This window comes from Musa acuminata, chromosome BXJ2-4, assembly GCF_036884655.1.
Source record: "Musa acuminata AAA Group cultivar baxijiao chromosome BXJ2-4, Cavendish_Baxijiao_AAA, whole genome shotgun sequence".
Lineage (NCBI taxonomy): Eukaryota > Viridiplantae > Streptophyta > Magnoliopsida > Zingiberales > Musaceae > Musa > Musa acuminata.
Genome location: NC_088341.1, coordinates 39,567,680 through 39,620,683, shown reverse-complemented (window position 1 = coordinate 39,620,683; position 53,004 = coordinate 39,567,680). Strand labels below are relative to the sequence as shown.

Sequence of the window (53,004 nt, the reverse complement as noted above, 5' to 3'; positions counted from 1 at the left end):
CAGACATAAAATATAAGTATATAAGTGGTGTTAGGTGTTTCAACATAGTGCCAAGTGAATACTAAGCATGGTTTCTTGTGACCTTCAACTGAAACATGAAATGTCCTTCATACAGTTATGGATGAGATGGACTGAATTTGATTCATAAGACACTTGGAACAAAATAGACCAACTCACATCAGCCTGCAAGTGCGAATGAATCACCATCATCCCACAAATAACTCTCATTTAGGAACTAGGATTTCAAGTTCTCATAACAAATGCAGAAACAAAGAAAATGTAACTTATTTCAACAGCCCAACTTATATAAACGAATGTACTAATCCGAAATACAAAATCTATCCAATTACATCACGGGTCCCAAAGTTAAGTAGTCCTATATAGACATCTTCAAGTTAACAGACAACAAAGATATGTACCTGACAGATGCCACAGAAATAATTTCATCACCTCGCTCCAAAATAAAAGAGTAGAAACCCCTATAGTTCAGCCGATTGAAATTTGATCTATAAAAGCAAAATAAAATAAAGATACCAGGTCAATTTTAGAGAATGGATGGCTTCAAGTCTACAATAAATAAACATGGTAGACACTTACCCACAGTTATATATGACATTATGAATCAGGTTAACGCCACTTCTCTGGTCAACAATTGGAAGAAAACACTCGTCCATAACTGCAAGGGCAACAGCAATCTTTGAGTTGCATTCAACCTTCAGCTGTGACATCAATGGGAATTCGAAGGCATCTTCATCAAAACGCCTTATGACACTCCATGAGAATCCTGCTTCCAGTTCATTCTTGGTCCCGAGAATCTTCTGTAACCATTTGAAAACCTGCAGCAACAATAAGTAGCATAGGTTCATTATAAAGGCTAATAGAGATACAAGCCTGGTATTTAATATTAGATTAGAGAGAATTAAGTGGAATATTCACCAAAGTAATGTATATTCAATGTGATGGGCAATTTGAGTAAAAGCCTTAGCAATGATGCTTCTTTATAGCAAAAAGTGGTCCCAATTCATAATCATGATGTACAAGATTCATTATCTGTTTGCTTCAAGAGAAGTGAGAGTAAATTGCTTGCAATAATCTTGTACAAATGACGAAATAGGGCATAGCATATTGTCATCTGTAGGTGAACGACAATTTAGAACTTTGACTTTTGACAAGTTCAGAACTCTTGATGAGGTTTTCCTTATCTTTCTCGGAGTTCTTAATATCAACATCAACAAAGATCTAGAAATTGAAACCTTATACAAAGCAACCAGTCCTAGAACAAAGATCTAGAGTAATCAAACCTTATATAACACAAATGTTTAAAATAAAACTTTTTAAAGCAACCGGTCATACCTTACTGCAACTTTGGGAACAAAAAGAAATGCGTCGACTCTTGGAAGTTGCAGAAATAGATTCTGTCTCAGGAACACAGTCTTGGTGATCTGCAAAACCAAGATGTGAAGACAAAAAGTTCATCACCCTTTGGACCTTATTAAGGTTGAAACATGAGGTATGTATTCAAGAATAACTGAAAAATACATACATTTTGCCTCACAATGGTGGCAAGAGAGTAATGAAGAAACAGTTTCATCAGTCTCTGGAATAGTGTCAACAGAAATTCTCCCACAGTACCTGCAGCAGCAGTTTGTACAGTGCCAATCTCCAGGAGGAAGCTTCTACAAATGAGCCATATGAAACTTGAGTCAGACAAACAAAAAAAAAAACCAAAACACCTAACTATTACGAAGAGGGCCGGGCTGACAATGAAACAAAAGAGCAAAAGAAGCATGAAGAAGAAATGTCCATGAACATGACGAACAGGAACACATTAGCATGACTTAACACTATTTTGCTGCAAAAAAATACTCTTTTCATGGTTTTACAAAAAGATGTAACAACCACCATATGTTCATCTATAGCCTCCACTAACCAAGTGGAATTGGAAAAATGATGCATAATTAAATGACTAACGAAAAGAAAAAGTCGGACATACATTCTCTAACAATGACCTTTTAGTTTTCCAAAACAAAGACAGATGACTAGAAGTTCCAGAAAACTAAGGCTATTGATTTTGCATACCTCAATGCCCAAGCAACTCAGATGGAATGTTGAAGGACAACCATCACAACAGATCAAGTCACCACCATCACCACAGATACCACAAGTATCATCATTAGGGTCATCACCACTTACATCAACAATGTAGAATCCTTGGCGTTCAGACTCATCCTGTTTTTTCCATGCATCTAGTTGACACTGCAATAGGGAAAGTCCTCCATCCTCCAGATATATGTTTTGCAATGGCTGGAGAAGTTTGCTTCCAGCATGAAGTTCGAACTTTGAAACAGTAAGAATTTTACTACAACAACTACAATAAATGCCATCTCTCGTTATCCAGCCTTCTAATTTTGTCTTTGTTCTTCTCTGGTTCATGTATTTAACTTTTCCATTAATATGCAGGACACCCATATCTATCATCCATGAGAGAACTGTTCTTGTCCAAACATATGGAACGTAATCATTTTCTTCATCTTCTGCCTCCTGGTTACTACCACGAACCAATAAAGCACATCCTCTCTGTTTGTTTCTTCCTTTTCGAAAATGCTTATGTGCTATGGAACCAACAGCAGTTTTAGTGTTTGATGCTAAGGCACAATTTGACTTCTTTCTGCCTCTAATTTCATCAAGCTTATCCTGAGTATCCTGATCTCTAGGATGCCTAAGGTCAGAAGTTTTCTTTTCCTTCTTTTTGCTCCTCTGAGTTTCTTCAAGCTCTTGGTTCCTTCTCTTGTTGACAACTCTCTTCAGTATATTTAGGGACTCCATTGGTACAACATAGTCATTCCCAGCAGATGTCCTGGAGGACCTTTCAGAAGAATTCTTACGGCGCTCATTACATGATCTGTTTAGTTGTTCCTGGTACACGGCATAAGCCTTTGTAATTGACCAATAACCACCTTGTCCTTCAGGAGGTATGTAAACAGAATCTTCATAGTTTCTGCCTTTCCTTGGCCTCAGATCTATTGTCCAACCAGCATTAAGAAGTATGGCTTTTATCTGATCTCTGAGTTTCTGTTTCTCAGTGTTGCGAGTTACACTTGCTTTACTTAATTCTTGTTTTGCCATAAAAGCAGTTTTCATACTGGTGCCACCCTTTATTTTGAAACCAGCCCTTCCCCTTGGCATATCTGATCTCTTTTTTTCTCTTTTTGGAGAATCAGTTTTTGGTTTTTTATATGTGCTTTCCTCAGCAATATCAACTTTTGCCTTTTTCGATTCATGTTTATTCAAAGTAGCTCCTGAACTTGATTTTTCATGAACTCTTCTATCCGGAGAAAGGGATGATTTCTTCAATGTACTACGAGTAGCAATCCTGGGAGAGATGAAAGTGTTTGATTTTCCCTCGACTTTGCTCTTAGAATGGAGATTGCCAAACCCATCTACCTTTTTATTACTTGGTAAGACCCTCAAGACACCACCTTTCCCCTGCACCCTCAGAACACCGTCTTTACACAGAGAAATGCTAGTATCTGCTCTTTTTTTGGAAGCAAAACTGCTGCTACCATCTTTCATCTGAAGTGCTTGATCACCTGAAGATTCTATGGACTTGACTTTTTCATCTTCCTTCTTGTGAATACTGTGTGAGTTTGACTGTATGTGATTCTCCACCCCATACCTCTCTCTACTTGCGGGGACTAGGGGTTTGATATCAACGTCCACCTTCATCTCCTTTTTGTCATCACCATGTGAAGAATAGGTTTTTGATTTATTTCCACCATTTGCAGTTTTTAGAATTCGTCCTAGCTCCGAAAAATCCCTTTTTGGTCTTTTTGCAGAGCCCTCCACATCAGCAGGCTCCCTACTTCTCTTTCTCTCCAAGACCGGCTCAATAACTTCGTTCTTGTCAGCAACTACGAACTCTTCACTTGGTTTCACGACATCTAACCTCAAAACCTTCTTTTTCTTCCTCTCCACCTCAACCTTCTCCTTCTCGTTCTCCTTCTCCTTCATCCCTTCCACGCCATTGTCCTCGCCGATGCTCAAGCTGTCTCCATTCTGGGCCGTCTCGCAATCTACCTCCTGAAGAGAAACCAAGCAATCGTCCGAATCCGTATCACTCAAAATCAGCCGCCTCCTCTTCTCCTTTTTTGATTCACGGACCTCCTTCGACGCAGACACCCCGTCTACTTCCCCCTTCATCGGAACGCCCCTCTTCTTCTCCACGGAAGACATCAGAACGAAACCCTAGTCGCTGCACCAATAGAAGTCACTCCCAATCCAGCGCAAGAACCCAAACCAATCGCGCCAGGAAATCCACGCGACGAACAAAAGATCCCCAGTGACCATCCATCACGCAGGATCTAGCAACAAAACCAACGCGGTTCGGATCAGAAACAAAGTACCAGAAACAGAACAAATGATCGCAAACAAAAGGGAAACAATGGATCAAGGAAGCGAATGCGGCACACCTCGTACCAGCGATGCAGACTTTGGAGAATTGGAGCTGGTGGCGGTGGGAATCGAGGGGGCGGCGAGCGGATCCGAGGGCGATCGATTAGGGTTGGGGATGCGTGATCGAACCCGAGACGAACAAGGAAGGGAGGGAGGCGATGGGGGTCGCGAGGGGAGTTTGGCTGTTTTGGGATCGTTTTAAACAAGCATTTTTCCCCTTTTTCTTTTATTTTTCCAGCTCACGTAAATGAAATATGACAAAATAATAAAAACAAATTATTATTATTCCTCTCCGTTTCTACTTTCCCTCCAACTCCTTGCGGCATTGCGACTCCGAATAGCGGATTTAGATTCGAATAATTTTATTATTTTGTTTATTTTACCCGTACGGACACCTACTTAGTATTGGGTCTAAGTGAGACCGCTTGCGGGACCCATCGACGGAGCGTTCGATGTGTGGACGCCAAGGCGGGCAGATCAGAAGGTAACAAAGGAGACGAGTGGCATCTCTCGATGAGATTATATTATGTTAGTTTAACTATTAGGATAATTATGCTGTCTCCCCCAAAGTTGCACCTGGTTTCTAGTTGGATGGAATAATGGCCCACATGGGACCCACAACAAAGCAATTATAGTGTCGATGACAAGTCGGGCAGATGAAAGGGTAACAAGAAAACGAGTCGCACATCTAAACGGAATGAGAATAAGTTGGTTTGATTAGGTGATATAAGGGCGACGGCAAGTTAATTCTCGTTTACCCGCGTAAATACCTGCCTTCTAATTGGATTTCTCTGAACCCCACCCGAAAATAAAAAAATCCAATCAGTGGAGAGAAGTTGGATTGTGGTCAACAACGCGGGTAGCCGAGCTGGGACTGGGATTGGGCTGGGCTAATCATCGGACGTCAACGGCTAGGTTTGATTAATGTAGGTTCATTTCTTCTGTAATTCAAGCCCAATATGGCTTGATGATCCAATCGCATAAACAAATCTTGCTTTAACAATGAATTAGGTTGATTGATGATCATATAGAAAATAATTTAAAATGATCACAATGGTAGTAACTTTAGCTAGGTAAGACATACCAAATGATCATATATATGTAAACACTTATTTTCAATTATGAGGAGTTTTTCTTCCAAAATTATAACTCATTTAAAACCAAATTTATGTGATTTTACTTATAAGGGATATATTTATATTGGCTCGAACGACGCTTGCTCCTTCTCGTGAGGCTAAATCTTGTAATAATTAATGTTAAGGCTCAAATGATATATTATTTATAAGATTAATAAGGATTTATAAGGATGAAATCTTTGGTTTATAAGGATTTGATCGACTTATTACTATTAATAAAAGCTAATTAAATTGATTAACCACTGATAATTTTTATCGAGGGCATGACAAAATTTGGACTCACCATTATGTCATAGAGTAATATAGTCAAAGTGTTAGATATATAATTATAACCCTTTGTTGGTCTTTTTTTTTTATTATTTATTGGTATTTGTAGTACTAAAGTCTCATTTTGTTGTTGGTAATATTTTTGTTTTGTAAGGGGCACGTAAGAGTGATGTCATGCATAAGAGAAAATTACTGAAATAGTCACTATTTGATTTTTCACTGATGATCAATCAGATAAGACTTCAATTAGATATCCAAGGATAGGTTATCGATCCATCTTGTTATTAGTATCACATGTATGGGATGACTTAATATATAATGAATTATATTCTATTTGTTATATGATCATTCATAATCATTTAGAACTTAGTGAAGATATCTATACATTTTGTAGTGTGTAAATGTTTCTTTGTAGGATCTTTGACTTTTGTTTTCACTACTCATCTTTTAGTTACAAGTCTTTATGGGACTATAGGACTATACGTAGGTTAACCCTTTTATAAATAGATATTTTACGAAAATCACATAACTTAGATAAAATTAATTGAGTTTATGATAATTAATAGTATAGTAGGACAAACACATTAATGAACCATAGGCATGCAACATAGTGAACACAGCAGAAGTTGTTTGGATAGCAGCTTAGAGGAAAATGGGTTGCCAAGGGAATCACCTAGAAGAGGGGACATAGGCATTCAAATGATCTTTTCGTACCTAATAAATGTAAGTGGTACTATTATAGTTCTATCGTATGACTAGGCTAATATAACCAAATAATCAATAATTTTCAACGAGTCATCCGTTTACTATATTATCTAGTTTTATGATATGTCATCCAATCTTTCAATACATTATCTTATATTTATCAAATCCTTCAATATGATATTTGATCATTCTTCATAATGTTTGATACTTTAGCACAACTTCGAATAGTATGGCACAATATTTGATCTTCCAACAATCTACATCCTTTAATTGAATTTTACTCGTATTACTTGAATTATCGTAGAATTAATTCTTTAAAATTATTAATTAATTTTATCATCCAAAGATTCAACGACTAGACAAAATCATATAAGTGTATGATAATTACATTAGGGTTCATATTTTATTTTAAGAGTATAGACACAGCAAATTAAGTTAGATCGATTATCGATTAAACTAGATTATGACATATTATGTTATAAGTAGACACCTTAACTAAGATTCTCGCATAAAAAAACCTAAATTATTTATTATGTAACATAATCCATATATCGGTGTCTATGATCCATCCAACATGTATCAATATATTCTCATGATGCTCTACTAAATTGTAAGTAATTATTTAATTAATTATAGATACGTGTTAAATATTATATTTTATAATAGGCAGGATTTAATTTTAGGAAAAAATATTTACAAAATAAGCTACCATAACGTTTATCATTTAATCACTTTCTACCTTTGTGTAAAAGATTAGCATTATTGTTCAAAATTTTGGTCAGCAAACCTATTATTTCATTAATTGAAGGAGTAGTGTATGCCAACATTTATTTAGCATCTATTTCCCATGTTATGATTTATAAGGGTAAGATTTATCACATCTCAAGGTTACTTTTGTAAGCAAATTAATGATTTGAATCATGAGTAAACAACATCATCAATTGATCTAACTGTTATATTTCCTTTTCTGTTGGTTCTTACCCCTCTTCCTAACTTGTACTTTATTGGGTAAGAGAGCGGTGCCCACCTGGGAGCCACAATTCCCTCCATTGGCAAGGAAGGTACTTTCGAGCTGGCAGCCGCTACGTCCTATCATTTAGCGCTTTGTATAGGAAAATAAAAGAAAAACCTTATCAGTTACCTGCCTACGGCGTTACCCGGTTCTCCACTGGAGCTCCCAGAGGTTTCTGTGGACCCCGCCGTGGGTATACGTTTGTGGGTGGAGGAAGCACGAGCTTTCCTCGTCTTTAATTTTTTGGGAAGAGGTATTTGGATCCTTCGAGGGAACGACTTCCATAGGAGGACGAAACGGCTTTCCGTGCAAATGCCGTCTTCTACAATCTCTTACCCCAAACGCACCTTCTTTCCATTTTCTGTGGGACCCACCACGAGCGGGACAAATGGAAATCAATTAATGCGGGTATAATACAGGGCTGTCGTTAGGCGGGTACGAATTGTCGTTTGGATGGGTTTCCCAGCACGATAAGATGATACCCCCCTGCCGTTTCTTGCGACTGCTTGCGATCGTCTACCCACCGCCCGGCCCGATCGTCTTGTCCCCCTTTCCCCCTGATCTCCCGCTCGGTACCTCCTTCCATCCACCGATCGACCGATCGATTGATCCGAAAGATCCTCCTCTTGTTCTTTGAGCGATCGTGTGTGATTCTTGTTCTTGATCTTGATCGATGAGCTTTCGATCGTTTCCTTTTTCGTATTCCTCTTCATTGTTTATGATCTGTGACACGGCAATGCCGGTTTGTGTCTTGAATCGCAGGACCAAGAGGGATCCATGGCGAAGAGTTCCTTCAAGTTGGAGCATCCCCTCGGTTCGTGTACCCCCTTCCTTCCTCTTCCTTTCCTGCTACAATAGAAGTAAATTTGGTGTTTAGATTAGGGTTCGTGCGGCCGAGTTGGACTCGTTGTTGTTGTAGCGTTTCTTCCACCCTTTCTTGTTTCATAAGAAAGGGTTTGGGATTTCTGGGTGGTTGTTCTTTTCTTTCGGTGTCCTTTGATCCTGTTCTTGACATATTCTAGGTTGTGGTAGTCCATGGTGAACAGAGATTGGTATTTACTTTTGTGGAGAATGAATTGCAATGCTAGATGATAATATCGGAGATATTTAGAGGATCCTGATCTGTTTATTTTTGTTTCCATGTAGCTAATCATCTTAGTTACTATATGACTTTGAAATTTGCTGTCACAAATTAAGTTTGTCCTTTTTCTTATATGTTTTATACAAATATTCATTATAAAACAAATGTATTACGAGAAATGAATTGCACAAGTTTATTATGTGGGTTTCATCGTGTTACTGGCTGCCTGCTTTAGGATGTAGGGGAAATGTAGTTGATTTGTGTTTTAATATTAATACTTAACAGCCTAATTAAATTCCACTCGTAGGTAACACATAGTGACATATATTTTCTCTCTTTTGAGGTTGAGGTTATTGAGCAATGAATTTGTTGCTATGCTTTCTTATGTTAATGATATAAGAATTATTGCCTTTTATTCAATTAGTCCAGCATTCTTTTTCTTTCAGAAGCTTCCAATTTAGTGTTGCCATTCATGATCACAAATAACATTGTTCATCAATCATGTTGATTGGTTAATGTGTTAACATTTATTGTGCAAGATATAATCATTTATAGGGATACTTGTTCGATTGTGATATTGTTTGAAATGGAAACTCGTGATCCTGTCTGAGAGAAAATTGACCTCTTGAATGTAATGTTTAGTTTATTCATTGAATATTTTAACAAGCTTCTGATTTTGGAAAAATGTTTGAATATTATTGAGTCTGTTTTCCTCTTTTTTTTTGCTTCTACAGGGTTTTAGTGGTTTCAGTCAGTACCCCACCTATAATATTTACCTCTGTATTTTCCTTTTTTTGTTGGAATGTACTAGTTAGTTTCTCATGATGATCTTCTGACTCTTTTATTCAATTTTTTCAATGGCAAATATTATTTAGATTCTTACTTTTGGTAACTTGGAAGGCATGAGAAGACATTAACGTTACATGCTTCACATGATTAGTCTTGTTTGATGTCTTAACTGTTGTACAAGCATAATTTTAAAATGGTGTGGCATGCATTTGCATTTAAAAGAGTTGAGGAAATGCATTTTGATATGAGTTTAACTAACTATTTCTTTCTATTAAACCACACGTATATTTTAACAGCAAATATGCTTTTGGTGTAATGCTTTAAATTTGATTGTGATAGCTTTCAATTTTTCTTCAATTCATTATCCGCTGAAGCGTTTGTTCTGCATTACAGAAAGGAGGCAAGCAGAGGCTGCTCGTATCAGGGAGAAGTATCCTGATAGGATTCCTGTAAGTAACTGGTTGATTATACATGAAGTAGTAGGTCGCTGTTATATTTTGTCTAAACTTTCATCTGACGTAGGTAATTGTGGAGAAGGCTGAAAGAAGTGACATTCCAGATATTGACAAGAAGAAGTTAGTTTTTTTTCTTAAAATGTTATTTTTATTTGTTGAGCTATGTGTTATCTATGACTAAGATATGTTTTATCAATATGAATAATGCATAATGTTGCATTAAATGATTGTTATTTGGACTATACTTTTATTATTTTTCATTAATCATTAACACGTGGATTATTATCTTCCCCTTGCATTGTGCTTGTGGAACACGAGCAGGTCTTTCTATTATTTCCTATTCATGTAATTTCTTTTGCCACATCTGCAACATATAGACATTGCATTAGTGCGTTGTAGGAGCCTACATCTAATTTGTTTCTTTTAGTTGTTCAGAATTTTCTCTTTACTTTTTATCTTGTTGTCCTCTCCATGTGGTTTGAAATCTGTGTCAAGTGTATTTCATTATGAATTTATTTTTTAGTATTACATGGATAATGCACCTATATGTAACATGATGACATGAACTTAAGGTGGACTAATTGTTATGATTAGCACCACCATTAGAAAGTGAAGAGACTAAACCACAGGTGGGTCTTTTATTCAGCTGTCTTCAAATATGATTTAGGCTATTAAAGGTCTGAAACCTCTCATCAGTTCATTCATTGTTGAGGGATTAAATCCAAAGCCCTTGTCCGCTGGCTTGTCATCTTTGTATAATATTTGCTTAAACATAAAACAGTGGTTGAATGGTTAAATTTCTCTGGTCACTTTTCATTGACAAAAATGTATTTTACCTTCTTAAATAATTATGTTTACGAGTTTTTAATAAATTTTCCTCAATTATTTAGTCTATACTTGTGAAATCTAGAAGTAATTCATAGATAAAGTAGGGTTATAGTGATAGTGACAGAAACTAGGATTTAGCTTTACATCTATAAAATGGAGTAATTCTTTCATCGTATATTTTAAAGCAGAAAACTTCAGTTGGGCTTTTGCTTGATGATCACTCCAGTAGTTTTAGAGGTCTTCATAGGTGCACCTCTTGTTCCAAGTGGATGTGTTTCTCGACAACAATTATGGACAAAGACCATGTGCACTGTTTGCTTGGTAGCTTTAAATAATAACGTAATAATGCTTGAATCTTGGTCATATTTGGTCTATCACCATCAAACAATAGCATACATTGAAGTGCCTTGTCCACCTAGTAGTATGATGCTGTTCAGGTTGTGCTATGATATTGTCATTTCAACTCTGGTAAAAAAAAAAAAAAAGCTGGATTGCAGGTACCTGGTTCCTGCTGATCTGACAGTAGGACAATTTGTTTATGTGGTCCGCAAGAGGATTAAGCTCAGTGCCGAGAAGGCCATCTTCATCTTTGTGAAGAATTCTCTGCCACCCACAGGTCAGCTACATTGTTGAATTAGTTGCTGTTCCATTATATGTAGTCTGACGATATTTGTCTTGCAGCTGCTATGATGTCTGCAATCTACGAGGAGAACAAGGATGAGGATGGTTTTCTCTACATGACTTACAGCGGGGAGAACACATTTGGATCTGTTTAAGCAAAACATCCGAACCATAATTCTGTAAATAAGACCTGATAACCTGCACATTCTCCTCGCTCTCTCATGAAGCTTCACGGTACTGTTCATGCACCATTTCCATCATCATGAGTCTGGTCCAGTGTGTTCGAACTTGTGACGCTTACAGCACTGTCTAATGCCCCTAAACATTGGAAATAATAAATCTTAGAAGTCCTATATATTAATTATATGTTTTGCATGTTTCCCACCTGTGCTTTGGGTATATATATTCACATGGATTGAGCAGCTTCTATTTTTTGAACCTTAGGGCCTCCTTAAATAGCTCCTGCGAGATACGCACGCAGATGGCTGGTTAGTTTTAGCAAGGAGAGCAGATGTTGCCTTTGTTCTTCAGATCGAGTATGAAACTTTTTTTCTTGGTTGCTGACTCATTTAGATGGGAATGTATGATTATTGGGCCAAACTGCATAGACGGCAACAGACCTTAGGATTAAAATTTTTCTTGAAGACAACATTGCTCTGCACGTAGATTGTATATTATTATTATTATTGTCATTAATCTGTCATAATTACCAATAAGATATGCGTGTGCACATTTTGATTTTACAAAAATTAGGATGGAACACAACAATCTAGCTTTATTTTTTTTTTTAAACTATGATACCTGACTCTTAACACTTTTCTGTATTTTAATCCCCGCCAAGTCACATTTGCTAGATCGGAATTGTTTTCGTTTCGGTGATAGCTTTACGTAATCGATCACAACATGTGATAAGACATTTCGACTTTTAGCAGAGTTTTACGTTACTCTGACAAAATGCAAAGCTATCGTATCCCGTTGCAATATTTTAAGCGTTTCAGACGTGTTGACTATCCCTACCAATTCCTTGTATGCTGATTTTTCTTGAACCTTAAAGGGTAAATAGTTTAGTGTCATATGCTAACGGGTTCCAACGAAAATATTTATTATAGAAAAATAAAAAAGACAATGCACAGCCAGAGAGAACTACATGGATTTCTGTTAAAAACAACAATCAAAAGAGTTACAAGATTAATATGCACAAAAAAACGCCAATCCTTGATAGCAGGTAAAAGCAGCAGTGCATTGCTGAAAAGCATTGATCCTTGCAATAAAAGGTCAGACCAACCTCATTAGGTAGGTAGGTTTCATGCATCGGAGATCATGGTAAAGGGGAAATTGCACATTCTTGGAATACATGACCGCAACAAAGAGCGGGGAACTAAAAGTCGATTACCATAGCATGGGATTGAAAAATGGGATTCTTGGCCTATAAAGGGATGTTACAACTGACTGCATCGCACAAGACACCTCACAAAGTTCATGGTATATTTGGACGATACCAAATATCTCCTCGCCATCCATGTCTACCATTACCAAGTGAACAAAGTTGCCGTCTTAAAAATACTCCCAAGGCAGGAAAGCCTATCCAGGCACTAGGAACAATAACGATCAAAAGGACGTATCACCATGAAGCTTTTAATTAAGCTTCGGCTGTGCAATTAATTGAACTAAGTTCTGTTAATCATCGACGACAATCACCCTTTCAGGTGATTTATCTTTGCTTGTTCCGGACGTTCCAATGCCGTTTTCTCGTTTGATGAAGCAATCTTGCACTCTGGCTCCTGTTGTGATGTGAGAACCGCTTCTGACGACTCCCTATTTATGTAACATTTGGTATCCGCTGCATTTACATTTGATCCTTCAGTAGCTGAAGGTTGACCTCGCTCTGCAAGAATTTGATGTACATCCTCGTGGATGATTTCTAGCTGATGGAGTCTCTTCTTTAACCTAGAGATAGCTGATGCATCATCCAAATGCGCCTGCATTGTGTCAACAGCATTTTCTTCTACTACCAAGCACATCTGTCAGAAAAAAAGGAACAATATAAGTTGGAAGAAGAAATATACATTGGCAAAATCTTAATAATTTCACATTATTTTACTTCATTATAGAGGCGCCCCAATTCGGTACGCCCATCTTTGTTGTCACAGGCAAGTTCTTCTGGACCTGCAATACACAATATAGTCCATCATTCATGTATTGCAAAGCAAAAACAACAAGTAAACATATAGAGTAGCTAAGTTGTGAGAAAAGGCCCCCCGAGACTTCCAAATATCCATTTGATCTTTTGTCAAGACTCGTGACAGGTAACCAGGTAAAAAGCAAGGTTGAATGCACCTTAAAATCATGGCGGCATGCCCTCATGCTGCTAACCATTTCATTGTGAGAAAGCACAAGTAACATGTTGTCATGTACTTAGCTGGGATTGCTAAGGCTTGCGACACCCAAGCCTCCACAAGGGTCAGCCTATACCTTAACCTCGTGCGGTCCACAAGGGACCTGCACAGAGAAGAAAAGGTTAAAAGAACGAATGTGTGGGTAATATGGCGCCATTGCACGAAAAGGGCAAGATAACCACAATCACAACTTTTATTAGGCACAAAAGGCTCTTGAAAATGAGCTGAACAGCCATAAACAAAGGGAATTTCGAAGGCAGGTGGACCAATGTTCATCTAGCACTTACGTCGAACGAAAAGCAGACACACTAAAGGCGTTGCACCACACCTCGGACATATAGCCAAGGCCTCATCCAACTCAGTGCCACCCAGGGTTCCAGGGTGTTGAGACACCTTACATTTCACACCGCAAGGCCGTCAGCCAGAAATCAGTCCATGGCACATGAGAATGGGGCTGTTTTAGCTATTTTCCCTTCCGCATGATGCCACACAACCAAAAACATTTCCGAGTTTTACAAGACAAAAATAGAAGAAAAAAAAAACTTCTGACAAAGCAAAATAGGATTGACAAAAGTAATTTCTGCCCCATACAATCTGCCTACAAAAAAACACTCGAAAAACAATAGGAAACAAGAACTGAAAAACGTTATGAACATGCGTTGAACACCTTGACTGCATTGTTCCATTCTCCCCCACTTATTTCTTCGACGCCCTCGTTGAAGCCTTATTGTACGCTGCAAATTTGATCATCCTTATCTGCAATGTGCTTCTTAGCTTCTATAGTTGAGTCATCAACTTCAATCTGCCCACTTTGCTGCAACTCGCTACTAAGCTAGTTCAGTCGGGGAAGTTGGCTGAGTTGGAAGACTTCTCGCTGAATCCTTCAGATATGTTAGCTGGTAAGAGGAACTGTCATACTTGGGTTCAAGCCCCTTTGAGGTGTCACCCTGCAAGAGCTTGATTGTTGCTGGTTGGAACTTCACCAATGCCATATCACAAATCTTGAAGTCTATGGCCTTCTCCAGAGAAGTTTACTCGCATTACCAGATCCTTCACCGTCTCCTCCGAGTAGGTCCGTGATATCTGCCATTTTTAAGGCAACTCGATGAGGGGATAGTATGCGGACATACTACCTTCGACATAGCCGATCACCTAAAGGTGGGGAGTCCATGGTTGCTAAGTTATGAGCACTTTAAAGGAACTTCCAATTGATGCAGAGCCCCACTGCATAGGTGAAAATTGGGTCACTCTGATTGGATTCACCCAAATTCCTGAGTTGTACTCCTTGCTCCGAGTTGGTAACTTGATTTTGCCCACTCTTTGTCATAGCACTTCTAGAGTACTAAAAGTGTTGCTCGAACCTGAGCTGTGTTTCGTCCTTGTAGAGAGCTTATCTAATAGCTTTGGCTATGCCTTTCGGATCATCCATGCCTCATTTACGATTGGAATTGTGCCTCCCCTCTAGAGAACAAGTTTGGCTAAGAAGACACACCACTATGGTACCATGCCCCATCCTTTGATATTCATGGCCTTTAGTCTGACGCTTTCTCGACCAAGTTCTTCTTGGTAACTAAGTCGCTCCTAGACTCGAGGACATCCTAATACCTTGCCTCTATTGATCAATTGGTTCCACACATCTTGTGACTTAAGAAGCCCCTTCTGATCTTTGACTAATCAAACTTGAGTTGTACTCCTTGCTCCGAGTTGGTAACTTGATTTTGCCCACTCTTTGTCATAGCACTTCTAGAGTACTGGAAGTGTTGCTCGAACCTGAGCTGTGTTTCGTCCTTGTAGAGCGCTTATCTAATAGCTTTGGAACGCCTTTCGGATCATTCATGCCCCATTTACGATTGGAATTGTGACTCACCTCTAGAGAACAAGTTTGGCTCAGAAGACACACCACTATGGTACCATGCCCCATCCTCTGATATTCATGGCCTTTAGTCTGACGCTTTCTCGACCAAGTTCTTCTTGGTAACTAAGTCACTCCTAGACTCGAGGACATCCTAATACCTTGCCTCTATTGATCAATTGGTTCCGTACATCTTGTGACTTAAGAAGCCCCTTCTGATCTTTGACTAATCAATTATCAAACTGCAACTTTTCAGTGTGGTCACCACCAGCCACTTGTTGTAGGGTCCCTACCAAAGCTGATTCTTTAGCTATTTGCTTGGTATTGACAATCGCTCGCTCGATGTCACCCCTCGAATGCACTGGAGCATTCCATTGTCCAAAAGCTTGTTTGAGAGGCCCAGAAGATTCTACAACTCAAGAAATGATGCCTAATGTGGATGGTCGATTGGAACTTCAACTTCTTCACTGAGTTCGAATAGTCATACCACCTTGCATCCTCATAGAAAGGGCTTTGGTTGTTCGCTTGTTCAACGCATTTTCTAGACCCTTTTCGTGTGCGACAAAGTCAAATTACCCACACATTCATCTTTCTGACCTTTTCTTTGTTGTGTAGGTCCTTTGTGGACTGCACGAGATTAGGGTCATCCTTTGTGGATGAGTATCGTTTGGGTGTCGCATGCCTTAGGCAAATCCTAGCTAAGGATGTGACAGTATACAACTATGTAAAGATGTAATGACTTCTTCAAATCACTTAGTTGAAGGAAAATGCATCCCGAACAGAAAATTGCATCTTATGAAATATGAATCACACATATTAACGTACATGTATATTTAGGGACTAATTTGTTTTTATAAAATACCATATTGTGATGAATATGTAGTAGTGTTAGTGGGCCTAAGTAACTTTATTAGAAAAGGTAGTGACTGTGTACATCTTGTTTTCACATTCTTTTTCCTATAACATGTTAGGTCTCTTAGAACATTGATTTTTATGTTCCAAATCACAAATGATCGGCCATGAGATCTTGCTTGCAGGTCTACTCTCCTCTAAGTATTTTTTTTGTTTAGATGTAAACAAGCAAATGAAAACAAACAATTAATTAATTAAATAAAACAAAAAAAAGAATAACAATACAAGCAACAAAACTCCCAACTATATGAGGAAAGCTTAAGTAAAAGCAGTTTCAGAAAACAGAGAGAATCAATAATATACTTACATATATGCTCCAACTGAGGCATTTGTCGCAACAATTCATCAACATCCAATAGCTCTGAATTATTCACTTCTGAAACCTTTGGATCAACTTGTGGATCTTGAGTTGCCTGCTCACTTGCATATTTTTTCTAATTGCAAAAGGATACAACACAAATGACTATCAGAAGTAAATATAGTAGCACCTAGAAACTATGCAGACTTACTCAGCATCAAGCAAAAAAAAATTATACATGATGTATGCATATGCTCCTTTAGGATTATAACTCAGAAGAGTTTGTCCTGGTTGTGCATATTAGTCAACTGCTAGAGTAAGATGTCAAGGAGAAAAAAGGTGCAATTGAACTTTTTCCACTTTTCTAGAGATTAATGATGTGATGGTACAATCTCCAACTGTAATATAGAGAAATTGGTGTAACATCCAAGTAAAGAACTACAGAAAGAACTCAAACTAAACAACTAACATTGAGTAAGCCAGACTTGTATGAACTCAGAAAGGCATAAATTACACAGTTCTGGTCCAGATCATTTGCAAATGAACTCGAGATCCAAACCAAAGATAGTAACTTACTTGAGAACCAGCCAAGCATATATGATATCAAATAAAACATATTAGCTTAAGATTTAAGTTGCATAATGCGGTCAAGAAACTAATACAGTACAATAACTGCTTGGATGCCCAATAAACTTCTATAGGATGCACTATGTAACCATTTCCAAAAATTTAAGTCTTCTCCAATTCATTTGGACATTCTAGCAGTATCTTATGTCAGCCATTACTATCAAAGCTACATGAATCTGACTGCAGATTTGCAAATCCTTGCTCAAAACATTGATCTAATTGGTCATCTGCACATTCTTGTGGAATGCAAAATTCTATTTTGAACCATTAAAGCATTGATAGCGTGTAACTGTTACTAGTAAAAGGTTTGATTTACAGTCTATTAAAGAAGTCTAGCCGAAAAATGAAATTTAACAAGCCGCAAATAGAATAGAGAGGGACATCTGTGATTCTACAAGTGATAGAATTTGCAAGAATATACATCCATGGCATACACAGAATAATCAGAGAGGAGACATGAATTAGGGGGGAGGGTCTTAGGGAGTAGAATGACTATAGGTTTGTGCACTTTTCAATCTGATGCACCAATATCTAAGTACAAGTAAGGTGGCATTAACTTCATCATACACTAAGAAATCACAAACAAAATTTTCAATAAATTGAGAAAGAAAGGAAAACAATCTGGCAGAAAAAAGTGGAGCATCAGCAAACTACAAAAGTATATCCACAGGAACAAGAACATTGCAAATTAATATGTTAAAGCAAACACAAATTAGCTTAATCTCATAGTTGAATAAATTGAAATGATACCTTATAGCATTCCAATTCCAGGGCTTTCTCCAAAAGAAAATATCTTTTCCTTATAGACTCAACCAGCCTTCTCTGTAATTCTCTTGACTGATATGAGTTGTATCCTGCTTTTGCAGCTTCTGTGCTTCCCTATAGAAGAGTAGTGAACAAAATATAAAAATTTCCAGTACAACTTTTTTCTTCAACTTTTAAATGTATAAATTTACGAACATTGGCATTGTGAGCAGTATTTGCAGGTTGTGCTGAATTGGCACTCTCATTTGTTTGCACACTTCCTGAAAATGATCTGGTAGGAAGGTTTAACTCCCTACGAACAATATCAATGATCCCTGCTTCTTCATCTTCTATAATATACTGCCATCTTGCATACCCATGCCTAGCACACAGAATGTAGTTCTATGTCATAAGATATAGAATAGTATAAGAGAAGCACAATTTACCTGATTTACAGAAGAGATGGTCTAAACAGGGGCAGACAGCCTATTAGTGCAATCAGGCAGGCATAAACCATGAAGATCAATGAAATCAATTGAAACCAGCTAATTTTAGGTATTGGATTAGTGAAATTGGTTGTACATGAATGAACACCAAAAAACATTTTCAAAGGATAAAAATGTACCAGGTTGAAGCTATCAATGTAAATACAGGTAGCCTAGAGACACAAAAAACCAAGATTGATAAACTAATCATGGTATCCTTATATTTTTGGCATCTAGGATTGAGCCAAATATGCTCACGTCAAGCCATGGCGAGGCCGTGAGCATACTTTAATTAGTTTCAGTAATGTCTATGGCCAAAGTTTTGAGTTATACAAAAATGCAAGTTAGGTGAAAACAACAGGTAGATAAACAAAATACATGCCATAGCTGAGTCGAAGTAATTTGCTTAGAGAAGCCGATTGTGGTTGTATCTGGAAGTTCCAAGTACATGTCTATGCACAAATATATTGGCTTGAGAAAACAAAAACATAGTCAACAAAATATTCGACACTGGACATATTATGAGGGATGTATAAAGAAATAAAGGAACAATAAACACCATCAGTCAAGTTACCATATTTTTAATGTTTTTCATATGTGTTCCCATGCATGGTACAAAAGAAGGCCTGTGCTACATAGCTGATGGCCAGAGTAAAATTGTTAGGTCTTATATGAACATGGATTTCTACCGTTTATATTATGACTAGTGACACGTGACCCACAATGGTGACATGCAATATAAAGTTAAACCCAACAAGTGTAAAGCTCGGCTGAAATACAAAAACTAGGGCAATATGAAGAATAACCAGGTGGATTAGTCTAAAAAGATAATGGCTAATAAAGGTGATAGGTATAAAGTCACAAATATTCATAGCAGTAATCAATTATCTGAACAAATGAAAGCTTCCACGATGCTTGCTGCTTGTTTCACTGGATAATGTTGGTTAACGTATCTAGATTAGGAGAACTGGACAGGTTACCACACCAAAGAAAAGAGAACACGGAGAACAATCAATTACAAGGATAAATTATATTTATTTAATATAGCAAGAGAAAAATATTTAAAAGGATATTAAAAACATTCAAACAAAACCAAAACCGAACCAACCCGACGGTTTGCTGGTTCCAAACCAAACCGAAACTGGCCCTGGGTAATTCGATTCCGGTTCCTAGATTTGGGAAACCAGAACCGTGAGCTCCGATTGGTTCAAACCATCGGTTCTATGATTTCAAATTATTTTTAATTATTCAGAAATAAATTTATGAATTTTTTTCATATTTTAAATTATTTCTAATTAAAAATAATAAAAAATGACGGTTTGAACCCGGTTCTAGAACCAACCTGCTGGTTTGGTTCCAGTTCCTGGTTTTGGAAAACAGGAAGGTTCAGAACCATCAATTCTGGAACCGAAACTGCCGATTACGTAATCGTGGTTTTGGCTACACAGATGCCACAAATGTTTATTTCCAATTCAGTTGCTTTAATCCGTGTTTTCAATTGTTTTCCCTATAAGTTGTGAGAAAACATTTTAGAATACTTCAACAAGTTACTTAGCTGTATTATGTAACATACACAAGCATTTGCAGTTTCACTCTTTAGGTACCCAAATTATACACACATTTTCAACTTTTGCTTTCGCTAACCCTTTTTCACCACACATGCCACATTTTCTAAAGTTATTATTACCTACAAATAAAGAAGACTAATTTAACACTAAAAATCTTGATTTTGAAGCATCATACTCTGTGTAATGGAAACAAAGATCTTTATTTATTAATCAAAGTCTCCAGAAACAATTAAAATACAGCAAAAAGGATTACTAGATATATAAACACAAGTAGATCAAAGTTCAATGGTTGTTCCATACTTCAACTTAGCTTTTAGCAATAACAAATCATGTTCTTCCTTCCAGAATCTCCCAGCCAGGCCAGGAAAATGTAGCAATACATCTTCTGGAAAAAGGTTAGCTCCAGGATTCTCCCGCATAAATTTCATCTGTGGAAATCAAAACAAAAATCGTACAATTCCACATCATTACTAAATGACTATATACTACTAGATTTACTATAAATGAAATTAATGACCTCATAACAGAAGTGTCAAATACAAACACTAATTCACCATATTAAAGTGAAAAGTGACAGTATTGATGTAAACGTTTGTAAACCATAAGAATACATTAGATATTCAATAAGAATGTCAGAGGAAAAATATAAATGGCACCACTTGGCAGACTCATTGGCACTTGTATTCAAAACAACCAGACAAAATACATACAAAGATGAATATATATATATATATATATATATATATATATATATTCTTTTCTTAATAGGTTGAATTAGACCACCCAAAATGGGGATGGTCTGCATCTCGGTTCAGGCTCGGACAGGTAAATACCCGAGCAAAACAACATACATTGCTGATAAACCCATGCATAGTCTAGGCATCATGCTAGTAGCCCTGATTAAACTCAAGGGAGAAGTTACATTATCACTTTATAAGTTAATATAACCCAGGAATAGTCCATGCATCTAGCCAGTAGCACAGGTTACTTGAGAAAATTTTTTACATTATCATCTACTTAGCTGATGCATATATGTCATGAGACATTGATGTAGGATGATCTCACAATGAGAGGAAGTTTTTTTGGTGAATACACAACAAGAAAGAGAGAAGCTAATAATAGAAAGATAATAGGAAAAAGATGATACCACCACACTTGCTCTAGCTCAAGGAAAATTCCTAGAGATGAACACTTCGCACCTCTGCACACATGAACGATGGATTGATACTATTGAAAAAAATATAAATATATATATGAATTCACACCACTCACACATAATACAGAAAAACATATTTTCATTCTTTCATTGTTTTTATTTATCTCAATTACAATCCAATTTTCCCTTTTGTAGACCCCCAAAGTACAAGAAAAAAGGATAATACATTTATATGTAGTCAGATCAATCACTTGTTTTTTCTATGAAAAGTATAACATTTCAAATATGATTTGGAAAAAGTCTTCGTTTTTTAAGACATGATTGATAAGCCTTCCATCTTTAATATAATCTTCAATCAAGAAGAAGTTTTCTTGTAGGGTGAAATCTTCAATCTATTTCCTTTAAAATATTCAATCAAACATATAATAGTCTCCTTCCTTTTATTTGACTTCCTTTTCTTTCTTCTTGTACAATATTATAAACTAAAATAGGATTGTGGCTAATGTAGTCATGTCATAACTTATGAAATTTGCAAAAGACATTAAACTAGCATGTCAGAACTGTCAGTTTCCTACTACTTTCTAAAATTAGCATTCAAATGTGCCTTTAACTTTTTGGACGTTGGCAACGGCAAGGAAAAGGCAGAGAGAGAGAGAAGTAGAAAGAGAAGAACCAAAAAAAAGGAAAAATAAGTGTGTGATGGCCATCCTAAACAATAATACTGGATGGTAGACTATACCATTCGGTGTCATATAGTACTGATCTGCTTACCACCAAGTAAGCTTGGTACAATGAACTTACCAGGTAGCATAGCCTATAATGGATTGACCAGCTGAAATAATTTGGTCTGTGTCCTGATTGGCTGCTGGGCTGAAGTACACTGAGACAACAGTCGTTACAGGCAGTATTTTAAGTCTTACATTAAATATTCTTCATTGTGATACTAATACAATGGATATTTACAACACCAATTAGGTTCAAGGAATTAGCGTAAATTGATTACTACATATTTTTCACAAGATACTTGACAAAAGTTTCACCTTCCAATCAATCCCTTCTATACCACTTAAAAATGTATTTCTACTACCCCAAGATACTCAAGAAAAATAAGAGCATTTATCTAAAGCAAAATCTTGTTATGAACGAAATGGGTTCCTTAAGATGACAAAACATGATGTTTAAATGGCAGATTAACAGAATCAAGTAGATTTACCAAATAAGACAGTAATAGATAGTCTTGTAATTAGTTCAAACTTCAAAATCAACATTATAGCATGAACACTAAAGAAGGAAATTCTTAGTAGGTGGCCTCATAAGAGAACAATACATACCTTCTCCTCTATCAACTGAATATGTGCAATTCTAACCAGTATATCATCAACACGTGCTCCTTCTTTTGGCACACCATCTGTCATAAAAAAGAGAAAAAAGTGAAATTATCATGATGAAACATATCTAGGAGAACCAATAGATGATGTTTAAACAATATGCACCTGAAAAGTTCGGCAAGTCTGTTATATCCTCTTGAAGATGTCTCATGAAGAGTTCGGCGTAGCTATTAGAAGTACAGATGAACCAGTAACATCATGAATATAGAAACTTTTAAAAGCAGATACATACAATTAAAATTCAGAAAGTCCATGCATCAGGACTAAAGATCAACAATAGGTAATGAAGAAAAACTAGTATCTTCCTAACAGAATTCATTGATGCAGGACATGAGATGATCTAAAAAATCACAATTTAATGTGATAGGTAAGAGATATACTTAGTTTTCCTCGACTTCTAAACAACTCTTAGCTGATATCCAATCAGCTTATTGTTTTCATCACGTCTATGTTCCTACTCATTCCGCTAACTTATGTTTTTTTTAACTTTTTTTTAGCTACCTTGACCTACAATGGCTGCCTGGCACCTAGAAATGCATTTTGTTGATCCTTTCACCTAGGATTAATCTCTCTCTTAAAGTTACTATATCAGATAAGAACTTTAGCATCTTGCTTCAAACTAGAGATCCATGCAGTGGCACTTCCAGTGAGTCAACAGAGCTTCATGGACAAAAAAGATTTTAAAGTCACTAGACTTTCCCAAGTAAACACTGGCAATTCCACCGAGAGGGTAAATACCTTCGATTTCATTTAACAAAAAGATATACTTATTGAAAAAGATTACTCTTATTGACATCTTTGCCCCTAAATATGTAAAATTTGTTGCTTGTATATGCATATTCTTTCTCCAAAAAAATAAATTGGAAATTGGCATTGATAAGAGGCATGCTCAACACCTGGTAGGCTCTATACATGAGATTTTCATTTCCACAAAAGAGAAGAACTATACCTCGGCAAAAAAGAAAACATTATATATATATATTCTTGGTACCTATCTGTCATGTATATATAAGAATATTTGCTATACTTGTAATGATCAAAACCAAATTGATGTAGAAAAGTTCTAAAATTACACCAATCATATATGAATAGTGTTACACATAAAAAAAAAGACCACAAAGCTCGTACTGCCAGAGTCTGCACTCTGCAGTAGGGTAATTATTAAGCAAAAAGGCCAAGCACTGACTACGGACCCAGGGATGCTGATCTAAATTGCTTATTGAATTCTCAAGAAATGATTATTGACTTTAAAATCCTATGTAAACCACTTCACACATAAAGGAACAAAGACTGGTTTAACTTCAACCAAAACATGTGCAAATGGATTTTCATCATTAATTGGAGCTAATTTCTGGAACCTGGCTTATGGTATGTGCAAAATGATAAGTAATTTTAAATCCAACAAAAAAAAAAAGCTTCACAAAAGCTGCATATCGTTTTGAAGTAACTACATAAATTGACACTATCATGAAACGTAATTTCAAGTTAAGATAGCAAGCCAAAGATATGTAGCATACTCTTGAACTTCCTGCCAACTTTTCCCTTTTAGTCGAGGAAGATATTCCTTCCATGAATAATCATGAAAGCCAAACCTGTGAAGTTGCAGAAGAGAAAAATATTTAAATATGAAAGAAGGTTAGTTTTCAAAGGAATAACAAGTCCTGGATTTAGGAACACTAAAGTTGATAAAGAAGAACTAACTATTTAGCGAGCTATAGAAGAAGTCAATGACTCATAGTATCAAATGTAAAATAGTGAAGAAAGTCAAGAAAATAATGACTCATTGATCACCAAAGATACTGTATATATGCCCAATAAATTGCATAACTTGGCTTAGTTATAACCACGATAAACAAAACCAGGACATAAAGTTGAACCATAGCTAAGTTTCATGGTGGAATTGCTTACAACTGACCAGAAGCAAAGAGACGCAGAAAGATGATAGTGCACAAAATGCAATTAATAAATTTCATGATAGAGTATTAAAACTATTAAAGACATCATTACCTCATGACTAATTGCTGGAATAAAGACCTCTGGTTTTGATTGAATCCAAGAACCCTAAAAGACTTCCCCTCCCCCTCCATTAGAGGAATTGGCTCTAAATAACCTGCAGCAATTTTGTTACAGAAATTAGACTGGGTTCCACTATAAGAACCTAGTGGTCCCCATATAATGATAAGGAGGTACTCCAGATAAAATACCACGTGTTTTCCTCTTTGAGAACTGACCCCTTCTGCCAGACACACTTCCAGGTATGCTAGCTTCAGTGTCTGTCAAGTCATCTTCATAACTGTAATCCTCATCTTCAGAGGTTACATCCCGCAAACCAGCAATATCTTCCTCAGCAGATGCCATCTAGATGGAATCCATGAATATTGCAAGATAAAAATAGACAGACAAATCTTAGCAACAAAAGATGATCTATTAATGAAGGTAAAAATTTTAAAACTAATATGGTAATGATGACATATACTTTAAACCCTATAGAAGTACAAAAAAGGTTCCTCATTAGTTTCTGAATTTCCCATCTACCATAAACGAAATTACAGCAATTATTGCAAATTTAAAATGCTCAAGAAGTGGTACGAAAATTGTTGATAAGATCACAAAAAGGCAGGTATGATGAATGGATCGAACTGCACTAAGAAGAACAATGTCAAAATCCAAAATCAGATATTATTTTTCATGGCACAGATTTCATTATCATTATTTTAGCCCATGTCGAGCAGAAAGACTTGTTTTGGACCATTTCTGAGATGTTAAACAAGTTGCAGGGCTGTATCATGCATGATGTTGATGATGATATAATGAATCTGATTTTCTATTGGTTTGTTATTTAAATATTAACTAATTTAATTATATTTTGTTGATTGAACATTTTATAGATAACTAGGCTTATGTAATATGGTGTTAAATTCTCATATAATGATAAAAGGTCATAGTTGAATTTAAGTTATTGTTTTAGGATTTTTCTTTTCATTAAATATATTTACAATTTGTTAAGTTAAGTGTCTTGTTTTACAGGGCAAGAGCCAAGATGAGCTCCTAAAGTCTTAGGCAATAATAGCACCTAGAAGTTTTGACAACAGTGATCTCCTACACTAAATGGAATTCAACAGCCAACAGCCAACTTTCCTTAATAAATAACTCATTGCAGATGAAAGCCTCGGCATACACTTATGTTGAGACTCTAGAAGTCTTTGATTTATTTATCTACAAGACACTGCCAATTCCAATAATCATGACAGCTACAAAATCAATGATCTTATGGCAATGACAAGACACAAAACTTTCTCTTAATCATGTACCTTCTGAATTATGTTGTGTGAAAAGCAAAATGGTATACGACCATGACAACTACAAGTGGGTAAAGACCAAAATAATCATTACAAAGCAAGTAGAATAATATAGGAAACATAGAAAAAGCATGAGAGCCAGAAGTTGGGTGCAATTCTACAGAATGATAATTGTAGAAGAAATAAACATATGAATAAGATAAAAAAGGAAATAACCATAAAGAAAACAAATGTGGAATTTTAGACAAGGAAAAGAGCAGACAAAACATGGTGTTAGATGTATTTCCAGGAAAAGATGACTAGAAAATGTAAAATATATAATTATTACAGATCACAACTTGAACATGTGACTAAGCTTGATAAGGATTGTCATACCTGTTTGCGACTGCGTTTTCCCTTGCCCATGGAGGTAAACTCTTCAATTTGCTGAACTTCATATCTGTCTTTCAGTAATTCATCCCAGTAGTTTGCCCTATCGGTGTTAGAATTAGAAGCTTTTTCATTGGGTAATTGTTTCTTCGATTCTTCTTCTTCAGCAGCTGCAGCTTCAACTTCATCTATGTACTCAAAATTTGCAACCTAAAATGTAAAAACAAGGAACATATAAGGCATAAACTAGGAGCAAATAAGATCAGAAATGATATAATCACAGCAATATAAGTTGTCCTGCACAAGAGTGCATCACTCATACTGCTGACTAATCGTTGTGACAAAAATGACCCAAGCCATATCCTGCTGACTGATATGCACAACAGTGTTGCGATGAAAATTAAAGCCTTGCCCATGATGCCTTGATTGCAACAGACCAACTAAGAGGATAGACCAACACTCACCCTCTTATTACATTATATTACTTTCAGAAGTTAGAACAGCTATGCGATTGCTTTATTGGTAATATAATTTCACCCTCCAACTTGTTAACAGTATTAAACATGCAAGGAACAGACAACTCAAAAACTGTCACGTGCAAGAATCTAAAGAAGACGACAATACGGCCAATATGAAGTTCATGATGTCACACAAGAGAAGTACCTTAAATGCTTTCAGGAAGTCATCCTCCTCTTCGTCAACTGAAGATTCTTCGCCACTAATATGATCACGATTGAGCAATCTACCAAAAATATATATATATATATATTTATATATTATGTCACAATTAACTTTCTACCATTTTTCTTAATAAGCTCATACTTTATTAAAATCTTGCCTGTCAATTGCAGAGTCATCATAATGTATTTGACGAGATTTAGCTTCATCACTTTCATCAACAAATAACTCCTTTGAACCATATCTTATTATGTCATCCAACTCTTCCTACATTCAAATAGAAGATATCATTCTCAATCACAAAACAATAACAAAAGTTTGTTGACTTGTGGCTGAAAAATGCTTCTAGCCTTCAATACTCGAGCTCCAAAAATAAATAAATCTTGTACATTGTGTAGAACTTAAATCCAAGCATAAATGGCAAAATAAATATTTCTTGACAAAGAATTGATGCTTCAATGAGAATACATATCTCAAAAACTAGAGAAGGGAATGACAAAAGGTCGTTGGGCAAGCCTTGTGATAGATTCTCACGGAGACTTGAGAAACAAATAGAACAGATGAAATGCTAAACAAACAATTATTAGCTCGATGATATCAGCATAACTTGCATATATAGGTGTGTCCTGACTTTTGAAGACTGTGATACATGTACCGGTTAGTTGGCATACTGACTTACCAACAGTTACAACATATCAAACAATTTTCTAGTCTGTTTTTAATAGTGTACGGTGGCACACCATGCAATAAAAAACCAATAAGCCCAGTATTGGTACTGATACCAGCATTTAAAACGTTGAAAGCAAGTATTATAGACATGCTTGACATCAAAGTTAAAATCAGAATTTTAAATAGAAAATAAAAACATCATATTATATCTGGTTAATAAACTTAAGCAGCTTAAGAGATAAACCTTCAAAATTAGAATCAAACTAAAGAAGTGAAGGAACTTCATTAACAAAAATGTGAATGATATAATAAATTTATATCATTCTGAAGCATACAGTTTTGTTTAACTTTAACCTAACGACTATGTCTTTAGATTCACCTCAAATATAATAAATTTATAACCATCATTACACCTGTAATGCTAGGACTGCTGACACCTAATCAGATTGACAAGGTGAAAGCATTTCTATGCAATTAACCCACATAACAGTTTTACAAGGACACTATGAACTATTATATCATGTGCATTTGTCAAACCCTGAGCTGCTGTCGTTTGTGTGAAGTTTTGTTCTTATTGTTAAGACTTGTGGGACCTCAGAACTATTTTCTTCAAAAGTTGACTCATAAAAAGCTTAAGATTTCATCCATATTCAAGTGAAACTCATTATGAAGCTTGGCATATATAGAAAAGGAAAACAAACCTTCTTGTAGTGGCAAACACTAAAAAATTTATACTATTTTTGTCTCAAAGTTACTTTCATTTTATTTACCAATAATTGAGGACAGTACTGATCCTACTGATTGTTACTTGTTGAAAATCAACTTAAATTAATTTAAAGAACTGACTGGTTGAAATTGTCAAGAGTAATGTATGAAAGATTTGAGAAGTTATGTTCTATTTCTGTATTGGTATTGCATGAGATCACAAAACGGTTCACTTATATGCTAAAAGCTGAATGCTCCCACAAGAGCCCTATAACCACCAAGTAGCATGTTGTTCACAATATTGTGCTTATCAAACATTGTTTGCATACACATTAAATTATATGAAAATAAATAAAATAAGCTAAGAAAGACAACCTTATTCAGTAACGTGTCTAAAAGATTTTTTTTCCAATCATCACAATACTTGCAAGACAAATCTTTAAAAGTTGAAATGAAAAGATCTTAAGAGAAAATGAGGACTAGGTTTCATAAGTTCAATTTCAGTGTTGGCTTGAACTCATCAAAATTAACCTAAACAAGTCAGCTGCGATCGGAACTTGCCAACTGGGGGTAAGATCACCAAGGCAGGCATAGTCAACAAGAATTTTTACTGAAAACAGATAATTCTGCCAAAACCATTCAGAATCATATGAAATGAACATTAGTGATAATGACTTTATAAATCTATATGGGTTCAAGACAATAGCTGACGTTTCGTAGCACAAGGTTCTGCCAATACTCTTCTAAATTGACAGTATAGCGGCATACAGATTGGCACACCCTTGTGTCAGGAAAGACAATTTGAACATTGGCTTTTCCAAGTGCCAGCATCTCTGTCACATTGATATGTTGTGCCAATATCTTCCTAGCATCCTATTTTGACATGTGCCATTCATATCACTAGACGCATCTCTGAAAAACACAAGGATCAAAGTGCAATGTACCATTAGAGAATGACCTGATGCATCAATAACTTCAGTGATGAACAACAAGGTCCATCTACCACACCCATATGTATAGTTCTTAAGATCTTTATTATTTTTTTAAAGTTAAAGAAGTGTTAAAACATAATACAAAACAGCTAGCTACATCTACAGGAGTATTGTAAAGCATTCTTTTATATGAAAGTGCAATATACTTTAGTTCCAACTGGCATGGTACAATAGTATTCATATACTGTACCAGAGACCACTTGCCACGAGAAGAATATGCAAACTTTAATCCTTAGGTAAACACGGTTTTCAATCTTAACATCGTCACTAATAAGGACAATCATTTTAACAAGAATACAAGGATATTACTTTTAAGCAATGATTGTAATTTCGTACCGTACCAACGTTTCGATCTCAGCTCGGTATGGTACGAGCGTACCGAGTGGTATGCTTCGACGTACGAGCGTACCGAGCGGTATATATATATAGACATACATATATACATATACATATACATATACATATATATATATATATTTATATAATAAAAGGTTAAAAAAATAATAAAAGAGGCGACGTCTCCTCGTTTCTTCTCCCCACACGGGGAGAAGAAACCGAAGAGAAAAATCGGTATATATATAATAATCATAATAATAATAAAAGTTTAAAAATAATTAAAAAAAGGGCAACGTCGTCGAGGCGACGTCGCCTCATTTCTTCTCCCCACGCAGGGAGAAGAAACCGAGGAGAAGAGGTTTCTTCTCCGGTTTCTTCTCCCCACACGAGGAGAAGAAACCGAGCGTTCTCCCCACGAAGCTCCTCGCGCGGATGAGGAGAAGTCGCCGACGACGTCGAGGCCTCGTCGCCTCAGACGAGTAGGAGGTGACATCTCATCTGCGGCGTCTGGCGAGGGAGGACGGCGACGGATCGGGATCGTCGAGGGAGAGCGACGTCGAATCTTCAGGTTCTCTCTTCTTCCTTCTCCTTCGGCTAATACCGCCCGGTAGCGGGCAGCGATGGTCGAAATCAACCGTTACCAACCAATTTCGAATGGTAACGGGTCGAAAACAACCCCAATCGGCGATATTGCCCGATAGCAGACCTTCCACGTATCGATCTACTAACGGACCGGTATGGGCGATATCATTCGAAATTAAAATCCTTGCTTTTAAGTACATAACTGTACATGCTTCCAAAGGTAGTGCTGGCCACATGTATAAAGCTCTAATAGAATGATAAACTTTATTGCATGAAAATGTAAGGTAAAATAATCATTAATTTTGTCAAATATAATGACACTCCAAAGGGGCTTTTATTATTCATGTATATATCTGAGCATATGTCTTCAAGATATCACCATCATGAGTGCACTAAAAGCAAAAATTGTATATGCTTTAACATTAAAAAGGAATGAACATCCATTTTAAAAATTATAAAGGTGTTCATAATAGTGATAACAACCCCAAAAGAACGAGATCTTAGGGCTTGTCAATTTTGTTGTACTCATGGTAGTAGTAAAGAAATGTACTACTAATCATATGTACATGGCATAATTTCATACAAAAATATTTGTATAAATATCAGTTGCAGTAGCAGTCAAAAAAGGTTCATAGGAAGAGAAGCATGCCTGATTAACATTTTGTGCCTTGAGTCGGCCAACAACAAGATGCTCTAGTATCATCTTCTTTTTTGTCATCTGCATCATCCGTTCTTCAATTGTTCCCCGAGTAATTAGCCTATATATCATAACCTACAACTCGAGAAACAGAAATGGGCATAACATTTACATGATAGATGCAGAGAGAGAGAGAGAGAGAGAGAGAGAGAGAGAGAGAAATTTTCAGATCGTATCAAGAACACCAATCTATACAGGCCACATATGCGACCCAGAACCAGGATATTTAAGATTAAACCTAACCTTATTAGTCTGGCCTAATCTATGAGCCCTTGCCATTGCTTGTAGATCTGCATGCGGATTCCAATCACTGTAAATTGCAAAGCGTGGACACCGTAAATAAGTATCAAGTAGACATACCAAATGGAAAGACCTGAAACAGAAAACTGAGCATGGACAGGAAGTGCACAATATTACAATTACCTATCATATATGAAAACAGTATCAGCAGTTGCAAGGTTTATGCCCAATCCACCAGCTCTAGTGGAAAGAAGGAAACAAAATTTGGTGGAGTTCTTAGCGTTGAAACGATCTATACGGATCTGTCTTTCAGCTCCGCTGACTTTGCCATCAATACGTTCATATGTCCATTTCTGAAAAAATAACAGTGCAATACCATATCAAGCACACAGTCTGCCATTTATCAATAAGAAGGAACATGCAATACGCCCTGTATAAGTATTTGCTCAAATACAAAAACATTAAAGACATTAGCATCATTTACCTTGTAGCTCAAGTAATCTTCCAACAAGTCTAGCATGTGTTGAAACTGTGAATATATAAGAACCCTGTGGCCTTGTTCCTTAAGCTTCACCATCATTTTATCCAACAACTGCATTTTCCCAGAAGCATCTAACAGTTGTCTGGAAATGCAAAGAAAGTGCACATTGTTTTATTTTCATGATCTTCATAAGAAATATTGTCATTAATGCTTCAATATTTAAAAAAATGTTGTCCCAACCCAATAGGTCAAAAGAATTTGAGGCAAAGGCAGACCTAACCAAACTCATTTCATTAAGAAAATGAAAGAGTTCCAGACCAATGAGGACTTGAATCTTTAACCTAATGGTAAGTGGGTCTGATATATTACCAAACCGATGTTTTATGTGTAAACATTTGACAGATGAGGAGTTGAACACTCAATTTAAGGGTAAACAGGTCCGACACACCACCATCAGATTAATACTTTGGGTATAAAAACTTGTTAAATAAGATTTCGCAACCTAAAGCAAATGACTTAGGTACAACACCATACTACTATTCTATGTATAACATATTTGTTGGATGAGGATTTGAACATCAACAAAGGATAAATGGGTCTAATACACCACCACCGAACTAATGCTTTAGGTATAAAATCTGTCAGGTGAAAATTTATACACCAGAACCACCTAATTTGTTGTGTACACTCCGATGTAATGATATGGCAGATATTAAAGAACAAGGTCTTCAAGTTGAAAGCAATTGATGGGAGGATCAAAAAGTAGTATCGAGAAGGAAAACTTATTAGAAAAGCATGCAAGAGTTCAAACTTGGAAGGTAAAGACTAAAGAGGATCTTTCAGAGACAGATGATAAATTAGACATGTAAGATTCAACGAAATGCATAAACAATAGTACATGCACTCCAAAATAGCATCTAGGATATAAGATAATTCATTTTCGAAATGCTTCTCTCCAACAAAATAGCATCTAGAACATAAAATAACAGCTCATTTTCGAAATGGATTAAATTTTGTAAAGTTTGCATTAGTACAACAGCAAGGTTGTCCTTCTGTAACCTAGGAAACTAGGGTTTGAATCTCAGAAATAGTCTCTCCATAATTATAGAGGTACTCCAAAATATAATTGACCCTCACCAGATCCTGCATCAGCAAGAGCTTCATGCACTGGGCTCACCACTTTATTAAATTTTGTAAAGCTATAAATATAAACCAAATAAACCACATAGAGGGACTTGATAATTTTCATCGAAGTAAGTTATTTCTTGAAGGATTGAGAAAACACACAGTATTCTTTAAAACGGTGTAAATGTCTGAACCCAATTTGGTAACAACAAGTACATGGATGTTGACTTTAGAAAATAACTTGCACAGGATCAAACGCTTATCTTAGACCCTGTTCAAATGTATTATAGATCTCGCAGGTTTGAAAAGTAAGAACAAACTAAGCAGAGAGATTGAATCATGAAACAAGAGGATGTAAACAATCAGGTAAACCCTGATCTTTAAAAAATTAAAATAGACCAGCAGGTGATTTATCAAATACCAAAAGAGTACCAATTCCTAACTCTTAGACTCCAACTCTTCACATTCTACCTTTTCTCCATACCGTTGGAGTCATGAATGAGATAGCACTAAGCAAGAAACTCAACATCCAAATAGGGCTTTAGCTTCATAAAATCAATTCCTCCTTTTTCCAACATTGATATCAAGAATATATGAAACATAATTTAAATTTCTTAAGCAATAGGTTCAGTGATATAAATATACCTCAAACCTTCAACAGAATCTGTTGGCTCAGTAGCAGGTTCTACACCTTCTAGCATATATGCATGACAACAGAGCTTACGAAGCTCCATAACAACATTGATAAGTGATATCTACAAGAGAAAAAGGGATCAGCAATCAATATAAAAAAGCAAGGCACTTAAATAATGTCAACTGGAAAATAATACCTGTGCACCACCACGACGAGCAAGTATTTGGTAGTTACGAGTAAGGATGGCTTTATAATATTCTTTTTGTTTACTGCTTAATTCAACCCTTAAAATTAATTCCTTTTTAGGCGGAAGATCCTTCATGACATCTTTCTTGACTCCTAGAACCATACACAAAAAGAATTATTTGTCTCAAAATATCAAGAGTTATCAATCTCTTTCAATTTGCTATTGTAAATTCAGCTGGACCATTAATTACGATTTCTGCATTGCTATATACTGTAAATGAAACAATAGTCAATGGATACAGGACTTTGTGCATTTTCTAAATCCAGAAAAAGAAATGAAGATACTCGACTGATTGTTGTATTTTTCCACATCATCACAATTATAGTTGATGCTGCATTTAAACAGATTAACATGCTTCTCTTTATACATGATACTGTTTCAAACCTTGTGTGCTGGTTTATATTACAAAAAACTATCAAGTGTTAGATAAGTTAGAATTACCAAGGATCCAGCGCTACATGCCAAGCATGTGCTAGACTCAGGTCCGCACAATTCAAAGAAATATCAAGCCCTGTTATAAAAACAGACCTATGCTTCTACCCAGTTTCACATCTGGCATGCTACATGGCACGCACGGAGGAATGTGCCAATGGATAATCTGTCTATCAGCAAGGGCAGCATGGTCAATTCTTGAAAGTTATATGACCTTTATCAAACAGCAGAGTCAAAAGGAAGGAACTACAAAACCAAAATTCTGCTTATTGCCTAATCATGTTCTTGAAAGAATTCATGGGGTGTTTCTTTTAGTAAAAACAAATTCAGATATTCTTTTATACATTAACTTTCATTTTCAAGACAAAAGATAGATCCTTTCATCAGCTTACAATGCAACAATAGGTTTCTGAAGAAAGAAATAATAATAATAATTAAAGAAAAAGAGTGAAAAGCTATATGAATTTTATAGAAAAATATATCAACCAAGTAAAAAAATTTAAGATTCCATATCTTACATACCGAGTGAAACTAATTCCAGCTTAATTAATGTACTCTTTGTGTAATGCTTGAAATCAATGTCAACCGTAGAATAAAAAACCAAGTTTAAAACCTGGCTAATAATCTATCAGTGGAAGATCCAACCACTTTATTCATCCATATAGTACTTTAGAAATAGTAAAGAATACAAAATAGTAATAAAAATCAACAGTCACAATCAAGAAAGCTCAATGAATACAAACCAAGTAATTCCAGGTTAAAAATAATAATTAAAGAAAAAGAGTGAAAAGCTATATGAATTTATAGAAAAATATATCAACCAAGTAAAAGAATTTTAAGATTCCATATGTTACATACTGAGTGAAACTAACTCCAGCTTAATTAATGTACTCTTTGTGTAATGCTTGAAATCAATGTCAACCGTAGAATAAAAAACCAAGTTTAAAACCTGGTTAATAATCTAGCGGTGGAAGATCCAACCACTTTATTCACCCATAGAGTACTTTAGAAATAGTAAACAATAAAAAATAGTAAAACAATATGTCTACTTCACTGTGTTATCCCATCCCTTTGTTTCTCTCATCGTTCCGTTATCTCACCGTCACCACTCTGCCTCGCCGTCACCATCCCAGTGTCATGCCATTTCGTTATCACTGTCTACTTCACTGCCGCCTAGTATGTCACCACCCTACTGCATCGTGGTTCTGCAGCCTCGCCATAAGCAGGTTTATGCATTGTGGCTCTGGAGAAATTACTCCACTTCAAACAATTTGTCTACGTTAGCAGATACAGCATATCAAGAAACTCATTATCGCACATCAACGAGCATAGTTGTAAAACTCTCATATGCAGCCACCATAACATGAAAAATAATCAGATTATTTCCTCCAAAATACTGACAACCATTATATGTAAAGAGAAAAAGAAGTGTCTTACAACATAATAACATTCATTTAATTGGAAAAAAAGAACCTTATGTAATGCAAGAAAAAACAGAAGCATACTTCGCAACAAGTGTGGAGCCAGCATTTTGTGAAGCCTATCAATTTGCTCTTCCTGGTTGATATCCTTGAACTCCTTCTGGAAATCCTCTATACTTGCAAACTAGAAACAGCAAAAAAAATAAACGTGTTTGCAATAGTACACATATTTGTACTCAATGTATCTAGCTTTTTCTAATAAAATTTAAATCCAGAATAACATAAAGCTAGAGACTTCAAAGCTTTTTAAATATCTGTATATTGTTTATTCCTTAAGATGAGCTCACAAGGTCAACTTAACCAAAAAACATCCATTATATCCAATAACATGATCATAAATCACTTTGACCACATTGTGAAGCTTTCATAAATCTGAGTTTGGATATTGGTGAGAGATATGAAAATAAAAAGTGTGAACAATTTAAAATTAAAAAAATAATGGATGATGATGCAAATTATCAAGCTGGAAAAAGAACACTATGAGAGCAATCCAGGGAAAGAAAAGATGGGTACAACCAAAGTGAATTTGATAATAAAAGAAATAAGGAAAATATTCAAACTGTTCCACCATCCAAGAAAATATTTTGACAAACCAAATTAAAGTTTCACTCACCTTTCCAGCATCAAGGAAGTGCATAAGCATGAAGAGCTCATCCAGGTTGTTCTGAGAAGAATACACAAGGCATCTATAAATGATTTGAAAAGTTTGAAATGACAAGCCAACAAAAAACATGAACAAAGTGACATTCTTCAATAACACCAAAATGCTATGGCATTATGTGTTGCATTAACAGTTATCATGCAGCACTAACAAATCCAGATAGAATTTAAAAAAAAATCATCTTAAGGCAGAAGGTTGTAAAATCTACTTATAAAAAGGAGTATTTTAACTTTAAGCAATGAAATTCCACACGTAAAAGTTGCATTGGCCTAATGTCTTAAATACTTGGTAGCAAGAAAAAGGCATGATATCAAAGTCTTGATAAAAATACTACCATATTGCCTGACAGTCTAACATGACCAATAAATTTGATCTTTGATGTTAATCTTTAAAATAATAAATTATCACTATACAAAAAGATAGCAGGCAAATGCACTTCCCATCATACAAACACACAGAAAACTACTACCATGTCGCTAGTGCTCGCTAGGCTGTAGTATAGCAGTCAGAAAATTAAAGTTGTCATTGTCAAGTCAATCTAGTTATATTCTAATCTAACAGGTTTAAGACTCAGTCTAAAAATCTTATCAACTAGAAGCCAGGAAGATACTCCTCAGAAAGATGAAAAATAACTTTAAAAAGAATTGTAGAAAAAGATTAGTTCATAGTTTATCCACAGAAAGAAAAGCACAAGAAAAGCTTCATTAAAATGAATGACAAGCAGAGTGACCTGAAGAGGGGTTCCAGTTAAAAGCACACGGTGCTTTGTTGAGTAGAGCTTGAGTTGATGAAATAATTTGGAGTCCTTGTTCTTCAATCTATGGCCCTCATCTACAATCTATGAGAAGATAGAATTGTCAGAGAGGTGTTAGAATTGTCAGAGGTGCTAAACTATTTTTAATGGACTATTACAGCAGAATGAAAAAATACCATGCTCTCCCATTCTATTGACTTCAGAACTGCAGAATCCATGTTTATCATTTCATATGACGTTAAAAGTACATTGAACTTTATTATTGATTGTTTCTTTTGGTTGCTAGTCTGAATTGGTTTCCTCTTTTTTTGTTTCTTAACCTTTTCTTTGGGGTAGTAAAATTCATACTGCTTTATAACATCACGAGCCTGGGAAGATCCACCATACATTACCTACAACAGATAATCAGCCAGGGTCATGAAAAAAAGATATCACAGAAAAATGATTTCTTTATATACTTAAGTTGTGGTTCCTCACTCACAACATTCATTTGTGGAGCCCAAGTTGCAAACTCACGTTCCCAGTTGCGCAAAGTTGATAATGGTGCCACGACTAAATGAGGAGAAATGTTCTCTTCAAACAAAGAAGCCAGAAAAGCAATACTCTGTATTGTTTTTCCTGAACACAGTCAAGGTGCCTCAGCCTTTTACATAGCAAAGAAACTTATCATAATTGACACTGTGATATGATGTTGAGATGAGGCATCTTACCAAGACCCATCTCATCAGCAAGAATTACATGTGTATTTTTGGACCATGAAAAGCGCAGGAAATTTAATCCTTCAAGCTGATATGCATGCAATGTACCTTCAGTGATGTAAAAAAAAAGAAAAATATTAAAATTAACAAAACCTAAACGAGAGAATTGAACACCTAAATGAGGAACATGATATCAACATTATATAGATACATAGCATCACCTGAAATAAATTCTGGACTGCAGTCACAATGTTGAAACTCTTTGTGTTTTTGCTTCAACTCCTTTGAATCACGAATGGCATTCCTACTTTTATTGCTGAATTTTTTAGAACGTCTGGATAGAATCATTTCATAACGTTCGATCTCAGGCCTGAAGGTAGAAATGTCTGTCTCTACCTCCCATGTACATTCATCATAAGAAAGGTCTTTCCATTTTACTAAAAACTCACGCTCATCATCTGTTTTTCTGTGAGAAGATCATGAAGAGCATGTTATACTCATATCTGATGACAGTAGCAAGTGTCTGTATTTTAAGCAAAACATCTGATAATTATAAGTTGCATAAATTCAGTTGTTCAATATTAGAACACAAAATACTGAAGAATAAAGGAAAAATGAAGTTATTAAATACAGAGACAAGTAAAATCTTTGATGCATACAACAATTAGCCTTTAGTGCCAAGCAGGGGCTGAGTAGACTGATCATCTCCTAACATTTAACTCCATAATTGGGACTATCCTACAAACACATCTCTTTCTTCTACTCCTACAAAATGGCATCTTCTTTAAACTTCATATTGCTTGTAGCATCTCTTGTTTGTATTAGCCATCCCTTCATAATCCTTGTAATTGTCATCTTTACACAGTTTGAGACAATATAAGGTAAAAAAAGCTTATAATGATTTTTACTAATTACATAAGGACATTTTGAAAAGCCAATCAGGCCTGACTTAAAGAGCCCTAGTCCAAACTAAACACAAAATGGGATGCAGTCCATTTTAAATCCTAAATAATGTTTTTTCCTACAGAATAACACCCAATATAACCAAGGCCCCAATTTTCATATCCCCTTGGAAAAAAGTTTCAGCCGAAATGGTTTCTAACTGTAGCATTAATCTTTAGTGCAAACATCAATTAAGTGCCTAGTTATAAGCTAAGTCAACTCTGAAACGCAGATATCTTAACAAATCTCTCAACTATCTTAGTACTAAAAATTGGACTACTACAGTTAATTTTCAAAGGAAAAAAATAGGATATAATTTTGAACTATGCTAAATAGTGAAAACACCATTTACTTCAAAAAGCAAAAGGCGGCGTACCAACATACAATACGCTGGTACTGACCAGTTTGATCCAGGACCGATACCACCGGCCGATACAAGATGGCAGTCTTTGGTTTGACTTACCAGTAAATTCCTATTATGCACTGTTTTGTTTTATCACTGCAAATAATTGGAATCAGCCAGTCTCTTAAACTATATAAAGCTAAAAAGGGCTTATAGGTAAAAACGAAGAAGTCAAGTGCAACTACTTATGCACATAAATTAACCTAACATGAGAGAATCAAAATATCCTAACATATTTCAAGAAAAAAACTAGGATAACCAATTTCTTCATCAGGGAGCTGATTTTATAGAAACTTAACCATTTTACTATCCATGTGAACATAAGAAATTAATCAAAAACAAGGGGAAGAAACCAATTTTGTCATCAAATTCCTTTAGTGGGGCTTAAGCTCAGACATGCAGAACACAATGATCATAACCGACACTTGGTGCAACAACTGGTTTACTATGTTGGGAATAGTATATATGTCGAGAAAAAAACTAGGATAACCAATTTCTTCATCAGGGAGCTGATTTTATAGAAACTTAACCATTTTACTATTCCATGTGAACATAAGAAATTAATCAAAAACAAGGGGAAGAAACCAATTTTGTCATCAAATTCCTTTAGTGGGGCTTAAGCTCAGACATGCAGAACACTTGGTGCAACAACTGGTTTACTATGTTGGGAATAGCATATATGTCGAGAAAAAAACTAGGATAACCAATTTCTTCATCAGGGAGCTGATTTTATAGAAACTTAACCATTTTACTATTCCATGTGAACATAAGAAATTAATCAAAAACAAGGGGAAGAAACCAATTTTGTCATCAAATTCCTTTAGTGGGGCTTAAGCTCAGACATGCAGAACACAATGATCATAACCGACACTTGGTGCAACAACTGGTTTACTATGTTGGGAATAGCATATAAGTTCAATTGAAACAAAAACTAATCAAGAACTAAATCCATTAACCTCCATAATTGCATAAATGAAACAAATCAATTTCATGGAAGTATCTACAAAAGATTGATTAAACAATAAAATGCAGAATTTTATGATATTTGCCTATAAACCTGCTAGAGATAATTCTGTCAACAGTGGTCCATTCAGGTCGAATAGCAACCCAATCATCATCTGAGTTTTTCATTGATTCCAGTTGTTTGTGGAAATTATTCAATCTACTCTTCAATCGAGGATGAGTCTTTGAAGCTCTTAGAAATTCTTTCTCAGGAACCCTGATTGAAAGGCATAACTAAATTATTAAATATGTTCGGTTCCAGAATGAATGTAGCAAATAAATAGAGAGAAATAAATTTAGTTTGGAAATAAAATAATTAATTAATATTAAACCAATAATATTAATGAAGCAGGATTAATCTAATTAAGTAAAAGACAACGGAAAAAGTTAATAGCTGATGTTGAGATACCAAATACAATGAAGGTAGGAAAATCCCTTCCATTTAACAAGATATTGTTTGGCATATGACTGATTTGAGCTAGACTTTGACGAATCATTCTCATCTACTACCGTAGGGCGCATTTCACAATCTAAGATCTTCTCAATTTCTGTCAGAGGGCTCACCTGCAAATACAACAGCCTCGATGAGAGTAAAAAAATGAACCTCTGTTCAATAATAGATGATAGAGAGTAAGTGAATTTTCTAAAACATACACACTCAGGGCAGCTCCATTTATCACCTAAAACTGCTTTGGAAGTAGGGTACAAGCATCTCTTATGAAAAGCATAAGTACACGTAGCACAGGGAATGAGGCTCCCACTAGTTCCACACATTTGACATGAGTCTTCTTTCTGCCAACACAAAATGAGTGCATTAATGTAAAGAATATCCAAATCAAGAAGGTATCAGTTCAGTATTGATTTACGATTTTAAAGCAACCCAAACCAAACTGATGCAAGTATTCTGCAACACTACTATATACAGAAATACAAATATTATATATTCATTTTTATAAATTTAACATGCCAATATGACACACAACTCTTCTATATTTGTGCATGTGTAATATCTCTACCAGCAACTTCAATTGGTGAATATAAAGCAAAACAACAGTTTTGAGAGATCAGGCATCATTAAAAATAGGTGTCTGTGATTGATACTTTTAACCCTTAGAGAGTCTTGGAAGAAGAAGTTTCTTCAGTTCCCTTGACCATGCATGCCTCAGTTTTTGGCTGTTTATGAACATTTTCTTCTAAAATTCAATTGCCAATATATTGTGAATATGCAAATCAGAAGTATATCTTTTAGACAGAAGAATATTGGTATTAGATCCTCGTTCTTTTACCAGAAACATGAAGACAGCAGAAATAGGTTTAAAGTGCACGGGAATGGCCTTGACCATTGAGAATGAGATAATGGATGGTGCATGCCTATCTTCAGCATAAGCATACATACTTGTATATTAAATATCAAGAGTAGCATAATCAAGATTGGAAAAAAATAATTTTAAAAAAATTAAAAGCAGACAAATAAAATAAGATAATCTTATATAATTAAAAAACTTAACAAATACTTACCAAAATTTTAGTTCTTCATATGTATGTAATAGTTAAATTATTTTTAGCGCTGTTTATATGTTTATTTTAATGAATTTATATATTCCCCCCCAGCATCAGCAACAACAAAGGCATGTCCAGCAAACAGCATAAGGTGGTTGTCAATACCAGTAAAGATCACCTAATGCTGGTGAATTTGCAGTTGTTCATGTACAAAACCTCGCATATTTATGCCAAATTTAACCCACCCACGAAACTCTAGCGAAGGATTTCTAAAGGATCGAGTGAACACAGATCCTTGACATTCATTTGTGCACGGTTACTCATCCCAAGTTTCAAAGGAACAGAAACCTACGTAACCTCATTACAAAGGAAATGAGCAACCACAAACTTTCTAACCTAAGTCAAAAATTCAACAATGCACCAAAATTAATAGAGAACAAAGTGCATAAACCATTCCAGATTCAATCTCCCAAAGAGTAAGCCGCAAACTTATAATTAAGAACGCATGTCCTATTCCCCCGGAGAACATCAGCTCAATAACCATAATCGCCAAGAAACCAAACAAGAGAAAGGATCACAAGCCATACCGCGTCGTCCCTCTCTATCTTCTCCGCCGGCTTCTCCTCCTGCTTGCTCTTCGAGCCCTTACCGACAACGAAGTCGTCGTCGTCAGAATCATCGAGATTGTATAGAGGCCGCTTCTCGGACCTCACCCGCAGCCTCTCAACCAAGCTACTCATCCCCACTGACCCGCTGCAGAACCCACCTCAGTAAACGGGGGAGAAACCCTAGGCCACCACCGGGCAACGAGCGACAAGCTAGGGTTTCCGCCCTCCTCGCTCAGAAACCCTAGAACTCCATCGCACGGAAGAAGGAGCGGTTCGATGGAGAATGGGGACAACGAAGATTCGGAGTCGAGGAAGTTTATATGGGTGGAGGGAGGAGGGAGAGAGGAGAGGGAGGATCGCTGTGTCGAGGATCGCCTCCGTTCGCTCGGGGAGGAATCGCCGAAATTTGCAGGCGGTGCTGCTACTGCAAGCACCTCAAAACCGTCGAGCCGTTGTCTGGTTCTAACCCTGACGGCGGGACCCCCATGTGAGGCTTTCGAATAGCGCCACGTGGGATGAGGTAGCCTTGGGGAGGCAATGTTGGGGACAACCAAAGGTCATCCGGATGTCTTTTTTTTATCCCATATTATTAAGCAAAAACAAAAAGGAAAGCATTCTATAAATCATATATATATATATATATGAGTATAATTATATATGAACATATATTGCATAACTATTTACATTTTACACAATCTCATTTATATGATGGAATATATATATATATATATAGATATATTCCCAGAATAATGTATATATGCACATATATTGCATATATATGATAGAACCTCACTAATTACACAATCTCGTTTCTCTATGTACGGAAGTTATTTACTTGAACATTTTGAATTACAATTATATTGTAAATGTTTTTAATCCTTGCTTTAAACTTTTGAAAGTGTCTTACTTTTATATATCTTCAATATTTAAGATGTTCATTGATGTTGTAATATATTCCTTCATTTTTAGTGTTTTAGATCCTAAATGTTTTTTTGTTACCAATATCAAATTGGTATTGAAAATGGAACGCTACTCACTCTTGCACTTAGAAACAAGAAGATCACAGAATAATGTGAATTATAGAGAAATAGTTATAATCCACTATAGTAAGAGGATTAAATGTATAGGTATTTCTTAAGTGAACAAAAGTAGAAGAGTAAGCAATAAAAAAAATTTTGATGAATCATACAATTTTTTTGTTTTATGTATTTATTGTTATAAATAATATTATAACCATTAAAAAATTATTGGTTATTGTTGGACAAAAAATCGAATTAGAAACTATATAAGATTATTGATCGCAAAAATTATTTGTGACAAAGTAAATGCTATAACATTGTTTAAAAACCTCATATAAAATGTAATAGAAACAATCTATTACATGCATTTCTCTTTTTCATGTAAAATATAAAGCAGAAATTGTTTTTTTTTGTATTAATTAATTATGCAATTATTTTAATTTTTTTACTTTTTCTTAATATTTGAATGAGGAAAGACAAAGTGGCCTATACAAACCCATGGCAATTGATACAGTAAGATCATATGCATCAAAACCATCAAGGAAGGATATCAGTCCAAAGACTCCTATATCTTGCTTCATATTGTATTTCTACAAATATTTATAAGAAAATTTTGATATTATTTTTCTTATAGGATAAAATGCTATACCATGAAAATAGAGACAAAAGAAATTGAAGGTACCAATTTTTTTTACAGTGTCATGCTTCTGTTGAGATGACACTGTAAAAAAAAGGGTAAATGGGACAAGATTAAACTGATATTGCGTCTACTTGTTCCACATTTATTGGTTTAATCATACTCATATGCTTTCTGTATCTTTCTCAAAAGTTTCTGGAGTAATATGGGTTACTTGGATGCTGGTGTCTATGGTTTTGTCACATTGAGGATGTCCTTTCTCTTCTATGTTTCGATGGCTTGAGAGCACTGAAATGCAGCAAAATGTTTTCAGATCAGTGTTTCACATCATGATGTGTGTACTTTGGAATCAGTGCTACTTCCAATTACACTTTTGAAATTATTATTATTTTCATTCAGATGCTTCACTTGAAAATTTTTTTGCATTTGCAAGATACTATTGAGGAAGTTATTACAAGGGACAAAAACTAGATGCAAGAAACTTTGTCTATGAGGTTGGTCTTCGTGAAGAGTTCCCTCATGTTCCACTGATAAAATCCTTCCTCGTAGATTCAGAGAAAGCAATTTCAACTTCTGAGGGTTGTTGCGGCGATTGTTTCTGGATTTATTCTTTTAATCTCAATCCATTAAGCCTTGAATGGAAATATATATTTATCTTCTATAGCTGTAGCAATCATTCTAATTGATGTAGTATTTCTCTCATTATATAAACCATCTTATGATCCCATCGTGTAACTTGTGTGGACATTTTGGGATACAAATACCTAAGCTTAGAAATGGTCTCAGATACCTTATGTGATGATTCTGTTGCCTGTGATTGATGTTCAAACTGGACGTGCTCATTGTGATCTATTGTAGATTAACATGTGTAGCAAGAGACCATTGTTCAGGCTGCTACTAATGTGTTTAAGAACGCAAGCTTGAAGCTGAGTCTCCAACTGAGAATCTGCAGAAGCAATTCAAATATTTAGAGAATCTGCTGGTTATGGTCCTGCCAACAAGCAGATCCAGGCCGATAGTGTGGAACCAATGCCTCCCAACTGTGGGGATTCTATCATGCAATTCTGGATATCTTTGGAACACATTTTACAGTATGCTTCTGAACTGTTCAACATTGTTTTGGTCTGATTTATTAGCATACAGCCATAACCATGGATTATTTTGTATTTTGTATAGCAGAGCTGGTGGATACTCTGTTTAAGAATTGATAGTCAACTTAAACCTTCCAGTGAATACCTACTTGATCACTTTACAGCATTATGTTGTTCAGCGTTTGCTGCATGATTTGTGCTTGTCACAGCTCAAGTAACACTCAGTCTTATCTCTATCTGTTGCAGCACTACAGTCTCAATCTACTCTCTGCTCCTACAAAATATAGATAAAAATGTTTCCTAACTCCTCTTTTATCTTTCTTTGGCTTCTTCCTTCATGATACTTGTAAGTTAAAGCAGCCCAAGCTATCAAAAAATCTTAGCCTAATACACTGCACACCACATACCCAATGCTCAATAGGACACACAACACAACATTCCAATATGCCACAAATGTGTTGTTTATAACAAGCAGCATGTTATTTCAGAGATCATTTCTTATGCAACGTTGATCCAAATAACTAAAAGAATATAGGAGAGACCAAAAGTGAAGGGGAAACAAAAAGAGAGCATCGAGAGTACCAAAAAGGAGACAAACTGCAGCTGTTTGTTACTGAGAAGTAAACATAAGGCAGGCAAGGAGGTGTGGAGTGGTGGGTCAGTCGTTGGCGGTGGCGAGCTGGAGGGCGAGGAGCTCCTCCTCGGGGATGGTGCGGATGTGGCAGTCGGAGCGGGGGTAAGAAGCGCAGAGGAGGGCGTAGCCGCGCTCGACGACGTCGTCGCTGAGCATGCCTTCGCTCTGGTCCACGGCGCCGCTCACTAGCCGGGCGGGACACGTCATGCACACCCCTAGCTTGCAGTCGTGCGACACCTCCAGCCCCTCCTCCAGCGCCCGTTCCAGTATCGTCTCGTCCTCCGCCACCTCCAGCGTCCGCCGCTCCCCCTCGTGTTCTATCGTCACCTTGTACGCCGCCACCCGGAGGCGGAGGGAGGGGAAGCGGGCGAGCTTGACCTGGCGGTGGCGGATGTCGGGCTTGAGGACGAGACGAGAAGTGGTGGTGGTGGGGAAGTGGAGGAGCGACGTCGCCATGTGCTGTGTGGAAGAGAACGCTTCGCACTGCGGACTGCGGACTGCGGGGATCGAGGATAAGGTGGTCGCAAGCCTCTCCTTTCATTTTCAATGAAAGGAGGAGGCACAAGTTACTTCCCATCCACCTTTACCTGTCGCTGACGACAGGGCAATAGAGAGCCAAAGTCGCAGGTGAAACCCCTTTGACCCATCCAGTATGGCCTACTCGAACAATAGGATCCCAAGCACAAGCACAGTGGTCCGGGTAGGTTTTACAGCTGAAGAGAAGCTGTTAAGGTGGTGGTGCCAACGAAATTAGTGCCTCAAGAAGATGGATATTCCCACCATGAAATAAGTAAGCAAAACATTCATGTCACCTTATGCAGTTACGCTACAAGGGTTTGATTCATTGAGGGTGCATTTGGAGAACACCACAAGATTGTATCTTGAGTTAAAGAAAGTTGGATTTATGGTTTAGACAAACCCAAAAAAGCTCAACAAGTTAGATCTTACATGTAGCATTATTCCTTATATAACCTCTTTCATATCATACAAAAAATTAAAAAAATAAGCTTAATGATATGTACAGCATTTCAGACTAATTAATCAGTCTGACTTGCCATGCCAATATGAACGAGAGAGGAGATTATTGACATGTCCAGAAATATTCTCTTCTTCAATATTAGGAACAAGGGTTTTTCAAGTATGGTAGATGATAAGATGTTTCTCTCCTTGAACTTACATGTTGAAAATTTTGCTGAGTTGAGCATCTCAGACATATTCCAAACCTAATTTTATATGTCAAATGAGGGACTAAGGATTCAGCTTTAAGTCAACCACCTAACATCTATGGATGGACAATTCTGACACTAACATTGAAGATAAAACAAAGTTGCATTTTTTACTCAGATATCATTGAAGTTGAGAACCCTAACAGCATTATCACTTTGAGCAATCAAACAACGGAAGTCCAGCTCAGTTGCAGTACCTAAGAGAGCCCCATGCATGGATTCGGTGAAGAAATTTGAGGTGAGAGGTTGGCCAACTCAAAATGTTCAAGCTTGTTTTGTATCACCTACTTCCATTTCATGTCATCAGAAACTGTGATCTTACTTACATACCTAAGCAGCAGCATTATTCATGTCTACTGTTGAAGCCTTACAAATCTCCATCTGGACTAGTAATGTAGGAGAAGTTGGCCACCATCACGGCCCAACTGCACCTCTATTTGAACCCATCCCACACTGCCCATGATTTCCATCACACTAACCATTACCTCTTCGTCCTCCGAGAGATCGCTGGAAATGGCGAAGAGTTTGATGATGATGGGGTTCGTCATGGCGTTGGTGACCGTGCTCCCGGGCCTCGCGTCGGCACAGTCGGGCTGCACGGCCGTGATCCTCGGCCTTGCTCCGTGCCTGAGCTACATCACCGGCAACTCCTCCACCCCTTCCTCCTCGTGCTGCACGCAGCTCGCCCGCGTCGTGAAGTCGCGGCCGGCGTGCCTCTGCTCGGTGCTCAACGGCGGGGCGTCGTCGTTGGGGATCACCATCAACCAGACCCGGGCGTTGGCCATGCCCGGAGCCTGCAAGGTCCAGACTCCGCCGGTTAGCGCGTGCAGTGGTAGTGGCCGCTCTCAAGCCTGTTCATGCACTGCAGAACTTGTGGAAACGAAGGTGTGTTTATGGCATTGACTTGATTACTGCTTGATGGGTGGTGGCTGCAGCTGTGAGCAGTGGGCCAGCAGCTGCGCCAGAGGCTTCTCGCGCGACGACTCCGGAGACCCCACCGACGCCGTCTGTCCCTGCCAGCCCCAAAACGGAGACACCATCGCCGCCGTCGGTTCCCAGCAGCGCCACTGCCGCAAGACCTTCTACACCATCAACTCCAACCGCAGGTACAGTAACCTCTTGTTGTTGCTGCTACGTACATTTGTGCTGTGACAAAGAACTCATCTTTTACTCTCTCTCTCTCTCTCGCACGCCTGAGCAAGATATATATGGTGCAGGAAGCGGATCGAAGGCTACGCCCTCAACTACTGGAGCAACTTCGGATGGGAGTTCTTACAAGCCAAGCAGTTCTCTGATGACTTCAGTCCTCTATGTAGCTGGATGCATCTTGTTGATGGCCAATCTGTGAGTCTACTGCATGATCTGGACTGTGGCTACTACTGCATCATTGGCCTCTAAAAACTCGTCTATGTCGACTTGTGTCACTTCTAATGCTGGCTCTGTTTTAATCGAATCATGGTTTTATTTGTTTATCTGTGTGATATAGAATGCAATTTTATTTGTTTCCTCAATGAAGAGATGGGTGTTTGTATCGTCTGAGGTGTAATATACAGTATGTATTACTTGTACTGCTGAAGTGGTGCCTCTCGTAGTCCTCAGCAGAATTGCTACTACTTAATGGTTGGTCAATATAAAAACTCTTTTTCTTATGATCCTTTTTCAACCCACAAATGAACATGAATGTCTTAAGAAATGATATTTGATGTCTTAAGAAATAATAAAATCCATTATAGAAGATGACAGCTTATCGCAATGTTTTGGATTTCAATTTTATATTTGTCATTTAGCCTTTGTAAAAAGCAAAAAAAAGTTATACCAAATAACTATCTTAACTAAAATCAGCAAATATCTTAACTAAAAGTACACTCTTCAGACTATTTTTCCCTTATTCAAATAATATTTTTCTAACTGCTGTGATTAGAGAGCTTCAGCTCTAAATTCTGAATATATATATATATATATATATATATATATATATATATATATATATATGAAGAACAGTTCTTAATTATTAGAGTAATACTTTATACACCCATTTGGTCAAATATGTTGTCAAGCAAGCATAAGTTTAACAACATAATCAAATAATAATTATGCCATATTTGTGAAGTTGAAAATAATTTCTTTTGGATAGATCTTAAGACTTTTATATTGTAAGATTATTTTAAAACAAGTTTTAAATTAGATCTTAAGAGTTTAAAATAAATATAATCTGTGGGAAGTCCCAATGGATTGTTTAAGGGTTGCAGTCCAGCACGCATCTGCAACAAGTCAATTAGTCCACCTTGGCGGCCAAAAGCCACTTGACAAGTGTTTGATAAAACAACACTTTAGCTACCGATCGCTTCTGCTCTCTCTCCTTCGATCCTCCTCGCATTTCAACAACATCTCTCTACGAAGCTTCTCTCGTCCCCAAAGAATGCAAACAGACTCCTCCGCCGTCCCACCCAACCACGATCACAGGAAGCAGGAACCAGAGATCACCTTGAGGCCCTTCGACCTCTCCGACGTCGGCGCCTTCATGACATGGGCGTCGGACCCCCGCGTCACCCGCTTCCAGCGCCGCGGCCCGTGCACAAGCGAGGAGGACGCGCGGCGGTACCTGGCGGACCACGTCCTGCCGCACCCATGGTACCGAGCCATCTGCGTCGACGGCCGCCCCGTGGGCTCCATCAACGCCAAGCCCGGCCAGGGCGAGGAGCGCTTCAAGGCCTCCGTCGCCTACCGCCTGGCCTACCAACATTGGGGCCGCGGCATAGCCACGACTGCGCTCAGGGCGGCCGTTTCCTCTCTCCTCGAGGAGTGGCCGCACTTGGAGAGGCTGGAGGCGATCGCCGAGGTGGAAAATCCGGCGTCGCAGCGGGTGCTGGAGAAGGCCGGGTTTCTGAGAGAAGGGCTGCTGAGAAAGTACGTCATGTTGCATGGGAAGAGCAGAGATGTGGTGATGTATAGTTTACTGGCTACCGGCCCAAACTCCGATGACATCTGACTGTGGAAATGCTGTGTGTGGCATTTGGTTTTTGTGCTTGCAGACGTATCCTAAATTTCTGGACTTTGGATTTGATCCCACAAACTTTCTTAGAGAAGAAATCATCGTAAGAACATGTTTTAACACCAACAAATGTCTGTCTTGGATTTGATCCTACCAGCTTTCTTAGAGAAATCACTGTAAGAACATGTTTTAACATCAACAAATAACAAATATACGTCGAAATTATATCAGTTCTTCAAATAGATTTAATGGTCATTCATGATATCGGGACTTTGATAAGAAATTTCATATTGTTTTGGATCTGGCATAAAAATACTTTCTAAAAACTGGTTATATTTAGGAGCTAAAGCATCAGAATTTGCATGAATTTATTAGCTTTTCTAATGACAATATATGGCATTGACCTTAACATGTCAATAGATCTCTACCTTCTCTGAAAGCAAAACTCATGGAGAACACCAACGAAGTGAATGAATGATTTGGTTCTTCAAGATCACTTCCATCCCCATTTGATTAGGATCCACAAACCACTAAAAAAAAAGGCTTAATTGGAGATCAAATTTGCTGTGGTAATTAGAAGCATGGATCACATCGTGAGTGATGACTCCTCTGAGCACTTGTCTCTATCCCATACTCATCAAGCATCCCTTTGATGCAGCATTCACTACTGCAAAATGCTTTCTCACCTCTGAAAGAAACATACAAGAAGCTCAGACTCAGTCCCACATATGTCAAGACATAAGTGAAATTAACATACTAAATCAGAGAAATCATAAGCATAATTCTACATCGTAAAGTCTTGACATGAAGATGAAGATGTCTACTTTGTCATTCTAAGTGCAGTTCATAGCTAACATTTTCATTAAGCTGAATAGCACATTATTATTGACTAATCGAAGACAGATTAAGCTGAATTAAGTTTGATGCAAAGGGAATTATCATCAAACTTACTTATACATGAAGGTTTCCTTTCCTTGCTCAACATTCTTCTTGCATGCGTAGCAGAAGCTCAAGGAATCATTCAAAGGATACCCTCTGCTATCAGCTGCAAAGCTGCGGCTTTTGGTTGATCGAGTGAAGCCATCTCCGCACTGCTCCACTGCGCAGCTGTCGAAGATGTGTGTAGTCCTCGGATTCGGGCCATGAAAGATCACGCAGGTGTAGTCCTCCGAGAGCTCCATCTCGCTCATGGAGAAGTTGCTTCCGGCGAAGACCTGAGGGGAGGAAGCTAGCATCTCCGAGCCGGGAGAGCTCCGGGCAGGAGAAAGGAGAGCCAACTGGGAGTCTCTGTTCTTGATGCCGAACTCGATCGGGGACCCAACCGGCGAGTTGGAGGTCGGACAAAGGGAAGGAATTTGGATCTTCAGCTTTGTTCCGAGCAGAACCATACTGCGCTGTGGCTTGGTGTCGAACTGTTCGTCACTGAGAGCGTCGATGATGCCGAGCCCAGTGGGTCTCGAGCCTCGATTTCTCCATGGATGCTGCTTGGTGTCTGAAACAGAGGCGCTGCTAGTGGTAATCGCATCAAAAGGGGGGATATGATTGCCAATGGAAGACAAGTTTCTGGTTTCTGGTGTGGAGGTTGGGCTCATGGCAGCCTCAGAGAGCCTTGCAGAGGGCAAGAGTGAGGAAGCTGCGGGCTTGCCACAGCTGCCGCCGCCATGGAAAGATGACATCAGGCCTTGTTTGCCACCGACTGCTCTGGATCTCTTCCAAAGAAAGATGTTTGGTTGGTACATTGAGATCTCTGCGGAGGTGAAGAGCTTGAGAGTTCCAAGTAGTGAGTGAAAGCTCACAAAAGGAAAAGGAAAAAGGAAGAGGTTCTTCCATCTTTCCTTTCAAAAGAAGAGAGAACAAGTGCATGAACTGACCTGAGTTTGGCACTGGAATCTCTTCTTGTCCTCCTCCTCCTCCTCCTCAGTTGCAGAACTTTGAATGATGTAAAGATTGGATCTTTACAGAACCGAGAGGGAATACAAATTTGAGGTAAATTAGAACACAAAACCAATGCAAACAAAAAGAGACAGTGACTGATATCAGTTAATCGCAGGCATCAATTCCAACTAAAGGTCTCATCTTTTTTCGGTGTGTTTGTTTGAAGGCTTCTTCTTTACCCAGCCAAAATGCCCTCAGCACTCCCCATCGCTAAAGACCGGAAACCATCTACGGAACCTCCCATCTCATAAAAATCCGATTTTGGCAGTGAAGAACTCATCAAGGTGGCGCCTTTCCCTTCCCTTCCTCACTCTCTCCGCAACAACACACCAGAGAAGATGAATTAGACATGCACAGGCCACCCAGTGGACGAGACACTGGCTCTCTGCCCAGGAAAACGGCTCCGGAAATGAGAGCTGCGAGGCAGCCGTTGTGGCATCGTGCGTGGGAATCGTATTAGAGAGAGAGAGAGAGAGAGATGTTTTGGATGTGAGCGTTTTCTTCCGTCAATATCTTCTTTATAGACAAAAAGAGACGGCAGAAATGACAACGTAGTAACTTCCTTTTTCCCTTCTCTCCTCTCATTGCTCGCCTCTCTGAGCTAAAAAGGAACCCCTGCGACCATTGATCTCACTGTCGGTGACTGCGATCAGGGTGTTCATGAGAAAGAGATAGAGCGAGGGAGAGAGAGAGAGAGGCGATGACATGCAGTGCGACTGTCAAGTGACGGCATGGGCTTCAATTTCCACTGAGAACTCTGCACTGTCTCTGCAGTTGGGTTTCAGGAAATGAGTCGTCTTAGAGTTGCGGGCAATTTGTGCTTTAGATTGCGAGTCTAACTGGCTTTGGCAATCTTATATTACATAAAACAGTAATGGCAGCATAGAATGCGTCAATATTTAGATGATATGTAGATGGAATTTAATGTCACCTATCACATATTTTATTTCTTTTCATAAAATAATTCATGTAGAGGAATCAAAGATAACAATTTAAATTCTAAGTGTAATACTTGTTGGCTCATAATATCTTTTATTTATAGTCTCTCATCCTTTCGACCTTTTGCATTTTAATAATACAACATGAAATATATTTTTGAATAGTTATTTGATCCAAAATTTCACTAAGTTAAGTTTTATCATCAATATGAAAAAGGTAGAAGA

The 53,004-nt window shown here is 37.1% G+C and overlaps 7 protein-coding genes across 14 annotated transcripts in view; 3 read left to right on the top strand and 4 right to left on the bottom strand.

Moving 5' to 3' along the window:
* The window catches only part of LOC103983097 (uncharacterized), a 12,553-nt gene extending 7,938 nt beyond the window's left edge, over window positions 1-4,615 (bottom strand). For 3 of the 4 annotated variants that reach the window (XR_010486330.1, XR_010486331.1, XM_065105787.1), the window contains exons 1-6: window positions 4,470-4,609; window positions 2,080-4,361; window positions 1,544-1,676; window positions 1,354-1,442; window positions 598-836; window positions 420-506 (exon numbers count right to left, since the gene is read on the bottom strand). Coding sequence is in view for 1 of the 4 variants with exons in the window: in XM_065105787.1 (XP_064961859.1) it covers window positions 420-506; window positions 598-836; window positions 1,354-1,442; window positions 1,544-1,676; window positions 2,080-4,233 (2,702 nt within the window). In the remaining 3 variants the exon portion in view is untranslated. Of the gene's footprint in view, window positions 1-419; window positions 507-597; window positions 837-1,353; window positions 1,443-1,543; window positions 1,677-2,079; window positions 4,362-4,469 lie in introns of all 4 variants that reach the window. The other variant, XR_010486332.1, reaches the window with a different exon arrangement.
* A 3,423-nt stretch (window positions 4,616-8,038) lies between these two features.
* LOC135584825 (autophagy-related protein 8C-like) lies at window positions 8,039-11,712 on the top strand. Of its 3 annotated transcripts, none has more exons than XM_065105791.1 (6): window positions 8,039-8,215; window positions 8,335-8,386; window positions 9,836-9,891; window positions 9,965-10,017; window positions 11,223-11,341; window positions 11,407-11,712. In XM_065105791.1, exons 2-6 carry the CDS (start codon window positions 8,350-8,352, stop codon window positions 11,499-11,501), a joined length of 360 nt encoding a protein of 119 aa, XP_064961863.1. In that variant the 5' UTR covers window positions 8,039-8,215; window positions 8,335-8,349; the 3' UTR covers window positions 11,502-11,712. The 3 variants fall into 3 exon arrangements, with proteins under 3 accessions (XP_064961863.1, XP_009398540.1, XP_064961864.1); XM_009400265.3 differs by having other exon boundaries at window positions 8,043-8,144; XM_065105792.1 differs by having other exon boundaries at window positions 8,088-8,219.
* Window positions 11,713-12,721: 1,009 nt separating this feature from the next.
* LOC135610824 (CHD3-type chromatin-remodeling factor PICKLE-like) lies at window positions 12,722-42,732 on the bottom strand. The gene is made up of 31 exons (XM_065105788.1): window positions 42,287-42,732; window positions 40,854-40,991; window positions 40,609-40,763; window positions 40,255-40,416; window positions 38,074-38,318; window positions 37,865-37,960; window positions 37,636-37,772; window positions 37,331-37,546; window positions 37,131-37,238; window positions 36,353-36,403; window positions 35,764-35,863; window positions 33,776-33,918; window positions 33,591-33,700; window positions 31,824-31,962; window positions 31,523-31,692; window positions 31,343-31,409; window positions 31,052-31,174; window positions 27,279-27,385; window positions 27,104-27,182; window positions 26,447-26,650; window positions 24,977-25,130; window positions 24,780-24,882; window positions 24,290-24,364; window positions 22,878-22,939; window positions 22,716-22,792; window positions 20,529-20,656; window positions 18,392-18,557; window positions 18,182-18,310; window positions 16,814-16,940; window positions 13,448-13,512; window positions 12,722-13,367 (listed from the first exon to the last, which is right to left on the bottom strand). The coding sequence occupies exons 1-31, from the start codon at window positions 42,437-42,439 to the stop codon at window positions 13,041-13,043; spliced, it is 4,116 nt and encodes a 1,371-aa protein (XP_064961860.1). The 5' UTR covers window positions 42,440-42,732; the 3' UTR covers window positions 12,722-13,040.
* A 2,767-nt stretch (window positions 42,733-45,499) lies between these two features.
* LOC135609195 (ferredoxin C 1, chloroplastic-like) lies at window positions 45,500-46,212 on the bottom strand. The gene has a single exon (XM_065102291.1). The coding sequence runs from the start codon at window positions 46,142-46,144 to the stop codon at window positions 45,713-45,715; it is 432 nt and encodes a 143-aa protein (XP_064958363.1). The 5' UTR covers window positions 46,145-46,212; the 3' UTR covers window positions 45,500-45,712.
* Window positions 46,213-47,375: 1,163 nt separating this feature from the next.
* Window positions 47,376-48,563, top strand: LOC103983101 (non-specific lipid transfer protein GPI-anchored 5). Its single transcript, XM_009400269.3, has 3 exons — window positions 47,376-47,746; window positions 47,850-48,020; window positions 48,132-48,563. Exons 1-3 carry the CDS (start codon window positions 47,428-47,430, stop codon window positions 48,260-48,262), a joined length of 621 nt encoding a protein of 206 aa, XP_009398544.2. The 5' UTR covers window positions 47,376-47,427; the 3' UTR covers window positions 48,263-48,563.
* A 532-nt stretch (window positions 48,564-49,095) lies between these two features.
* Window positions 49,096-52,622, bottom strand: LOC135610822 (FCS-Like Zinc finger 8-like). 3 transcript variants are annotated; one of them, XR_010486329.1, is made up of 4 exons: window positions 51,778-52,619; window positions 50,858-51,653; window positions 50,335-50,594; window positions 49,096-50,080 (listed from the first exon to the last, which is right to left on the bottom strand). XR_010486329.1 is itself a non-coding variant. In XM_065105785.1 (3 exons), exons 2-3 carry the CDS (start codon window positions 51,643-51,645, stop codon window positions 50,480-50,482), a joined length of 903 nt encoding a protein of 300 aa, XP_064961857.1. In that variant the 5' UTR covers window positions 51,646-51,669; window positions 51,778-52,622; the 3' UTR covers window positions 49,096-50,479. The 3 variants fall into 3 exon arrangements, 1 of the variants encoding a protein (XP_064961857.1); XR_010486328.1 differs by having other exon boundaries at window positions 50,858-51,669; window positions 51,778-52,618; XM_065105785.1 differs by having other exon boundaries at window positions 49,096-50,594; window positions 50,858-51,669; window positions 51,778-52,622.
* Window positions 49,334-50,004, top strand: LOC135610823 (uncharacterized). The gene has a single exon (XM_065105786.1). The coding sequence runs from the start codon at window positions 49,334-49,336 to the stop codon at window positions 49,901-49,903; it is 570 nt and encodes a 189-aa protein (XP_064961858.1). The 3' UTR covers window positions 49,904-50,004.
* Window positions 52,623-53,004: the final 382 nt, after the last annotated feature.

Excerpts from the sequence above, each read along its gene's own strand:
- LOC135584825 (XM_065105791.1), top strand. The coding sequence starts at position 8,350 with ATGGCGAAGAGTTCCTTCAAGTTGGAGCATCCCCTCG. Across the intron at positions 10,018-11,222 it reads CCAGATATTGACAAGAAGAA|GTACCTGGTTCCTGCTGATC; the intron begins GTTAGTTTTTTT and ends GCTGGATTGCAG. Across the intron at positions 11,342-11,406 it reads GAATTCTCTGCCACCCACAG|CTGCTATGATGTCTGCAATC; the intron begins GTCAGCTACATT and ends TTTGTCTTGCAG.
- LOC135610824 (XM_065105788.1), bottom strand. The coding sequence starts at position 42,439 with ATGAGTAGCTTGGTTGAGAGGCTGCGGGTGAGGTCCGAGAAGCGGCCT. Across the intron at positions 37,239-37,330 it reads CAATAGAATGGGAGAGCATG|ATTGTAGATGAGGGCCATAG; the intron begins GTATTTTTTCAT and ends ATCTTCTCATAG. Across the intron at positions 31,963-33,590 it reads GATTCTGTTGAAGGTTTGAG|ACAACTGTTAGATGCTTCTG; the intron begins GTATATTTATAT and ends TTGCATTTCCAG.
- LOC135609195 (XM_065102291.1), bottom strand. The coding sequence starts at position 46,144 with ATGGCGACGTCGCTCCTCCACTTCCCCACCACCACCACTTCTCGTCTC.
- LOC103983101 (XM_009400269.3), top strand. The coding sequence starts at position 47,428 with ATGGCGAAGAGTTTGATGATGATGGGGTTCGTCATGGCGTTGGTGACC. Across the intron at positions 47,747-47,849 it reads GCCGGTTAGCGCGTGCAGTG|CTGTGAGCAGTGGGCCAGCA; the intron begins GTAGTGGCCGCT and ends TGGTGGCTGCAG. Across the intron at positions 48,021-48,131 it reads ACCATCAACTCCAACCGCAG|GAAGCGGATCGAAGGCTACG; the intron begins GTACAGTAACCT and ends TATATGGTGCAG.
- LOC135610823 (XM_065105786.1), top strand. The coding sequence starts at position 49,334 with ATGCAAACAGACTCCTCCGCCGTCCCACCCAACCACGATCACAGGAAG.
- LOC135610822 (XM_065105785.1), bottom strand. The coding sequence starts at position 51,645 with ATGTACCAACCAAACATCTTTCTTTGGAAGAGATCCAGAGCAGTCGGT. Across the intron at positions 50,595-50,857 it reads AAGGAAACCTTCATGTATAA|AGGTGAGAAAGCATTTTGCA; the intron begins GTAAGTTTGATG and ends TGTTTCTTTCAG.